Here is a 71,646-nt window from a genome sequence, read left to right as displayed (position 1 = left end):
ACGCTCCGGCGGCCCGAACCACTCTAAATCTTGCTGTGTTCATCGAGTTCTTGAGAAAGATTGACCTAAGACTAGCTGACCCCCGAGTACACACCCTCTGGGCTAGGGCGGGTGCCTTCCGCCACCCGGCTGTGGTTTGCAGCACCACGACATTTGGCGCGCCAGGTAGGGGCCAGCTGGTCGCATTTCTTCATCTTCTTCGTCCCCATGGTTCGCGTAGACGACGTGGAGATGACGGAGGGGGTGGCGTCCTCCACGCCACATGCCTCTCGCGTTCCTGCTCTAGGGGCAACTGTGCCTGTGGAGCAGGCACCGTTGGCGGTGGCGCGCGCCGCCCGCCGGCAAGAGTCAGGGCGCCCGTCAAGGGTCCCCTCACAGGCTGCGAGCGGCGGAGCGCTGGCAGCGGCTAGGGAGTTGCTTCGCAACCCCCCGGCTGAGGCAGCCTCGCCAGACGCCCTGAGGCAGTGGCGGGACGACGTCGATCGTCTCCTCCATCTGGCTCAGGCCTCCCCCAGTTCTGCAAAGACTGGGCAACGACCTCCGCCTGGCAACGCGGTGGTACCTTACCACCAGCGTCAGGGCGGTGCATCGGCATCTGTGCGCTCCCCTACCGTGAGGGGTGCACGAACAGAAGACTTGCGGGCGGAGCTCAACCGCCGGCGCGCGGGGGAGGATGCCCGCATCGCTGTCGAGAGGGCGCGAGAGCGCCGTCTCAACTTTGAGGGACGCAACCTCAATGTTGATCTGGACGCGGCGGCACCCAGGCCTCCGGTGAACGCCCGGATTCAGTCGGGCGCACCGGTGGCCGGGGTGGGCTGTGCTGCGCTTACGGAGCACCTCCGCGCCGTGGCGTGGCCACCCAAGTTCCGCCCCCACCTGCCGGAAAAGTACGACGGTACTACTAACCCGTCGGAATTCCTGCAGGTGTACGTTACCGCCATCACAGCGGCTGGTGGCAACGGCGCCGTCATGGCAAGCTACTTTCATGTAGCCTTGTCTAGGCCAGCCCGGACCTGGCTCATGAATCTCACACCCGGGACGATCCAGTCCTGGGAAGAGCTCTGTGCGAGGTTCACAGCGAACTTCGCCAGCGCCTACCAGCAACATGGTGTGGAGGCACACCTTCACGCCGTGAGGCAAAAACCCGGGGAAACGCTTCGGGCTTTCATCTCGCGCTTCACCAAGGTACGGGGTACCATTCCTCGTATCTCAGATGCTCGAGAAGCTGGCGACGCACGAGGTGGAAAGCGTCACTACGCTTTTCTCCCTGGCAGACAAGTGTGCCAGGGCCGCTGAGGGCCGTGCATGGCACTCAGCCCCCCAAGATGGAGATACCAAAGCTGGTGGCTCCAGTGCTACCGCTCAGGGCGGTGGCAAGAAGAAGAAGAAGAACCGGGGTCGCGGGGAGCCGCATTCCGGCGGACCAGTCGTTGCAGCAGCAGCGCCAGCAGCGGCGCCGGCTGTGGCTGCAGCGGCTGGGGGCCAGAATACACACGGCAAACGCCCTCGCCCGCAAGGTGGAAGCGGAGGTTCATGCCCAGTGCATCCCACCGCTCGTCACAGCGCCGCTGACTGCCGCGAGATCCAAAAGCTCGCGAAACGGGTCAGTGGGCGGCGTGAGCAGTCCTCTAAGGATGGCTCACCTCCTCCTCGCCAGCGGGCCGGCAAGGAGAAGGCCTCTGACAGTGGGGCCGCGGCCGGGGAGAAGGAGCTGGGGTACCAATCCCCCGCCCGAGAGCTAAAGGGCGTCTATCACAACGACGACTCCGATTCCGACAACGGCGACCGCCGCAAGAAGCTGTACGTAATGTATGGCGGGAGCTGGGAGCTTGTCTCCCGGCGGGACGTGAAGACCCTTCGCCGGGAGGTCCTTTCGGTGAAGCCGGGGGTCCCGTTATTTTATATTGCATCGTTGGACCCACCTGTCGGGGATCCAACAGCCGTGTACGCACCCCCTTGAGATATAAAAGGGAGGTGCCCGCTGTGCACAGGACAATCTCCACAATCCAGACAGGCTGAAGCTCTCGCACCTTCTCACTCTCGTGGGAAGGCAATACAACACACAGTGGACGTAGGGTATTACGCTCCGGCGGCCCGAACCACTCTAAATCTTGCTGTGTTCATCGAGTTCTTGAGAAAGATTGACCTAAGACTAGCTGACCCCCGAGTACACACCCTCTGGGCTAGGGCGGGTGCCTTCCGCCACCCGGCTGTGGTTTGCAGCACCACGACAATGGGTGTGATCCTGTTCACGTTGCACTTGCTGCAGCAATGAAGCACAAAAGTTTCAGAAACTCTACTTGCATTCCCTGGCCGAGCTGGGGGTTGGTGCGCCTTTTCTTTAATTGATTATTACTAAACCGGATTTCAATGAGCCTTTTCTTTAATTGATTGCTAAGTAGTGTAAGTTGATTAGATACTTATATCAAGTAAAGATGAGTCACTAAACAAATCACGACATTTTCAAAAGCTTTACACGATGTCCACAAGCCTCGTCAGCAGCGTGCGTTCCATTGCTGCTACAGCGCTTGAACTGATTGACCAGCTTGCACCTACATCTACATCTACCGCTCTTATCCCCGAAACACAAAATGAAGCCCAAACTTCTGCAGAGCCGTGTAGCCCTGGGAAGAAGTAAACAGCATCTGAAAGCAACAGCCGAATCCTGGTGAATGCAATGCGAAGCAACACAACGGAAAAGGTAATCCGTACTGATAGGGGGCATAAGAGTACAAACAGATGTCCGGAACAAAGAATAATTGTGCTGAAGTTACACGAGTATAGTTTCTGTTTTCAACCCAACGAGAAAGTAAAAAATGACCACAAAACTTTAATTTGGTGCTCTAATATTCCAGAATTATGAGAAAAAAGTACAACATTACAGTCTATCACCATTGCCTCATTACACAACTCAATTATTCGCCAAAATCCAGATAGTAGACGGTACTTTCCGGAAACATTTTATTCAAGCGCTTACCATAAATAAATCAGGAACTTCAACCGGCACTAGTCAAATGCCGAGACACATTTGAGAAGGGCACTGCAGAATAATAAAAAAAACTCAAACCGCAGTCTCGACAAAGGAGCTAGAATCCGGCAGCAACATATCCTGGAAACTTCAAAATGATTTAGAGCGCTATGATCAGGCGCAAGCAAGCTATAGCACACCAGGGTGAACTGCCGATTCTTTCTGAGTTTTGCACCTGAAAAGACAAATGTACCCTTCCCAGTCAGAACCAATAAGAAATATGCTTCGTTTGGAAAATAAATAGAAAAGAGAATGGAGAAACAGAGGCATATTTACTAGTTAATATTAATATCATAGCAGTGGTGTATTACTTGTGTCACATCTAGAATTCATATTAACCAAACTTACGTGTGGCCATGGAAGGTACCGATGCAGCTGACCAATATTAGTGTATCAAAACCAATGCTAGCACAACGAATATTTGCTCAATCTAAACAACTTTTTAAAAATGTTAACACAAGATGATAAATTTCTTTAGTGCTTCACCAAATAGCATGAGAAACCGAGGAACTAATTGCAATTTTGTGAATTATTTACAGAAAATATTAAATGCAGACCTTAAGAGATTAACAGTAACAAATTCTATTCCCTGTTTTGGTTTTGCAGTTCCATATTGATTGTCTTGTCAAAGTTAAGATTTTGGTAGAGACATTCAGATGATTAATTTTTAAAAAAGATGGAATCAAAGACACCTTTGCTAATAGGAAAATCTCAGCAGCTACATAGGAACACAGAGGCAAAACACTATACAAATCATGTGGCACTTAATAACCTTTCTGGTATGGTAGTGGTAGCTAGTATACATCACTATGGACCTCAAAAGTAACAAGCATCGACCATGTACAAGATTGAAAAGCAACACAGCTTGCCAATGGGTTGCACGGTACTAATATGTACATCCAGTCAACATTTTCTATTCCGTAATTAAATGTTGAGTTAGTAAACGACTGTGCTGCTCTACAACTCCTAAGAGCATTCACGAGTTCTTCAATCATAATCATGCACACCAATTTAGGCAATAGTACACATAACAAAAATGTGAATTTGGAATGCACCATCACATAAGTTTGATTCAAAAGCTACCATATTTGTTGAATAAAGCAACAGATGAGAGCTTGACCAATGAAGTTGAACAAAAGAGGCTTAAAATAATACCTGTTGCAAAACGCACGAGATGCATAATTGTGATTGTTGCAGTTGCTGCATATCCAGTCTCCGTCGCGCCATTTTGCCCTAGCAAGGTGTTAGAGCATATGTGCTACAGTTAGCTAACTCAGATTCTATCAGATGAAAGTAAATTTTTTAACTCAGATTCTATCAGATGAAAGTAAATTTTTTATGCCAGTTTTAAGTAAATCTTAATTCTTGCACAATGCAAGCAAAACATATTTGCACAAAGCAGAAATTTTCATGAAGCATCCATTCAACAATGGCTGAACCTTGATTGTGTGTAATTGACTTTAAGATTTTCAGCTTATTGTAAGGTTTACTAAAATGCAATTAGGGTATATACAGTACCCTAATTGCATAACATAAATGGAAATGTCAATCAATGCATGAACTTGGAAAAGTAACGGTGCAAACAATAAGGTCCACAATCCTACAGAATTAATTATCTGAAATCTTATTCCTAACCGTCTCTAGGTTTCTCAAAATGTTCCACAAGATTTATTTAGGTGCAATTTTCTTTAATCTCCAACAGCCATGAACTCGTAACTTCCTTTTAACTTTCCTTTACCTGAAGCAATTATACATATTCAAAAATATTTAAAACTCAAACCTTCTAAGCCAATTTCACTTTGCTATTTTCTGTGACTTATAATGTTTCGGTTATTTAGTATCATATTCCCACCAGACCTTAAGTATCATATTCCTACCTTATCACTATCTTGCACATGATACATTTCTAAGAACCTCTAAAGCAATGATGAAAAATCAAACACAACTTTTTGGTATTACTTGATTGTTGGCCCTTAAATTCTAACATTTGCCACCAATTTGATAAAGTTTACAAAGATCATAATTCATAGCATAGTATCTTTGATTTAGGATGAAGCTGTACCCTTTTCCCATTAGACCAGACATTGCCTGCCCAGATGGTAGTGCCATTGAGCTCCCATTGTCAAACTTGGAAAAGGCTGCCTGGCCATTGCTGCTTCCAGCTCCTTGCTCAATACCCAAAAACAAATTATTAGTGCCTGCTGTCTGCGATCAAATGAAACAAGAAAATCATTAAATCAATACCATGAAGTATTTAGGCAATATGTCAAAACAGTTAAGCAGGTCATAAATATATACCGAGAGCGGATAATTGTCATTTCCTGGATTTAGCCTTTTATTATCCCAGTCATTGGCAAGTTCCTCTGATGCCAATCGCTTAGTTCCTAACGCTGAAACAAACAGAGATTGAGAACCAAGATGACATAATCTGTTGATATCAAATATAAAATTAACAATAGTAGCCATTATAATACTAGATGAAGGAATTAAGCATGACAAACGAATAACAAACTGCGAAAAGGCCATTTATGCTGATCACACAAAAAAGGTGGATTTCAATTTTAATAAGCATGCGCCTACAATTTATATTGGCAATTAGATTGATTGAAACATTCAGGCAGACAAAATTCACAGCATGCACCGTACCGGATGGTAAATATGCAATAGTTACTCCAACAGAGATGTTGGTATTTTGAATGGGTCAGGATAAACAACACAGTAGGAACTGAGAAAATGATTATCTTACTGGAAGAGGCATCTGATGTTGTAGTTTTCATTGTTGTGGAGGGCATGCCTGATGGTACAGGTGCACCGCACTCTTTGCACTGGAAAAGAGAGATTAAGAAGGGTGTTAGTGCTTTAAAGAAAAAGTAGAAACAATAGCACATCAAAGTTCAGAGGGCATGATCCAAAAAGATGACAATAGCTAAGGCTAACTATGATATCAAATGAATCAGACTTGCATATAATCACCTGAGTACGAGATGAATAGTTATGAAAACCACAGCTACAGAGCCAATCTCCATTACGCCAGTCCTTTGGGACACCTGGAAACTGATTTGTGTTGTTGTTTCCAAATGGCCAACCAGAAGACTGCATCCCATATCTACCAGCCAACCCATAGGACCAGTTTGCATTTGCAAGTAGTTGCTGCTGCAAAGGTGAATTGGCAGCCATCCCAAAGTTCATCTTATATGCAGAAGCAGAAGCAGCAAGGCTTTGTAGTCTTGCAATATAAGCTGCATAAGCTGGCATTGCCATCCCTGCCATTTGCAATGCTGGCATTGCTGCTTCCTCCTTGGGCAGGCCACACTTTTTGCAGTTCTTTCTGGATGCATAATTATTGTTACTGCAACCTATTCATCCATTTGCCGCATAAACCAACCAGCACAGTAGGCAGAAGAACAATGCACCGAAGCACACGCACACCCACCACCACCACCACGACCAGCCATCCCGCACAAACCCATAGAAAGGAATAGACACACGCACACTAGTCATTACTCAGCACACTTATTGGTAATTTTCTAATCTTATCTAAGTACAGCATCATTCAATGAACAAAATAAACAGCGGGAATCATTAAAATTTTCTAATACGTAGCAGCAACAATTCATGCACAAACAAAAATCATCGAAATATCTCATTTTTTTATTAAAGAGCATGACTGTTCTTTATAGAAAGCTTAACGAGTGCCAGTCAAATAATTTTTAGACTTCCCCTTTCTAATTTAAGCAAAGCTTCTATCTCCTTTGGACCCTTTTCATTTTACACTAGGAAGAAAGTAAACTAACTTGTCTAATGAACATATTCACCATGTGGCTAGACAACAGAAAATCCAGGTAAGGCAGCCTAATAGTTGCCAGGGCCATATCAACATACAAGGTTCCATCCAGTAATACGGTGTGGGGAAAAAACACAACTGACGGTGACAAAGACGAAGTGCTTGGTTGCCTAAACTTTCGACACAGTGCATGGGGAATGGATCATGGCTCATGTATTACATCTCCCTTGGGTAGGAGAAGAAGCATGTTAATTGCATCTCAACATCACGCCCTAGCCTGCCCTTGTTCCACTTCACTTTTTTACTTGACATTCCAGGTGGATATAGAAGAGGGGGGGAGTTGGGAGACCCTAAATCTAAATCCACATCTAAGGCCCGGGCAGAAACATAATAAGCAGAAGAAAAAAAAATAAGCGGGGCGTTGCGAGAGAGGTGTTACCGGTGCAGATCCAGTCCCCGGCGCGGGGCAGCCACTTGGAGTCGCGCGGGGTGTTGGGGTCGACGAGGAGGCGCGGCTGCTTGCAGCGGTTGCAGAGCGAGCGGAAGGCGTAGTTGCGGTTGCCGCAGCCACCGCAGTCCCAGTCGCCCTCGCGACCGCCTCCGCCCCCGCCGCCGCCGGAACCCGACCCGCCCGCCGACGAGCCAGCGCCTGCGCCTGCGCCGCCGCCTCCTCCGGCCATCGGGAGGTTACAAGGGTTGGGGCTGCGGGTGGAAATGGAGGAGGAGCCGAGGAGGTGGGGGATTTGGTTTGGTTTGGTGCGGGGGCGTGGGATTTGAGGCGAGAAGAGAAGAGAAGAAGAGAGAAGGGAAGGCCAGGAAAGGGAAATGGGGGAAGCCAACGACGGGATCCGAGGGGGGAGCGCAGGGTATATTCGGCTCCGACCGCCACAGACTTGTGTGTAAGGATTTAAATCGTTTATTTTTTTTCTTTTTTCTTATTTCCCCTTTTGAGGTGCCTCCATTTACTTTCTCTTTTTTTTCACTTGTTGTTTCTACGAATTGTTTTCACTTTTATTACGACTCAGGAATTAAAAATGCAGCAACTCTAATACAACAAGGATTATGTTACACAAGAAACATATAATTGACATAATAGGTAAGTATAGGAATTGTGTATAATTGGAAAAAATAGTGAGACAGCAATGGTTTTTCCTACAGTTCAAGGTGATTTGGTATCTGAATTTGGTCCTTAAATGATGGATTCAAATTACTTTTTAATAATGAAGTGTGTTTCGGCATTCAGCATGAGAAGAAGAATATGGGCAAAAACATTATTTCGAGTCCAAAACAGTTGTAGCTAGCTATTTCTCTTCTCATTTTTCTAAAAAAAATATTTCCCTTCTCAAAGTAATTAGGCACCATCCTCAAAGTAAAATCGGGTGGTGACAGCCTAGTAGGGTGCTAGTGTGTTGCAACGGTTTTAAAATTATTGTGCACAAGTCTTGTTGCATACCAATATTGCTAATAAAGTATTAAAAATTGTGAAAAATATAAATGCATAATGGTTTGGTGGAAGATAAGTTTTTCCCTCAATTTACATTACATGTCATAATAAGTACAGTTCAATTAGATATGTCATAATAAATACATGATTTTGTGGCAATTTGGAGGTTTAGCCCCGACTTAACTGAAAGAAGTGACGGAAATATCAAATACGGAATGAAAGTTAGAAGTCAATTTCATATAAGGGAGAAAAATTCATGAGGTCAAGGAAAGGAATTAGTTATTTGCCAATATAAAATAAGGAATTTTCTATTAAAAAATTAGCTCTTCTCATACACATGAATCTTTTTTGAGGGAAAATACACATGAATCTTTTGCCCATAGCCTATGTGGAACACTTTGGCTATTTCTCTTGGATTTTCTTTAGATGTTTCTAATTCTACTTTTTATTGAATGCCGGGAATCAGTAGGGTAGGATAAGGAAGAAACTCATGTATTATAGTAGTAGAGAAGAGATGTGTGAATTGATCCAGCCTTAGTGTCATCCATGCTTGTGGTTTTTAATATTGTGAGCATTGACAGCAATAGCAAGCCTTTTAGCGCGATTGTCAAGAAGACATCTAGCTCTTCTCTAGAGTATTCCATAACTTTAATCAAATCCAGAAGGATTACTGATTAAGCATAATAATATGGTTCATCTAACCTAAATGAACAATCTCAACATGAAGTGTGATTGCATATAAAAAGAACATGTTCGATGAACAGGGAGCACTAAAGCAGATAAACTAGAGCATATGAGCAACATCAATGGATGGTAGATACTAATCCGTAGGAATAGCATGAGTAATTAGTTAAATTAAGGTTGAATGCACTAAATTGTCCTATATGTGATTGCATCTCAAGCATCTCTAAACTATTTTCCTCTATATACCTTCCAACTAATATCCAATCTCCGCTATGATCTTCAATGACTCAATTGCATTAGCACACTTACTTCTCAATTGCAATAGCACACTTACTTCTCAATTGCAATAGCACACTTACTTTCAAATACTAAGAAGAGTCCTTAGCAGAAGACTGCTTTTACAAAAATACCATATGCTTTCAACATACTACACCACCTACTATGATTATATCTAGTAGCTATGTCATCTAGATCGATTACTAAAACATGGATTAAGGGACTATTCGGTTCATATATTGGAAGGTTGGCACCATTTGCCATGAAAGTTTGCCAAAGTTGTCTAGGACTACTACCTTAAAATCGTAAGAACAAAGTTGACATGGAGCCACATCCTACACATTGTGCAACTTGCTAGTCTTAGTGAAGAAAATAAAAAAAATCCCCATACATGGGACTAGCTCTCATAAAATATAAAAAAAAATATCCACAACCCGTGCAGATCAAAGATGAGGCAGCAAAGAATACCGACGATCTATTTTTAAGTGGTCATGTAGTTGCGATTTCCAGTTAGAAACCTTATTTCCATCCCTACGCATGCATCATATTGGTCAGTTTTCGATGATTTCTATTGAAACACATGCTATATTTAAGTTAGCTTCCTTTTTTTTGAAAGGAAATAAGCTAGCTTCTTTTGTTTCATGGAGAACCGTTATTTATTGAAAACATCATGCACAAACACTTTGGTACATCTAGGTCGCTTAACGGTTATTACCATTTGACAGGAAGCACCCTGCGAACATTACTGTTGTCAATCTCAATACATCTAATTCGGATGCCGCCAGCAAGTTGCGCAAACTGGATCTACACTTGCATAGATGGTAGTCGCCTGGTTCATGACTCCCTGTGGGGGGTTCTGGAAATCGGTCAGGCGGTCAGGTTCGAAGCTAGGATTATGGACTGGTAAGGATATTAGATGGAGGAATAGGCCAATCCGATGGGACATGGAATGGCTACTGAGTAATGAATCATGTGAAGCATGCGTTACAGGGTAATAATATTATCAGTTGATCCTGTTACAAAATTCAATTTTCGATGATAATTCAAGCAAATAGTGTATTTTCCCCTCAACAAAATTAAACACATTTTATTATAGCTGAACCAGCTCAATTACAGAACAACCGCCATGCTGCTTTCAGCTCAATTTTGTACAAATATTTTCAGGCTTCAGTTTCATACGAAGAAAATTAAACAATCCGAAAGCTTTGATCATATCAATCAACTATCAACCTAAAATAAAAAAATAAAAAAAAGCTCAAATGATCCAACCACCTGCTTTCAGTTTTTTTTTCCGCCATTGAACAATCTCATAGTCAAACAGTAATAAATTTCATACAGGAACTGGAGTCACTTCTTCCGCTTGTAAGCTATTGTAGTAGTCAACAAGGACTTTCCACCCTCCACGGCACATGAAACCGTCAGGAGGGTTCTCACCATTTTTGGCAAAAGTGCGCATCTGGTTCATATGTAAGCTTATTTGTGAGTAGGTGTAATCATCAACAACAACAACAACAACATAGCCTTTTTTCCCAAGCAAGTTGGGGTAGGCTAGAGATGAAACCCGAAAGAAATAAGTTCAAGGTTCAGGCACATTGATAGCTAGTCTCCAAGCGCTCCTATCCAAAGCTATCTCTTTAGAGATATTCCAATCCTTAAGGTCTCTCTTAACCGACTCATCCCATGTCAGTTTAGGTCTACCTCTACCCCTCTTTACATTATCGACCCGCTCAAGAACCCCGGTGTAATCATCACTACGACAAAATCTTATATAACAAATATGGTGAAAACTAATGAGCCCACCTTTGTTCCTGAGATGAACAGAAAATCTTGACTGCGTGAAGGATCAAAGAAGGCCATCTTCTTTGCCACAGTATCATAAGCTGCTACCTGAAACGGATAACAAAACAAGTGTGTTCAAGTTTTTCTTTAAAAAATGATAATAAGTCAAAGAAATTTTAAAATGAATCAAACTGAATCCCTAGTATGTACATCAGTTTTGTGTCTTGTTCTTTTTTTTTTCTTCAAAGCACATGTGCTATATGAATAGTGAAACTTCACCAATTTCTGAAAAATATAACTTCATGGTATTTAAAAGAAATACAATAATTGCTTGGAGCTGAGTGTGCAGATCAACGCTAAACAAAAGTAAATTCCTATCATGACAGATAAACAGTGTAATATCTCATTTTTGTATGATGTAGTTGTCACTGATTCCCAGCTCAGTAGCATAGGTGGAACTGATAGCTCCTATTCCTTTGCTGAAGTTAACAAAGAGTAAAACTTGTACTCGCATAACAAGGAAATGATTTCTTATTAATATTATATTATGCAAATACCATCAGATTCATCGACTATTCATATTTTAGTAAATGCGCATAAAATGCAAATAAAAAGGGATTAAATGCTGAAATACAACTCTGAAGATTAATGCAACAGGACAAAGAAAAGGGACATTGTATTGAGGTTTATGGACCTCCAACGGTTTAATGAATAATGTTAAATGCTAAGGAGACTTGTATCAATCACCTTGAAGGGCAGTATGTTGAGTTTCTCTAAACCTGGAGCCATGCTCAAGACCATCTTTCCATGGTCCGGGTTGTACAAATCCCTCTTTTCTGTGGGATGGCCCATCCCAGCAGGATCACGGCCTACTATGTAGAAATTGGCACCAGCATTAATCCGTGCTTTTGCATGCCACTGAACTTCTGTTGGGCCAGCATAATGCATTGGAGAGGGAAATATAGACACTATAGTAGTCTCAGGATCAAGGACTCCATCTTCTAAGACCTGTACAAATCAACTTCAGCAATTTCCATGATACATCTGGTAAACATTTAAGATGACAAATGTATACCTTGCTGTGTTGTTCCATTCTAACAGGCAGTGGGACATCATCAGCTTTCGTATATCCACCTAATGGATGTAGTAGTAGGATGGGATTCTTGTAGCCCATTTCCAAGAGACGCCTTCTAGTGTCATTCATCAACAGTGCATGACCATTATGTACTGGATTTCTCAATTGGAAGGCAAACACAGCATCAGCCCCCCTCTTGTCGAACTCATTCCTGAGTTGCCGAGGTGAAAGTCTGTAGTGATCAAGACCATCATTGTATTTGATGGGTTCCAACACCTCCAGATCACCACCAATCAGCCAGTTCCCAGCTGACGCAATAGCCTCATCAACATAGGGTAAACCAGGTGCAGTTGTACCCCATGTTCTTGCGATTCTTTCTTCTTTATTATGGGGGTATATTTCGATTCTGAGGAACAGAGATGAATGTATCATAATCAAACATTTTGACAGGAACTCGGCATAGAAAGGTAGGAGTTATATGACAAAGAACACATTACACTAGCTAAGAAAGTGTTCTTGCAATTTCACCTAAGTTGCATACATGGCATATAATGTAACACAACGCTACAATAGTATTTTATTGGCAAAATTAATGTTAAAAAGTGGAACATTGACACTGCTATGTAAAAGCCAATGGTGACACTTTGACTAACTTCATGGCCTACGCAAGCTGCCCAAAGAAAAAGGTACTACTAATATGCACAAAAGGAATGATTTCTGTATCTTATACGTCAATCATCCTTAACTGAACAAGAGAAATCCAGAATATTGCATTAATAATTTGTATCAGGGTAACTTCTTCTAGTGCCCTGGTACCTCTGCCATATTGAGCTGACCAAGTTGAACTTTGTGCGGTGAACTATCAGCATACAAATGCCTTTTTTCGTAATATCAGTTCTCGTATATAGCTTCATGCTTTAATAAATTAAATAATATGCTGTGTCTGATTTCAGCATTTAACTAAGGAATGCATCTTTGAGTTATCAATAGGAAATAATCCTTGTCAGTATGCCGTATCCAGTAATATCAGTCTAACTAGGGATCATGATGTCAGAATGGTCAAAGTAGGCATGGGGAGGTTAACTTTTCCGATTTTTCCTCAAAATTCATCCTGAAGGAAAAGCAATGATGAGTTTACACAACTAGATCTTTAGAGAAAGGACTAATTAGGACCTTAATATGCCTGGATCATTTGAATGGATGTAGTTGAGAGACTAATGGAAGGGGGTGACAAGATGATGGTGACATTGCTCCATGCTCCAGAAAAGAGGGCAAATGTCAAGAAGAGATCCTCAGCATGAGATGTGATCACATCAAGATGACAATTTGCAAGGGCCACGCAAAAAAAGCATTATTGCTCTTATAATCAACTAATAATCACCGAGCACAAAGATATTTAATTTCAAATCAAATTGATATTTGTTATTAAATATGTAGTTCAGATGGGCCCTTTTAAGTAGCATCCGTAACAATGAAGATAACGTACCATTTGACCAATGGTCATATAACCTGATGACCATTCACAGAGATATCAAAGCCAAGTTGCTCACTAATCATATGGCCAAATACACATCACGAGGAAATCATTGTGCAATAAGAATGAAAGCGATGTGATGGAAAAGGACAGCGCCTTCAAGGAGGACAATAGCTTTTTGCCAAAAAATTCTCATCCATTGAGCTTGCCAGTACTGGTATGGTCCCCAAAGGTACCCAAAAATGTGGACTAGAAAGAACAAGCCGCAAACTTGAGATGCTTCGTGGGAATTTTCCGCAGCTGAAATCTCATAAAGTTGGTTAAGTGGAGATGGAATTCTTTATCAGGCAATGCTTGCTACTCCTATTTGCTACATTCCTCTAATACGCCCATATGCAAATCAGCAACCAATACCTACCAAGCATGATGCCTTCCTTGATGGCAAGAATCTCAATTGGATTGCGAATATATCGTCCACACAAAAAAAAAAACCACGAAGTTGTAACGAACATCGCGGTTACTAACATATTGTAAGCACGTAATAATAAGTTGTGATTGATCGAACCAAGTACCCAAAATGGCAACACGGAAAACGCGTAAGAACACATCATCATGTTTTGGCAAAGAAGAATATAAGAAACGGAGGAGCAGGACGGACCTGCGCAGGATGGCGACGACGCCGCAGTCGGGCCCTTCTAAGGCGACGTCAGGCTTATCCCCGATCCGCTCCTTGTCGGCGTCCCCGATGGCGAGCACGATGGGGAGCGACATGTTGACGAGGCCCCCGTCGGGGAGGCGGATGCAGTTGAAGTGGAGGCTCTGCAGGTACTCGGCCTCCCGCATGAACCCGCGCAGCGGGCTGGCCCACCCCTCGGCGAGCACGTGCGCCCACTGGAGGTCGACGGGCGCGAGGCGCACCCGCGGGAGCGCGTTCGCCTCCGCGCGCAGCGCCGGAAGGCGGTCGGGCGGGGCGACGAGCTCGACGAGCGCCCCGCCGTCCGGGTCGATGAGGGAGCTGCGGACGGACATGGCGCGGCGGCGGCGGTGGTGGCGCGGGGACGGGGAGCGGGAGTGATGGGCGGCGAGGCCGGGGCGGGAGGGGAGGAGCGGGTGCGCGAGCGAGGCGGTGGCGCGGAGGCGAGCCGCGGGGGAGGGGGAGGGGTGGTGGAGGCGGGGAGGAGTGAGGAGGTGGGTGGTGGCCATGGATGCGCGCGAGGTGTTCGACCGCGCGGGGCGCTTCGTTGCGGTGGCGTCGCCTGACGAGGCGCCACCTGATTTGTCTGTCTGTCTGATGCTTTCTATTCTATACGATCTACATGGAGGTGAGCAAAGTATTTTTATAGGGGCAGTGGCAGTAGTATGGGTTTACTCTTTGACCCAAATCTTTGAAGATATCATTGAAAATGACTTTGCGATTTAAAAGTCAAATTCATTTATTGCATTGCTTTTTACCAAGAATGTCAGTAAACTACCCCTCTTTCATGTAGGACTTTTTTATATGGTTTTATTGTACTCCTTGAAATAGTATGCATGAAGTAACAAATTATTGAAAATATCTTTGAACTAGAAAAACGATTTGCATTTAGGAACGGAAGGAGTATATATAATGCTAGTTTTAATGACCAACCAATACCGTCAAATTAAACAACCCAAATCCATATGGCACACTTTTACCTTGTAGAGAGTTATCTGGCATGCTGGTCCCTCTAAATAGCAGTTTTGCCAAACGGGATAAAAATAAGTGTAAACAATATAGTGAAATACGTACTGAGAAAAAAAAGAGAGATAATTTTGTGGTTCTTCATTGAAAATAAATGTTAAGGAGAAATTTGTGCCCCGTCATTCGAAATTAATAAATGTACGGACAATTTTGTGGCTCTTCAATCAAAATAAATATACAAGGACAACTTTGTGTTTCTTCATTCTAAATAAATGTAAGGAGACTTTGGTGGCTCCTTCTCCATTTAACTGTAGCTTTGCAATATTTACTCATGTTTGATGAATTTTCTTTCCTGGTTGATGGGCCGTTGGCGGCGCATCGCGAGGCTTTACCGGCGAGCAAACGATTCCTCCTGGGTCGATGTCAGCACAAAAGAAAATGCGATTCCCATCGCACGGCCGTCCGCGCCGCGAGGCTCACGTCCACAGGCCAACCCTTTTTCTTTTGAAAGTCCACAGAGCAACCCTCTGTCGCGCATAGATCCCCTGCTCCGCTACTTGACATGGAGCCGCAACGGAACGGGAGCCTCACGTCCTTTGCCCGGCTCAGGACGTCCTTTATACTTCCACAATGATATAGTGATGCTTTAAAAAAAGAGTTTCGAAATGAATGTATCAACCTCTCAGAGCTACAGTGTACAAATTTGTACACCATAGTAAGCACATTTGATAGTTTTGATGCCCATTCATTTGTACACTGTAGCTTTGAGAGGTTGATACATATTCACTCATTTCGAAACTCTTTTCTTAGTTTTCTCTTCCCAGGTCTGAGACAAACTGAGTGGCGGTTGGCGAGTAGAATTGACAAGAACAATGAAATAATTTTTAATGGAATTGGCACCTGCTCAAGTTCTTGTCCCACTCCACATTTTCTTGGCATCGCTTGAAATAAGCATAGTATTCCACTCTGTGCAGAGTAATGCCCCAATTCTCTCCTTTCTTAGCATCACTCAAGCCTCACATTGTAGAGGGTTTTAGGCCAAATATGTTTCATTTAAGATGCCAATTAAAAGTAAGATAGAAATTTTAATAACATACATAATTCATGCGGAAGTTTAAAAGACCCGTGTGACTGGCTATGTGCCTAGCTGTTTGCTCACTTCGAGTTAGATCAAGTATTACTACCTATTAAATACAAGATTTTGGACCCCCTGCCCCGTGGACTCTGGGCCGTCGACCCTGCTGCCTGTTGTGGAATGAATGGAAATGAGAGAGAATCGTTGTATTGATGGGGAGAGATTTTACATATATACTCTGCTAATAGACATGGAAATGGCCCTTTCGAGGCACCCCTTCGGGGTGGCAGTTCCCCTTTGTAATTACCCACTAATTACTTAATTAAATAAAGAGAACATATCTGGTGCAAACTACAACTCCATGAAAAACTACGGCAAAAAAATCGTCTAAATTCACCAAAAAAATCACACATGTAGATGATATGATGATATATAGTTTTGTAAAATATTTTGTCCAAACTCGACTTCGTTTGTGAGATATAAAAATAACAAATTTCTAACAAATCATCTGGACAACTTTCTGGCTTGAAATTTGTTATTTTTATATCTCACAAACGAAGTCGAGTTTCGACAAGATATTTTATAAATTGTGTATCATCATATCATCTACATTTATGATTTTTTTGGTGAATTTAGACGACTTTTTTTGCTGTGGTTTGCACGGGTTTTCACGAAGAGTGTGGTTTGCACTAGATACGCTCCCTTAAATAAATGATTACAATATTGATGACTAATTAATCTAAATTTTCTTCAACACTCCCCCTTGATCAATTTGTTTTTCTGCAGTCTTGTAATTTGTGTAATAACTCCTTGAAAACCCTATGGGAAAAATAAGGAGATGTATATGTATATGTCATGGGAAAAACTCCTTAAACCCTTTTGGGAAAATAGGAGAAAATGTTGATATGACATATATGTATTGGTATTCCATTAAAACTCCTTTAAAACCCAGTGGGAAAAATATAAGGAGAAAATGATATGGAATATCATTAGTTGCAAACTCATATGAGGAAAAACCTTTGAAAGGAAAACTCATAAATAAGTTTGAATGTCTTATGATCTGGGGATCATATCTGAACTAATTCTCCCCCAAAACCCGATGGGAAAAATATGAGGAGAAATAATATCTCGAATATCTTCCCAAAAACTCTATTGAGAAAACAGAAGATATGACAGATGAAATATGTCCTGGATAACTCTTTAAAAACCCCAGTGGGGAAATTAGAGATATGACATAAAATATTGCCTCATTAAAAACCTATATGAGAAAAACCTTGATAGGAAAACTCATTTAGGAAAAGAGTACAATATATAATTAGAAAATTATAAATGTGTTATATCAAGAGTTTACCCCCCCTGATATTTGCAAATCTTTAAGTCGTCTCATACCAATTCCGAAAACATATTTTGGAATAACGATGTAGGTAAAGACTTTGTGAATAAATCTGCAAGATTATCACATGATTTTGTTTGCAAGATTTCTATCTCACCATTTTTCTGTAATTCGTGAGGATAGAATAATTTTGGGGCAATGTGTTTTGTGATATTGCTCTTAATATAACCTACATTCATTTGTGCAATGCAAGCTGAATTATCTTCGTAGATAATCGTTGGTTTCGTGATTGAACCAATATCACATGACTGTTGTATGTGATTGATCATTCTACGAAGCCATACGCATTCGCGTGAAGCTTCATATAATGCAATTATTTCAAAATGATTAGTGGATGTGGCTATTAAGGTTTGTTTGGATGATTTTCATGATATAGCCATTCCACCATGTAAAAATACAAATCTTGTCTGAGATCTGGCATTGTGGGGATCTGATAGATAGCCAGCATCTGTATATCCAATATAGATTTATCTTGGTCAAACTGATAGAATAAACCAAGATCTGTTGTACCTTGGAGATATCTGAAGATATTTTTAACTCCCGTCCAATGACGTTTTGTTGGAGTTGCGCTGTGTCTAGCTAGTAAGTTTACCGCAAATGCTATGTCAGGCCTGGTGCAATTTGCGACATATATTAGCGCTCAAATGGCACTTAGATATGGAACTTCTGTTCCCAACAATTCTTCATCTTCATCCTTTGGTCTAAATTGATCCTTATTCATATCAAGTGATCTGACGACTATAGGTGTTTTTGATGGATATGATTTATCCATGTTGAATTTTTGAAGAATTTTTTGGATATATGCAGACTGGTGTACTAATATCCCTGATGGGAGATGTTCAAGATGAAAGCCTAAACAAAATTTGGTTTTACCCAAATCTTTCATTTCAAATTCTGTCTTTAGATGGTTGCGTGCTTTATCAATATCTCGTGTACTCCCAATGATATTGAGATCATCCACGTACACAGATATAATGCAAAATCCACTTAAGGATTTCTTGATGAATACACATGGGCAATCATCATTATTGGAAAAACCTTTTTGTAGAAGGAATTCCTTTAGTCGATTGTACCACATTCTTCCTGACTGCTTCAAACCATATAGTGATTTTTGAAGCTTTACACAAAACATGTTGCGTGAATGATTCTTGTTCGGAATATCAAGCCCTTCAGGAACTTTCATATAAATATCCGAATCTAGTGACCCATAAAGATATGTTGTCACTACGTCCATAAGATGCATGGATAGACCTTTCTGTGCTGCCAATGATATTAAGTATCGGAATGTTATACCACTCATAACCGGAGAATATGTTTCGTTGAAATCGATGCCGGGTCTCTACGTGAACTCTTGTGCTACAAGTCTCGCTTTGTATCTCACCACCTCATTATTTTCGTTTCTTTTACAAACAAAAACCCATTTTGACCCCACAGGAAAAATGTTTCGAGGAGTAGGTATAACCGATGAGAATACCTCTCGTTTCTTGAGCGAGTGCAATTCTGCCTTAATTGCTTCCTTCCATTTGATCCAGTCCGAGCGCTTGATGCACTCTGCCATGGTCTTAGGTTCTAGATCAGATTGGAGGTCACTTGCAATCTTGGAGGTGAAATTAATGTCGACAATTGTAGTCTTTCTATTGAATGATTCTCCAGAGTCAATATAGTTAGTGGAAATTTCATTTACCCTTTGAGACTCTTCTATATTTCCCAAATTATTAGAGTCTGGGTCTTCCGATGTCCTAGCACTTATATTTGTGCGCGCATCTGTGCTAGGTATATGGTGTATCCGTTGGATATCCATATTATTTGGATTTTCAATATCCAATTGGTGTCTATCAACTTGATGTTGATTTGCATTTACCATTCTGGAAGTAGTCTTCCTTGGTTTCCGCAGATGCTTATCCTTTGTTACTGTACTTCTCCCCCTCTTATTTTGAACTGGGAGATTTTGAGTAGGTACTACTACTCTTTCTGGTACGTTTACAGTAGGATTATGAGATTTTGTGACACCTTTGTAATCAGTAAATGCTTCTGGCAGGTTATTTGCAATGTTTTACAAATTGATAATCTTTTGAACTTCGCGTTCAGTTTTCGTAATACGTGGATCATAGGACTGAATACTTGAGGCATTCCAATTTATTTCCTGGCATTCGTTTTGGTACATATTATCTCCCCCTAATGCCGGAAAATTATCCTCATCGAAAATGCAATCAGCGTGACGGGCAGTGAATAAATCCCCTGTAAGAGGCTTGAGGTATTTTATGATTGATGGTGATTTATACCCCACATATATCCCTAATTTTCTATGGGGCCCATTGTTGTACGCTGCGGTGGTGAAATCGGTACGTATACAGCGCAACCGAATTTTCGCAGAAGGGAAATACTTGGTTGATTCCCACGTACTAACTACAACAGGGAGGCCGTATGATATGCAGTAGGTCTTATTTGAATCAAATCAGCGGCGTGTAAGACCGCATGACCCCAACATGATGTTGGTAATTTGCAATTCTATAGTAATGGCCTTGCTATTAATTTTACTCTCTTGATAAGAGATTCGGCTAATCCATTTTGTGTATGTACGTAAGGTACCGAATGTTCCACATTAATTCCTAAAGCCATACAATAGTCATTGAAAGCTTTTGAGGAAAACTCAGCAGCATTATCCACCCTGATGGATTTTATTGGATTATCTGGATAATGTGCTCTTAGTTTGATAATTTGAGCTATGAACCTTGCGAAATCATGGTTTCTAGTGGATAACAAACATACATGGGACCATCTTGTTGATGCATCGATAAGAACCATGAAGTACCTAAATGGCCCGGTTAATGGATGAATAGGACTACAAATATCTCCTTGAATGCGTTCAAGAAATGTTAGTGGTTCAGCCTTTATCTTAATATAAGAGGGTCTTAAGATTAATTTCCCTGTGGCACATGCGGTGCACACAAAATCTGAAGGTTTAGGAAATTTTGATGTATTCATATGATGACCAAGTGAATTGCTGATAATTTTTCGCATCATCCCAATCCCGAGATGACCTAGGCGATCATGCCAAGTCTTGAAGATATCAAGATTTTGAAAAATTATCTTATATGCAACATGTTGTACGGGTTTAATGTATGTGAAATACAATCCAGTTGATAGTGAAGGAATTTTCTCAAGCAATTGCTTGTTATATCCATCATTTTTGGTGATGAAAAGATATTCATCTTTGTTGTCATTATGTGTTTTGATATGGAAACCATTTCGACGGATATCTTTGTAACTCAATAGGGTACGAGTTGAATTGGGATACAGGAGTGCATCCTCAATTATTAATTGTGTACCCATAGGGAGAATTATTATGGCTCGTCCTGAACCAACAATCACGGCATCACGTCCGACGATAGTCGTGACTTTTTCTTTACTCTTAGTAAGAGTTTGGAAATATTTAATTTCCCTGAGTATTGTGTTAGTGGTAGCACTGTCCACTAAACACAGTTCTTCCTCCATTTGGATTGTTCCCGTAGGTTAATCTATAATAATTGAGTCAAATATATTAAGAACAACTCAAAATAATATATAATACATACTTTATTGAATAACTATATAATAGTTAATTGTATGTTTTACAATACTTATGACAACAAATATTTACAACACAACATAATTATTACAAGAATATGGCGAATAATCAAGTTTTAGGGGTGATGGAGACTAGTTGTTGTCTCCGAATATGTCGTTGGATTGGAATTCAACGAGCATATCATCAGTGCTGAGTAAATCGTCCATCTGCGGAGGAATCTTCTCATCAATGTTTTCTAGAGGAATATCCTTGGAGCAACTGGAGTCAGTCGGTTGAGTAGTGAAGTGCGCTTCATACTTGTCCCCTTGAACTTGTTTGCCAACAGATTTCTGGTAGAGTTCAACCAAATGCTTGGCAGTGTGGCATTTCTTGGTTATGTGGTTGTGACAACCACACCTTTGACAAACTTGAGAGTTGTCCTGGCGGAAATTTTTCTTGGAAATGCCCTTGCCTTTGTGAGAATCCTTATTTTTCTGAAAATGATGCTTATTTTTCTTGTTCCACTTTCCCTTGAAATTCTTTTTGAATTTCTTTCCACCAAACTTCTTTTGAGAGTTCTGACTATTGTAGTGAACTTCAGGCAGAGGTGCTGCCCCAACCGGGCGCATTTGATGATTCTTTGTTAAGAGCTCATCATGTTTTTTTTGCCTAGAATAAATCATAGATCAAGTCAGAGTATTTTGCATAGTTATGGCGGCGGTATTGCTGCTGCAATAACCTATTTGAAGGTAGAAATGTGAACAAAGTCTTTTCAATTTTCTCTTCATCATTAACTGGTTGATCACAAAAACGAAGCTTGGAACAAATCTTGTGAACAGCAGAGTTATATTCTGCAACAGATTTGAAATCCATGAGATGAAGTAGAGACCATTCACGTCTAGCTTCGGGCAAAATGATTGCCTTTTGTTGATCATAGCGTTCTTTGAGTGCAACCCAAAGTGTTCTAGGATTCTCTTCCATCATATATTCGTTCTTCAGATCAGGGTGAAGATGATGTCTCAAGAAATATAATGTGGTGTATTTGGCTTCGTCTGTAACAGGGGCTTGTGGATTTGGCTCTTCAATTGTATTGATGTAGCCTTTTGCTGTTAGCATAATTATAACATCCATAGCCCAAGTCAGATAGTTGCTACCATCTGCTGCAAGTTCAGAGAAATCTTTGTTGAATAAGTGTGCCATTTTTCCTACATGAATGATCATGTATATGATTAATTTACTGTAGTAAATTAAATAAAATGTGTGCGTAAATTTGTGCAAAACTTATGAAATCAAGATGATTCTTGAATCATAATCTAAGGTATATTGATTTAATAGCGTAACTATTTTTATAATATTCCTGTGAGAATAAATGACTTGATAGTCGAACTATACAAATTTAATTGTATAGAATATTTTGGATATACACATTATAGGTAATCATCATAAGATGTAGACCTTTAGTAATGGGCAAATAATTTGCTGACTAAAAGCATGGTCTCAGGGCAAATATATTCTTAAAGAATTTATCGCAGCCGATGCCAAGGTCTCCATTGATGCCAAGGTCTCCATTACCTTGTGTATTTCCAAAATTCAAATTTATATACCTTAATTTTAGTTTTGCATATCTCTACTAGACGTAGAATATAAATGTTGGCACCTACCAACGTCACCTGGCGATGACGCCCGCAGACGCCAAGTTTGGGTGGCAGTATTTCATGAACCACGAATAAATCCGCAAGCGCACGGAATACCGCTGTAGCATTTTACCCGGAGTATACCGGGGTGTCATTTATATTTCCGCAGGGAAGGCGATGAGTGAGAGAGTATATAGATTAGTTAGTGAGCTTTATCTAGATTGGATATCCTCATGCATAAACAAGGGTAAGATAATAACATGGTAGGAGGTAGTGTGACACACACACGACTACTCTCTTGAATAAAAGAATAAAGATTACTCTAGGCCGGGAGCAAGGTAAAAGTCAGAGCTCGAGTCAGCTGTGCTAGGCTAGCTATATCTACACTTTCTCATTAGTTAGCTTGTCAGAGATTAAACTACACAATAGGGAGGTTGCTATCGAAGTAACGGGAGGAGCCCGTACACCCCCGCGACTTTATGTACCTCCTACCCCCCCCATACCGAACGTGGAGGATTACGAAAAGGCTCGGACAGGGCTGTCACCACCTGCCGGCTACCTGTATAAACCGTGTGTATAGTTGACATCCAGCAACTCTTAGCTAATCTAGACACCATGTCTACACTAGTAAGGGATACTCTAGTGTTCCGCGCGGAGCCCCCACCCTCCGGATGGATAGACATCACACTAGAGTAATTATACGAATACTGGAGCAGTTGATAGAGTTCTAAGAATGAAAGACTAACTATCTCCAGCACAGGGCAATTATGCAATGAGATCATTGAATAATAATGCAACCATGACAAGAAGCATATAACCGACAACTCAGAATATACTTCAAGAAGATATCGGTAACCATAATCTAATTCGATTACAAACGACCGAATATTACAAGAGAGAGCTAGAGATGAACCCATACCAGACTCTCGAGCAACTCCGGCGACTCGAAGACTCCTAGACTTCTCCTAAACTCCACTAAGCCTAAAGACTATGCAAGGAATGCAAGAGAGATGAGAGAAGTGAGGTGTGTGTGTGTCCTATTCTCTACACCCCCTTGTATTTATAGGAGGGAGCCACCGGCCGCAGCACCCCAAACCGACCTAGAGGAGCATCCTGGAGGCGACACATGGCGAAGTTGAGGCGGTGGGGCCCACGGGCCTGGTCGACCGACCTATAGGTCAGCCGGGTTGCCCTGGCCGCCAACCGCCCCCAACTGCTGGGGGTTGGGCTTGTCTGGGCCTCCTAGTCTGATCCACGCTGAGGTTGGCCTGTCTTGACTCATTTTGCTTAGGTTTTTGGGCTACTTTGGTCCATTTGAGCCTGAATCGGTGCTCTGATATTTTTTGTGATTTTCTGTCGGGCCAAAGTGTCCTTGTAACCTGCATATTAGCTCAAAAACACATCTTGCATATTCTAGAAGGTAAAGTGTGGTTTAGGAACTTTATTGAATATAAGTGCATGCAAGAAATGCAAACTCTTATGATTTTCGGATCAAGTTGACGCCTGGAAATGGTCGTTAGTGAACGTCAACAAGATCCCCCAAGTTGTCCTTTGCTTGTCCCGAGCAAAGTAGGACAAATCAGGTTGTTGATCAGAAAATCACTTTGACTTGTATCTTACCTGTCATGACTTAGTCTGAAGCAAAGAAATTCATCTATATGCTTAAATAAGTTGGTTAGCATACCTTTGCTCAATTACCTTACTCTTTCATGGGGCTTTTCAGCCGTCTCCTTGTCTTGGGCTGTTGAGAGTTAGAACGGTGCATAAAGTAATACTTACTTGTTTCTAGATCTGCAATCCATCTGGAGATACCTTTTTGAAAGATTTTTGAAAACATGGCAAAGCTCCCAGGATAACTCTCTCGAGGCACTCATTTTGTATTTCCTTACTAGGGCAGTGTTTGCCTTTGATCTTCCCTACTACTACAAGCCTTTGTGGAGCTCAAGGTGGGTTAAAAACAGGGCACACTTGTATTCTATTTATTGTAAAGTCAAAGAGAGGATCTATGGAGGAACAAATCATGCAATCTCAATCAAAAGGTGCAAGTGTAGGAGTGGATGGATGGATGGATGAATATGGCTTACTCCTTAAGGTGATGTCTTTTCTCTCTCGAATCATCCCTGTCTCTCTTTTTTTTGAGACATGGTTACCCCTATTTCTCTCTTCTCTTTTTTTTGGGTCATGCTTCTTTGGCATGCCATCTTTTCTTCCTTCTTTTTGGGGCAACCATAATCTGGCTTTATTTCAGGGATGTTCTACGAGAGAAATCACCGAGACATGGAGCATTTATTAATGTGGAATGGATGGTAGTGCTAATTCCCAGTGAAGGAATATAGCAAATGGATGGGACATGTACGTGCTCATGATCGAGAAAGCATGAAAAGTATCTCAATAGGGTCATCCAATTTGACAAAACTCAACAGAACATCAAGCAGCATATGTATAAGTGTTTTTCATGGAGTATGACATATGGCTCTGGTAGGACATTGCATATCGCTGGGGAACTTGCCTTTTTAAATTTTATTTTTGAAAGCAACTCCAGACTTCAAGCATTACTAGAACAAGCTTGCAGAACCTTATTTACCATATCTAAACTCACAACAACTTAGACTCAGATCAAGCGTATGCATCCCACGGAACTTTCAGGTTTATGGGCACGATATTTGCGTAACCAACGAATATAAACTCAAGAGAACTCTTATTTTCAAGACTAGGCATAACAGACACGATAGAGCAAAGCAAAACTGATCCTTTCAACTTTTCAAGGGGAGTTAAAACATTCTTACCGCACATCATGGAAAAGGGAAATAAAGTAGTAAATTTTTATTTTGTTTTTAGAAGTTTTTACCAGATTTTATTGAAAGCAAATAAAGGAATACAGTTGACTTAGGGGAGTGGACCTCCCCCAAGCTAGCTCTTGGTTAGGGTCGAAAAGCAGGACCTTTCTCCATACCTGATCAGGTTGATGTCGTTTCGTCCATACCTAGAGAAGTAGTAGCGGTCGATGACGTTTTGTTCTTCTTGCACCACACCTTCTTGGTCTTTTTTGGTGGCGTAGGCGGCGCAGGAACAGGATCCTCGGATGCTGGGTAGACGATCTTCAAATCTTCCCATACTGTATTGGCGATGAAATCAGGGATTTTCTGATCATCTTCCACTGGCTCGGTTGGTGGAGTATGAATTTCCCAATCCTCCCAAACTGGCTTGGAAGAGGGGTGATAGTCTTGATCATCCCAACCGGGCTCTACCCATAGCCCTTGTTTCTCACTATCCTCAAGAATTAGAAATACCTCTCTCTTGTTTTGGAACCTAAACTTCATGGTCTTTCCCATGATTCGGAGGCTGATTCTTCCTCTCCCCACATCAATTCTGGCATTTGTATCCTTGAGAAATGGTCGCCCAAGTATGAGCGGGATTCCAAGATCTCCTTCCATATCAAGGACTACGAAATCCACCAGTATGTAGGTATTCTTGACTTTTACCATTAACCTTTCCACAACTCCTTCTGGATATCTTATCGTGGAATCTGCTAGCTGAACACACATATTGGTAGGGGACACTGTTGGATAGCCTAACTTCACAAAAGTTACCTTGGGCATGATGTTGACACTTGGTCCAAGGCCACAAAGGGCGTGATCAAATTGATAATCAAAGATTGAGTAGCTGATCACTGGGGTTCTGGGATCTTCTCTTATTGTGGCTGCTAACTCGTCCCACGCACCTTTTATCGGGCGTGTGAGATTCTCCACATAGCTGAGGGGTGTCCTGCTAAAGGACTCTTTCTATATAGCATTGACAACATTCACACTTTCTAGAGTAGACTTGGGTTGCCCCGGGATCTTCCCTAGTTCAGCAACAGGTGTAGTAGCAGCTAACTGGGCCAATTGTGTTTCTAGCGCCTTGTTGAAACTCAGCTGGTTCTTCATAGTTGTGGAGAATCCGTCCATCTTGGCATGGATAGTCTCCATAGATTTATCCATAGCGGCCAACTTCTTCTGAAGGGACTCATTGATCTTCGCTTGGACATAGACAAGATCTCTCAAGGTAGGCTGGTTAGGACCGAAAGAGTTCGAATTCACATTACCTCCTTGGTAATATGGGCGTGGTTGACTCCACCCCTGACCTCCTTGTGGACGAAACTCATTGTTGCCATTGAGGAATAAAGCTTCTTCTTGGGTTTCCGGGCAATTAGCGCCTGAATGTCTAACATTCTCGCAGACCTCGCACATCATGCGAGCTTCCAAGGCTTGAAGTGTATGCATCTGAGCCTTATCTTGGGAATAATCCTCAAATTTCTTGAGGAGGAGATCAATCTTCATAGTGAGCATGTCGGCCTCCTTGACGGAGTGCATACCTCGCTGGTGCGGTTGGAGGCGATCATCGCTCCAACCTTGGATGGAAACCATCTTCTCGATCAATGATGTAGCTCTTTCAATGGTCAACGAGAAGAAAACTCCACCCGCAGCGGCATCTACATGATTACGGGATGACTACGTCAACCCATTGTAGAAGTTCTGTAGAATGAACCAATTATCCATTCCATGGTACGGACATGCTAGAATGTACTCCTGAAGCCTCTCCCAAGCTTCCGGAATTGACTCATTTGATGCCTGCTGGAAATTCAAAATTCGACCACGAAGAGCATTGGTTTTGCCCGTCGGGAAGAACTTCGAGAGGAATGCCTTGGCACATTTGTCCCAAGTATCCACAGCAGCCTTGTTAGCATAAAACCACTGCTTCGCTCTCCCCAAGAGGGAAAACGGAAACAGACGGAGCCGGATTGCATCTTGTGATACACCCTTGATAACAAAAGTACTGCAGGGCTCCAGGAACTGCTGGGGATGAGCGCTAGCATCCTCATTGGCCTTGCCACAGAATGGGCTGGCCTGCACCATCGTAATGAGACCCGTCTTGATCTCGAAATTCTCTCCTCCGGTGTTAACCTCAGGTCTGGTGGGGGCCTGGCTAGCAGACGGAGCAGAATAATCACGGAGTGTCTTCTGGGCCATAGCTCTGGGAGCTGACGACGATGTGATGACTGGATCAACTGCTAGGAGTGATCTCCGAGGTGATACGAGACGAGCTCGCGTCCTCCTCAAAAGTGACTCTGGATCGGAATGAAAGTTTTGCAGCAAGTCGAAATCGGCCATACACTACCCTATTTTTATATCAACGAAGACAAAAAAACAAAGCCAAGTTAACCTGTTTAGCATGCGAATACCAATCTCGATTTTGTTCACAACTTTGTCTATATATTCCACTCTGTGCCTTCCCTGGCAACGGTGCCAAAAATGCTTGTTGGCGCCTACTAACGTCACCTGGCGATGACGCCCGCAGACGCCAAGTTTGGGTGGCAGTATTTCATGAACCACGAATAAATCCGCAAGCGCATGGAATACTGCTGTAGCATTTTACCCGAGAGTATACCAGGGTGTCATTTATATTTCTGCAGAGAAGGCGATGAGTGAGAGAGTATATAGATTAGTTAGTGAGCTTTATCTAGATTGGATATCCTCATGCATAAACCGGGGTAAGATAATAACATGGTAGGAGGTAGTGTGACACACACACGACTACTCTCTTGAACAAAAGAATAAAGATTACTCTAGGCCGGGAGCAAGGTAAAAGTCAGAGCTCGAGTCAGCTGTGCTAGGCTAGCTATATCTACACTTTCTCATTAGTTAGCTTGTCAGATATTAAACTACACAATAGGGAGATCGCTATCGAAGTAACGGGAGGCGCCCGTACACCCCGGTGACTTTATGTACCTCCTACCCCCCATATCGAACGTGAAGGATTACGAAAAGGCTCGGACAGGGCTGTCACCACCTGCCGGCTACATCTACAAACCGTGGGTATAGTTGACATCCAGCAACTCTTAGCTAATCTAGACACCATGTCTACACTAGTAAGGGATACTCTAGTGTCCCGCGCGGAGCCCCCACCCTCCGGATGGACAGACATCACACTAGAGCAATCATACGAATACTGGAGCAGTTGATAGAGTTCTAAGAACAAAAGACTAACTATCTCCAGCATAGGGCAATTATGCAATGAGATGATTGAATAATAATACAACCATGACAAGAAGCATATAACTGACAACTCATAATATACTTCAAGCAGATATCGGTAACCATAGTCTAATTATATTACAAATGACCGAATATTACAAGAGAGCTAGAGATGAACCCATACCAGACTCTCGAGCAACTCCGGCGACTCGAAGACTCCTAGACTTCTCCTAAACTCCACTAAGCCTGAAGACTATGCAAGGAATGCAAGAGAGATGAGAGAAGTGAGATGTGTGTGTGTCCTATTCTCTACCCCACCCCTTGTATTTATAGGAGGGAGCCACCGGCCGCAGCAGCCCAAACCGACCTAGAGGAGCATCCTGGAGGTGACATGTGGCGAAGTTGAGGCGGTGGGGCCCACGGGACTGCACGGTCGACCTATAGGTTGGCCGTCCTGCCCTGGCCACCAACCGCCCCCAACTGCTAGGGGTTGGGCTTGTCTGGTCCTCCTTGTCTGATCCACGCTGGGGTTGTCCTGTCTTGACTCGTTTTGCTTCGGTTCTTGGGCTACTTTGGTCCATTTGAGCCTGAATCGGTGCTCTGATATTTTCTATGATTTTCTGTCGGGCCAAAGTGTGCTTGTAACATGCATATTAGCTCAAAAACACATCTTGCATATTCTAGAAGGTAAAGTGTGGTTTAGGAACTTTATTGAATATAAGTGCATGCAAGAAATGCAAACTCTCATGATTTTCTGATCAAGTTGACGCCTGGAAATGGTCGTTAGTGAGCGTCAACAATAAATCACATGGTAATTTATAATGATACAAACATAAAATAAACTAAATTGCACATGAAAAAGATTGTTCAAATTAATATTTGCATAACCAATGTAAGATTTGCGGATCACATATATACATTTACTGCGGTAATCATAGAAATGAAATTACATTGGTGCTAGAATACAAACTTGATAGTCTAGTAGTTATTTACAACAATTATGCAATTCAGAAAATCTAAGGACTAAAATAGAACAATCTAAGGCCTTAAACATAAATATTCAAAACTGAATATACTAAAATCATAAAAATATAAAGTTTTGGGGGCCATAATGCAATTTTGTGGGGGAATGGAGGGGGGGGGCGGCTTTGCCTGGCCCAGCGAGCCGGCCGGCGAGCCGGCCTGCAGTCAAGTCGGCTCGGCTTGGCCCACTGCGGGCGGCCTGCCGGCGGCCCATGGTCGGCTCAGCCTGGCCTGGCCAGCTTGAAGATGAGAGGGAGGGAGCGGTAGGGCAACCCTAACCGCTTCCTCCCTGGAACCGCCGCCGCCGGCCTGTTGAGCGCCGCTGGCACCGCTGCCCCCTTGATTCGGTGTTGTAGTGCTATGGCCATGCGCGCCGGAGGACGTCGCGACCATGCGCGCCGGAGGGCGGCACCGCCTTGCGCCGGAGGGTGTCACCGCCGGGCCTTGGGTGCGCCGGAGGGCACAGCCGCCGCGGGTGGCGTGCGCCGTTGTGCGCCGTGCCTTGGGGTCCCCATCTCCTCTCCCCTTGTTCCCCAAGGCGCGCCGGAGTGAATCAGTCCCAGCCGACCATCGATGCGGTGCTCAGAGGCGGGGAAACATCCCCTCCTCGGAGGAGACGAATCCAGCCCCGAGAGCACTCCCGGATGGGAGGTCGTGGCGGCCATGGGACACAACGTCGGAGAGGGATCGTGACAGGAGATGTAGCGGTGGAGGAGGAGGCACGACGGATATGTCGTAGGCGAAGCCCGGTGGCCACCTCTCGGCATCGGCGTCTCTGTTGGGAAACGGAGGTGCCCCATGACGTGCAGGCATGGCGCCGCCGCTTCGATTCGTCGGCGGGAACGACATCGACGGTGTCGCTGGTGGCTGTGCCGCCATTCCAGTGCCCCTGATGGGAAGTACAGGGCCTCGTGTGCTTTGCGGTGCCGGTGAACGGCACTGGTGATGGCCATTGGAGCGCCGGGGAGGAATCCGCTGGTGGTGGATGTCACGCAGAGCACGACGAACAACGCCTTGCACCATGAAGCGACGAACTCCGCCGGACTGGTTGCCACGGATGATGGTGTTTTCCACTGCGTCCGTGATGGAGTAAACCATGGCATTCATGGAAGGTACTTTGGGGGTCGTCATGTTTCTTTACCTTGCATGAATTCCGGCGAGAATCCCGGCGAGGATGCCGGCGAGAATTCCGGCGAGACTCCCTATTGTAGTCTTGGTTCTGGTCTTCTTCTTTTCTCAGGGAGCGAGACGCGGTTGTATTGAGCGAGAATTCCACAACATTCTTCTTCTGTTCTTTCTTCTCGTTCGGTTCCCTCCCTAGAACCGATGGCCTTCTTGCCATCGATGCAGTAGAGCGAGAGTTGCCTAGCGCTCAGTAGAGACACTGCGTGATAACGTGTTGTGGAATGAATGGAAATGAGAGAAAACTATTGTATTGATGGGGAGAGATTTTACATATATACTCTGCCAACAGACATGGAAGTTGCCTTTTTGAGGCACCCCTTCGGGGTGGCAGTTCCCCTTTGTAATAACCCACTAATTACTTAATTAAATAAATGATTACAATATTGATCACTAATTAATCTAAATTTTCTTCAATACTGCCCACCTCTCTAAGCCGGCCCTCTCTCTCTCTCGCAGAGATGATGATGGAGAGGCGACGCTGGCTGAATACTGTAATACTATAATAATTTATCCAGGCACCAAGGAATTGTCAATAGGAAAGGAATAAAATATATACGATACGGTGTGAGGTTTGTTTGGTTGACCTTTTGTGCTTTGACCAAGTTCCCCCCGCTGCATGCATCTCCTCTTTGTCACTGCTCGATCTCTTGGGTTTCCATCGGCACCCAACAAGGTGCAACGCCCAGCAAGTTGACACCTGAGTGAGTGCCGTCCCGGAGTCAAAGTTGGCCATCCGCTTACAGTTGATCGGACTGAAATCAGTGTGTCAAGCCATCGGTCGATCTGGCCAGAGCTTAGGCCAGCACCAGATTATTATAACTAAGAGCACGTTTGGTTTGATTCCAATATTTACATAGGACAGGTCAAAATATTAGCATGCTACATTCTTTTGTTAAAACCTTAGCAAGAATTTGATTATAGCACTTAGTTTGATGGGATACTTTGTTTTTAATTGCAACCGGCGAGCTGGTCTAGACTGTGCGCTTGGACCTGCCAGCCCGAGTTCGAACCCCCTTGGAGGTGGACTTTTCGGCTGGATGACATATACTTAAGCCTGCAAATGGGCACAAAACCAAACCATATCCACACTAATCCATTCTCATAATAGAAACTAATATTATCCACACCGCTCCAAACCACCACTACCACAAACCAATCCAATCCAAAAATTTCAGCTCATGATGTAATAAACTATTAGCCAAACTATGGTTACAACCCAACGAGAACCCATTTCTCCAAAAAAAAGTTTATAGTGTAGATTTTGTCACACCGTTTTGCACAGAGTAGCTGCTAGTTATACCGAGTCATCTCCAATAAATTTCAGTCAATTTCGATAAAATTTTATAGTGTGAACGCGAGTTTTATTTTTAGAGTCCGGCTCTTGACATGGGACCCACATATAATTCTAGCCATGTTGTTTTGCATAGAGTAGCTCCTAGTCATACTGAGTCATCTCCAATAAATTTCAGTCAATTTCGATAAAATTTTATAGTGTGAACGCAAGGTTTTATTTCTAGGGTCCGGCTCTTGACGTGGGACCCACGTGGAATTCTAGCCATGCTGCTTTGCACAGAGTATCTCCTAGTCATACTGAGCCATCTCCAACAAATTTTAGTCAATTTCGATAAAATTTTATAATGTGAACGCGATGTTTTATTTCTAAGGTCCGGCTCTTACAGACCGACATTTATATATAATCATACCATTTTGCATAAAAAATCCATTTCAGCCCACCCCAGACCACTCCAATACATATTTACATAGAACCCACCCCACTCCACCCCACCCCCTTAGCTAATACAACCCATTTGAATCCGCCCAAACATAATCCATATCAAAACCCAATCCATTAAACTCATTTTAACCTAAACCATTAGTAGGCTTACATATACTTATGTGCGCGTGAAAAAGATTTTCTCGCCTGTCACACGCTAATGCGTAGGTCTAAGGTCATCCTAGTCTCACGTAAGCTGCGGTGCTACTGTGTATTGGTGGGGCGGGGAGTTTTCTCAACGAATATCTTCTTCTTTAGCATAATGCTCGGGGGCTGTCTTATCTCCGCAGGTCGAGTTTTTTTAATTGCAACCAAACTAGTTCCAAAATTTTAGGCTCACCTTAGTTTTAGCATGGCAAATTTTGGGATCAAACAATTAATTTGACCCTATGTTGGCACTCAAAAACTAGTCACATCTCTCTCTTTCTTTCTTTTTTTTATTTAGGGTAAGTTTTTATTTTTATCTGATTGTATTGTAAAGGAAAAAAGTCTAAATTACTCTCCTGAACTATAGACAAAGTTTAGATAACCTCCTAAACTATCTTTTGGTTCATTTTACACCCCCAAACTATGTCTTTTGGTTCAAATTATCCCCTAATACAATTTGTCTTTTTTCATTTCTTCATACATAGGTGGAGTTTTAAGCTGAAATTTTATAAGATGATAGTACACATCAGAACACATCTTAGAAAAATATATCATAATTTTTTATAATTATAGTTTAGGGGATTATTCAAATTTTGACCATAGTTAAAAGGAGTAAATTGGACTTTTTCCTACTGTAAAGTATCTAAGTCCTTTGAGCTCTAGAGCTGAGAGGTTGTTTGGGAGGGCTTCTTTTAAAATGGAAAAATATGGCTTCATCTAACTTCGAGTTTATTTTTAACTCGTTTTTTAAAATAACTTTACGCTACAGCACATCTATTTGCGCAAACAGGTGAAACTGAAACTGGTAAAAGTTGTCCCAAACGGACTTAAAAATATGAACTGTGCTTTGCACGAGCTACGGCATGACCTATTTATCGCGGTTCAAGACAGTACGGTATGAAAAATTACGATACAAACGTGAGGATTGTGCTATACCTAAGAGCGTGTTTAGTTCCAAAAACAAAAATTTTCACTCATCACATCAAAGAGAATTTTATATGCATGAAGTATTAAATGTAGACAAATAAAATAACTTATTACACGGATGTGATGTAAATTGCGAGACGAATTTAATAAATCTACTTAATTCATGATTTACAACAGTGATGCTACTGTAATCATCTGCTAATCATGAATTAATTATCCTCTAATTACTTTCATTAGATTCGCCTCGCGATTTCTAGACGAGATCTATAATTAGTTTTGTAATTAGTCTACATTTACCACTCCTAAATGGTAAAATTCTCTTCACAAAAATTTTTAGCCCAAAATTTTTCACCAGCTAAACAGACCCTGATCTCTGCACAAGCACAACAGGCGACACAGCACCACCTGCCTTTTGTGCCGTGCCTAGTCGAGCATTATAAGAAAATAGCATTAATCTGCGGTAGCTGGTTTCTAATCAATCAGTTTATGCTGCTTTCTAATTAAAATTGTAATTAATAAAAGATGAAGTTTGCTTTCTACGCAAGAAAATCTCTTCACGTGGTGACAACTGACAAGTATCCAAGCCGGCAATGATAGCTCTAAATATTCAGTTTATACCTGTCGTTATTTTTGCAAATATTCAGGGCTGGGCCGGCCCAAGTCCCACTTCACCAGCGCTAGGCAGACCCTAAACGAGTCAAACAAGACAGCAATTGTGGGCTTCGTGCAGCATACACAGATATAGTCAATCTATCTTGGAAACAAAATTTGCCGGTTTATTTCTAGAATTAGTTGGACCTGGAACTAGTCATTTTTGTACATGTCGATGGCACTGGGGTCAATGGTTACATTAACATAAATGAACAAAGAAAAAAAGATGAGTTTTTTTATGTGCGTGCAAAACGTATGTTCAGTGTTAATGCATATTACAATATACTACATCGAGAATTATCTTAGAAACAATAGATAAAACAATGAAATTACATGCTACATCTTAGAAATATTTTTGTGGAGGGGAGTTGCCAAGAACTGAGCCAAGAGCCAATGTTGATTGTTGTTACCTTGTTGGGTTCCATAACCATAAGCCGTTGAAGAGATCACATGTAGCCCTGCTAATGGACAAGAACCCAACTCATTCCCACCCCGATCCAAAGCAAATATGTTTTTTTTCTTACTCCACCTCACTCCATTCCAAATCAAGTCATCCCCAGCCCAACCCAACCCACCATGTCTTGGGTTGCCATGGGGCTGCTCCCGTGGGTTGCCATGGATACTGTTGAAGTAAATGAGCATGTAGACGGCACTCGTCGGATGGTATAATGTCAGCACTCAAAAGCTCAGGACTCCCGGTCGTAAGCCGTTGAACAATCTACGCTTCAGCTATGACGGCAACAAGATATTGAATCGATTGCATCCGTTCATCTCTCTGATGCCGAGAGCAGAATGAGTTAAAAGCAGTCTTTAACACGTTTAGGTAAAAGAAGCAGTCTGCTGCAGATACATGCATGCACTACTGCCAAAAGGTTTCGCAAAAAGGGACTAGTTGCACTACTGCTACAATAATTATGAGTTCACTTTTTTAGCACTAACGGTTGTCAAAGTTCAACAAATCAATATTCTGAGCACTCAGCAGACATAAGAGGTTTCGCAAACTTGCATGATATATGTAAAGCCAAAATAAGAATTGGAGTTCGCCCTAGAAACATATATAACACGATTCAGTGGCAAAAACCAGGCGTCCGAATTAACCGCTGCTGCTACGAGTGTGAACAGGTTTGCCAACCAGATTCAGGCACATAAACATGTCAAGCAACATGTAAAACTTCACCCAAACAACAAAGCAAATGCTACATAACATGCGTCCCAATTAAGGCTGGTCTGAGTGTGCCAACAGCTTCAGGCACATATATAAGCGATGTCCAGTAACGTTCACCCAAAAACAACACAGTCATGCACCTAACTCTAGTTTCTGCAATAAGGGGCAAATGTCAACACAGTCAACACAGCCAAAAGGGACTAGTTGCACTACTGCTACAATAATTATGCCGCTGCTAGCACTGTTTTATGAACATTTTAGCACTGTTTTTATGCTCATGATTTACAGCACAATTAGAAATATAGGAACCTACAGATTTACAGCAAGCAATGATAGCATTGAGAACAAATAAAATCAAAGCATTGACAGTTCAGCTAAATGCAACAAAAGAAAAAACTTTACAACACAATAATGGTAAACAGAGATACAAGTTTGCCCCCTCCAGTAACTAATAATGTACTGACCTGTGCTAGTCAACCACAATCTGAGAGCAATCATCATTGCCTGGGAGCTTATACAGCTAATCCTTAACACAAACAAGGGCTTCAAGGGTTTTAGGTGTCATTGAACTCCGATTATCACTAAGAATCCGACCACTCAAACTAAATGCGGACTCGGAAGACACAGTGCTCAATGGAATTGCAAGGAAGTCTCGTGCCATGGTTGATAGGACAGGATATTTGTCTTTATTTGTCTTCCACCAACTCAAGATCTCAAAGTTTTCATCATCTCTCACATGTTCATCTTCCAGATATGCATCAAGTTCTGATTTTTGAGTATTGCTAGCTCTCTTTTGATTTCTAAAGTGGGCAAACTCTTGGTGCATCCTTCTTTTAGCTAACACAGGTGAACCCATAATGCCTCTAGATACAGTAGTATACACTGGATCTACACCATTTGTCTTAACAATCTCTTCATATTTCCTTAAATACTTAGTCATCCATTCTCTAGCTGAAGTCATGCTTGTCTCAATATCAACAAAGTAGTTGCACACCCTCTGATAAAAGAATTCCAAGAAGTCCATCTTCTTTCTTGGATCAAGTGCCGTTGCAATAACAAGGGTCATATTATAGTTCCCATCCCAATACTTGCTGAATTTGCTTTCCATTGCTCTACCCAAATTTTGAATGGCTTCATTAGCTTGCATTTCTGAAATTTTTAAAGCTTCATGAATGCAAAGAACATTATCCAAAAAAGTGTGTGTTGTAGGATATCTATCAGCTGAGAACGCCCTTGTAGCTTCTTCGAAAGCCTCAAGAAAATCACCTATGGCCTCAACTTTTATCCAGTCATCATTTGATGAAAAAGGTTCTTGATTTGATGCAGCATACCTCTTCAGCACGCTCCTGTACTTCACAGCCTCAACAATCATATCAAAAGTTGAGTTCCAACGGTTCGGAATATCAAGAACCAAACCAGCCTTTGGAGAAAGACTCTCTCTTTCAGCTATCTCGTTGAAACTTTGGATTCTTCTCGGTGAGGAATTAATGTGCCTAATCAGATCCCGGATCATCTCAAGTATTGCATCAGCAATAGTCATACCATCTTGGACAAGAAGATTCAGAATATGAGCGCAGCATCTAACTCGAAGATGTTGACCACGAAACAGCAAGTCTGATTTGGCACTTTCTTGCAAAAGGTGACAAGCTGTGTTGTTGTTTGATGCATTGTCAAGGGTGATAGTGAACATCTTTTCTTTTATTCCATACTCTGTCATACATCTTGTGATTGCCTCCTCAATGGCTAGACCACTATGTGGATACTTCAATGCTTTGAAAGAAATTATCTTTTTATTCAAGGCAAAGTTAGCATCCACATAATGGGCTGTTAGACAAATATATCCCAGGTTTTGGTTAGATGTCCACAGATCAGAAGTGAAGCATATGCGAGAATCAAGACCTTGCAGTTCACTTGCTAATGTTTGCTTCACTCTCCCATACATACGAACACAATCATTGCGGATTGTTTGGCGCCCAATGCAATCAAATGTGGGCTGCAAGGATGCCATCCATGGTGAAAAACTTGGGTCCTCAAATTTATTAAATGCAACCTCTCCCCGAATGCACCAAGTTATCATTAACTCACGACTTATTTGAGGATTGAAGGTAAATGGACCCGCTGGTTGTTTCTGAATTGTGGCAATAAACATCTGTCTATCATCTGCACTAATTTTTCGACAAGAATCTTTTTATGTGATTTCTCAAACTATTTGTACCTGATTTTCCGCTAGCCATCTTCATGCCGCAGTATCTGCAAACAGCCTTCAGAGCACCATCCACCTCGACCAACTCTGGCTCAAAGTGTTCCCAAACTTTAGACCTCCTATTTGGTGTTCCTGATGAATGGTCATCATTGATGCTTGTATTGGTGTCTGAGGCCTCAGTCGGATGAGAAGTTGACATCTGAGCATAATAACCATCGTATATGTCAACCAATAATCCATTGAACTTTCAATAATAATAAATAAGGTAATGACTCTATTCAAGCCGGTGGTATTTTTGTTCCCGGATACGGCCGGCTCCATCCATCCTCCATTATTGATCAGACGCTCTCAGGAATTACGCGCGACCTTAATGTTTTCATTGCGACTCGCGAGGGGTCAGGGCATCTTCCTCTTCACACCTTGTTCACACAGCCAAACACGCTGCCCCCTCTCCATTCTCCTGAGCTTCTCTCTTCCCATCCTTCGATTCGTTCATCAAACTCCGGAGGAATCATGGCCGCGGCCGGCGACGACATAGGTCCTCCTCCTCCTCCACTGCGCCGCTCTACTACGTTGCCCCGCCTTCCTTCCAGTCCTACGGCAGCGGAGGCTACAATGCTTTAGCTGTACAGCGCGCCCTACAGGCTACAGCGCCCCGCCGCCCTCGTCCGCCCCTCCCTATGGCGCGCCGCCGCACTTGTCCGCGCCCTCTCAGATTGGGAGGGGCCTGTAGCGTGCCTCTCCTTCACCGTCTTGTCATATTGAGGCATGGCTGGTTAGGGTACGATCTGGGATTTGAGGCTGGGGATTAGGGTTTGGGGGATTTTTGCTAGATGGCCGCCAACGAGACCATGAGCAGCTGCTCCAAGATCTACGTGGAGGCCTACCCTCCCTCCTATCCCTCAGCCTCAGCATGGCTGCTGTGTGTCCCCCTTTTCTTGTCTGCCCTGAACCTGTTTGAGAAAATGCATGTGTGGCTTTTTCGAAGTGTTGCTTACAGGCATCATCTCTTGCTACTATGTTGCATCTAGGAGAAGCTGTATATCAAGGAGGTAACGGTGGCCGGCCAGGAGATGGTGAAGGAGCATGTGGACCAGGTGCTGCTTGACCCCGCCGACACGGATGTCACCTTCCTCATGGTCAGTGAACCATTCAAGGAACATATGCTTTGCTTCTAGTTCCCTTTTTTTGAGCTGCCTGTGTTAGTTTTTAGAGCATCTGCAGATCGCAGATGTGTGCTCATCCAACATATAAAGTTGTTGATGACCACATGCGTGGAAGTCTGATTGTGCCTGCCTGCAAACTTTGTATTTAGTTATGTGAATTGGTTTCGTTTTGCTTTAACCATTTGTGCAGTAAGATAATAGGACAACTTGCCGATTCAATTAGTGTAAATTATAGCATAGATAGCTCTTTTCAATCATTATCATTTCCCAGGTTTTGACAATGATTTTGGTTGGACTCATGGCACCAGGCTAGCATTATCCATCTTTTATTAGTGTTCAGATAGACTAACACATTGGAACAGAGGATATAAAACTTATGACATGATCTACTGATATTATTTAAACACCTACTGAATACTAATCAAAATGCTCATGACATGTTAACCGGAATTCAAAAGCCTGGTGATTGGTTGAACACATGGAATTCCTAAAAGTGATCATTATACTAAGCAATACTTTTTGTTGTACGTAGGCAATAATCTGCTGTTAATTAGGTAAGTGCTTTTGATTATTTCCCTTTACTTTCAGAATTTTCAATTTTGCTTATTGAATCGATTTTAATTTGTGTAGGTACGCTGGGAAGGGAAGCTTTGATTGCATATATACATAGGCAAACATGTTGAGGTAAAGTTCAATTTCTACTATGCAAAGCTACTACTCCATTTGCAGTGTCTTGTAGGGATTTGGTAATACTCATAAGCATTTAAATTGGATTAGTAATGTCCTTTTACAGTCTCTTATAGGCATTTGGTAATACTCAAAAGCATTTTAATTGGATTACTAATGTCCTTTTACATTCTCTTTAGCCATTTAAATGTTGGTTCTCAATAAAACTATTCTACAGAGGCAATAATACTATTCTACAGAGGCAATAATAATAGTTCCAATAACTCTATCTAGGTATAACAATGCAGTTCATTAAGCGATTTTGTTGAGTATCTTACAATTCTTTTTTTTTCATTTTTTGCTGTTTTTAAGAAGCTTCGGTGAATCAAGTAGGAGGTGGCAGGACATTGCTTGTACATTTATTCTAAATTGCTACGAAGTGATTATGATATGCTTTCAACTTTTAACAATCAAGGAGTACTTCAGCTTCTAATACTGTTTGTTGTTTAGCTCAAAACCTTACAGGTATTCACCTGCGTTAACAAGATTTCAAGTTGAATTATATGATTTCATTGGTCTGATTTGAGACTATTGGTTTATCTAAAGATTGTGACATCCAAATATATTGATCTTCCTGTAGGTTTAGGTTCGATATATTTCTTCATGTAACCTACAGAATATGATACTTAAGTCGTAGATTCTAAAACAAGTGCAAACTGCTATTTTTCTTACAGCTGGAAGTACATTCTCGCAATATAGATGTACTGCTTTACTCCTTTCGATTTGATAAGGTATGGTGAACACAAAGCTTGCTATATGATTTGGGGTCTGACCCAACCGTCGGTGTGGTTGCGTACGCGCAGCAGCAGGACGAGTCACATTTTGGGGAATTTTTCCGATGTGATTTCCAGCAGAGATTTGGAGAGATCCAGTTGGTGGTGGAGGATATGATGCACACAAAGGTGAGAAATAGCTTGTATATGACCCATTTTTCTTGTTTGGGAATCGATACTATTTGGTTGTTTTTTCCCAGATTTTTGGTAGAGGGAGAAGCTCAAATCAAGGAAGGAGGACGAGCCTCGTGATTGGAGGTGAGTGCCGACTCCAGCATCCTGCTACCACGGCGCGAATGACCATGGCGAGAGGAGTGGACTTGAATGGGTGCCCATATGCTTCGATGTAAGACTACGGGGAGATCTCCACCTTGGTCAGTTCCAGTTCTCTCTATCTCTCTCCCACTTCCTCTGTCGCGAATTTTGGCGGCCGAGCTGCCTGTCCCCTTTGATCAAGCCAGTTGTGCTGATGCCATCATCCACTGCCATAGTTACTGTTAGAAGATATTATAAGATGAGTAGCAGAGTAACGCCGCAAATCGCAGATCCAGGCCAAGGTGAGCTCCTATGCCACTTTTTCTATGTGCTTCCCATGCGTCCTAATCGGGTTTTGTTGATTTTTTCATCGTTGTGCTGATCAGTGGGTGGTGGGGGGAGATCCCCTGCGCGTTGGCATCCTATGCGCGGTGTGCCGAAGCGCGCAGCAGGTTAAGGTGAGCTTTCTCTACCTCTTCTTTGCCTGCGGCACATCCAAAACCATGTTCATCTGCGTGTCCAATCAAGGTTTTGATTTGGGGGTTTTCGCGTGGTGTTTATCTTTTGGATATGGTCATGGAGTATGATACTCATGTGCTCATCCTCGGTTTGATTTTTTGCAGTCATCAGCAGAACATGCACTTGGATCATTTTGGGTAAACATTCTTGCCGCTAATAGGAGGTGAGCTACCCTCATTGCTGGGATCATTTTTGAAATATGTTCCACACTTCATACTAAGCAATTTTCCTATTTGACACAGGCATTAACCTGATCATAGATAGGAATAATATTATATTAATTAGGCAAAGTACCATTTATGTGTTGGCTAGTGTATGGGTATTTCTGATGTGTTTCTTTTGCTCCCATTTGATATGATTTGCTTATCAATTTGTGTAGCTGGGTCCTGCCGGTGATGTCTAGGAGCCGCCACCGCCCGCGGCGTCAGTGTTCAAGCTCGAGGAGCTCGGGTGGGAGGACCCAACTCGCCGTGAAACTCCGTATGCTCATGATGCCGCCGTGGCAGCACGTCCTCAACATGAAGCTTCACGGCGAGGTTTTGCTCCCCTTTAATGTGATTCGCTCATTATTGCATTCTGAAGGTTCATATACTGCTTGTTTAGGTTTACTATAATATTATTTCCATGTGGTGTTCGCTCCATACTTCTGTGTTCAGATTGACTAACACATGAAAACAGAGGATATCATACTTCTTTAAATACTTAACTGATATGATTAAAATGCCTACTGAACATTAATCATAATGTTTATGACGTGTTTGTTTATGATATTAAATAAGAATTTAAAAGGCTGGGGATAGGTTGCACAATTTCTAACCACATCTAGCCCTGCAAGGGGTCCGGGTCGACCCACCTGTGAAGTCGCTTTGCTCCTCATTTTGGCCTGTGGGCCGGAGCGGTTCGACCCTAAACAAAAGAGGAGCAGTAGGGTTAAGATCCGATCGATCTCAATCGACCCTAGGGTCGACCCTGACGGCGCTTCTCCTCCTCCCGCGACAGCACCGCTCCTCCTCCTCCTCCCTCACGAGGACAGCGCTCTGCCGGCCGTCACAGGGGGCGGCGGCGCGGCCTGTAGGCGGCCCGCGGCGGCGGCGCGGCCTGCAGGAGGCCCGCGGCGGGGGCGCCAGGGGGTGGCGCGCGCAGGGCCTAGCTGCCACATGGAGGCGGCCACGCGTACAGGGTCCCGCAGCGCGGCGAGCTCCGCCCTGATCTCCTGAAGCCGTGACCAACGGTCGGGTGAGAGGAGGGGCCCCGTGCGTGCCCCTGCCCTGTGGATCCACCAGCAGCCGCGAGCGGCTCGAGATCCTTGACGACGAGCGCCGCGTGCTCAGCTTCCGCGTCGTCGGCTGGGAGATCCATGGTGAGATATCCTTTGCTTCATATGCTCTTTCTTTTCCTATAGCCATCTTCAAATTGCAATTTGCAAGTCCTATCTAGAGAGAGAGAGAGAGAGAGAGAGAGAGAGAGAGAGAGAGAGAGAGAGAGACATGGTTCAGGATTCGGCTCTGTGCTAAACTGCTAATGCCAGGTTGGTCTGGATCTATGGCTAGTTCTTGGCTTGTCTTGTGAGTTGTAATTGTGAAAGAGGTTGATCTGTTTGCACACCTCTCCTTTTACTGCTGTGTGCAGTGAGCTTGCTGGTCAGCTGGTGTATTGTACACAGTTAGCTAGGAATATTGGTTCTACAAGATCATGGTGGCTTATCGGCAGATTAGGATGAAAAGAAAAGCGCTGTTTATTTTTCGCCCTTGTTTTCTAGGAGTGTGCTAGTTGTTAATGTCTTATTCTTTGTTTCATATGCTCTTTCTTTTCCTATAGCCATCTTCTGCTCGTTGCAGTCTTGTTGTGCCTTCCGGCGTGCTAGATATAGTGGTAGAGGAGTGTGCTAGTTGTTAATGTCTTAATTCTTTTACTTGCAAGACAATTGTAACGGATGTATGGTTCTTTGTTCACCACCCGTCCAAAAATCTCTTGCAGTCTCCATTTATAAAGGATGTATGGTTCTTTGTGCAACTAGCTAATAAAGGCAACAGAGTACTGATGCTCTCTGTCTGTGGTATATCAATACAGGGAGCAGAAGGGGACCTGTCTAGATGGGGCAACACAGGGAGACTATTCAGCACTGATGAAATGTTAGAGTTGAAACTAACACAGACAAGAAAATTCTGCATTCTTCAGTTTCATGAAGGTGTTACTGGTGACTGGTGTGGTGGTTTTGAAGCCTTTTTACATTCTTTGTCAAATGAACAGTTGTCTTGTCTGATTCTGAAACATGCTGGTTCATGCCGTACCACAAGCTAGCTAGTCTTTTCCCATCGATCTCACTCACTCAAACACACCCACAATAGTACTACTAGTCTTATTATTAGAAAAACAAAGGAGAAGAAGGATGAACATGCATGATGTGATCCAAGTATGGCACACAGTACATGCAGCAATGCATTGTGTTTCTAGTAGTACTGCTGCATGCAATGCATTGTGTTTCTCTGCTAGTCGAGCAAGAAAAGGCCGGCTGGGCCCTGACGTGTGGAACAGCAGCGTCTACCTGCCCCTGCCTCCAGACATGTGTATGTGTGCGTACTGCATATTTCAGGCCAGGGTGGTCATGGATCAACAGTCACACACAGGGATAGGGCCGCATCCTAGCTTTCCTCGATCGATCACCAAAGCAAGCATGGTTATTACGGCGGTGTCTAGGCGTCCAGGCGGTTTTCCAACTGAGGCGTCTTGCTCGCCACGGATTGGGTGACTATGGCGTCGCCTCACGCGCCCTAGTCGTCGCCTTGGCATCCGATTCGTCGAGGCGGACGCTGCACGGCCGCAAAATCGGCTACGCGCGCACGGAAAAAAGGGTGGCGGGAAGCGAGCACGCGGGAAATCGAGCGCGTATACCTCCCGCGTGGGCGTGCCCCATCCCAGCAGCACAAAAAATCGAGAGATTGGGAGGGAAAGAGAGTAGAGAGAGAGGAAGAGAAGAGGTCGGCGGCAGCAGCACCTGGAATCCGGCGGCGCGCCGCCTCCATCCAGCCATCGCTGCTCCTTTCATGCCGCCGATTCGAGGCTCCTGCTTGCTGCACGGTCTCTGACTTCCGCTCCGCCGATTCGCCCCTCCGATTGGGCCTCTGATCCGCCGATTTGCCCCTTCGATTGGACCTCCGCCCGTCAATCCGCCCCTCCGATTGGACCTCTGCCCGTCGATCTGCACTTCCGCCCTCTACCCCCATCGATTCGTGGATGCTTCCTCTACTCCACCTCCATGCTAGCATCCTTCATGTTGGCTCACAATTACACTCTTCTCTCCCTCCTTTGCTCCTCCTTCACCTTCTTCCTCTGCTCTGAATCTTTTGGACTTGGACATACTGTGGTGATGTCCGCTTGTGCTTGTGCACTACTTGCCTCTAGCTTGTGGTGCTGGTTGTTCGTGCTAGCCTGCTAGGTGCTGATGGTCAGTCCAGTGCTGCTCTGTTCTGCTTGCTATATAGTCACAAGCATGCTACATGGATCAAGCCAGCAAGCAAAGCTGGAAAGAGGAGGATCACTAGTACATATGCTCCAGAATTGGCAGCAAAAAGGTATGCATCAGTGTGTTTTTGTGCTGCTCCATTGGAGATTAGGATATGAATATGGCGTCGCCTCGCCGCGCGCCTTATTCGCCTAGGCATCTGGAAGGCGGTAGGTCGCCGCGCCTCGCCTTACCGCCATAAAAACCATGAAAGCAAGGCAGCAGGTGTGCGGTTCGCCCCGCGGGTCACCGCGGACAACAGGAGCACGGAAACGTAACCATATGGTTCGACTCTGATCTGGACTTTGAATGCGGTGGATCGCAGGAGCAGGGAAAGGGTCAGCCCGATCCGCTCCCTTCGCAGACTGAACCACATCATTATACTAAGCAATACTTTTTGTTGTATATGGGCAATAATCTGATCGTAAATAGACAATAATCTACTATTAATTAGGCAAAATACTATGTATCAGGTTGTTATTTTCTCCTATACAACAGTTTGACATTTCGGATATGCTTATCAGGTTGTAAAGGAAGCTGATTACCTACCATCTTTTGTTTTTATTGATTCAAATTCTTGCTTGGTTCTATGTTCTAGAGGAGGTGTGAAGACTTGTTTTTTATATGTTTGAACAACCCCTTCTTGTTTCGAAATGTATTATGATTTCTGACATGTGTTCTTTCCATCAGGGGTGGGGTGTTGAAAATAAAAATATTAATGTGCTGAATGATAATATGGTGTTCTAAGTTTGCCTCATCATGTATATTTTTGCTTGATATTCATGTTCTAAGATACCACTTATATGTTTTGATGCCTCTTTTAGCCTGAAATCAAACACCCTGATGCTCAATGATGCCTGATCAATCCACTACATTATATTTGTAGGTCATGTGCAGCGAAGCTAAAGTCAAGTGTAAGCAGGGTGTATCAAGTGGTTACGTGATGATTGATGAAACAATATTATTGTGAATCTGTTTTATTTGCTTGTATATATTTATTCTAATTTGATTTGAATCAATTTATTTTTATTTGCTTGTACATTTATTCTAAATTGGTTCGTATTTCATTATGATATGCTTTCAACTTTTAACCAAAGTGCTTTTGGAATTGTATGAGAAAAATATCATTGAAATATATTGAAGTGAGATCTTATTTTGATCGTTTTGTTGGGAGCAACGCAATGGTAAAATCATATTTCAATTTTGATGCTTTATTGTAAAATTATAGCTTTTTAAGCATGCGACTGATTTTGCATGTGCCCACGTCATATTTTTTTGTCCTTATCTTTGCGACAGGTGCGGTCCCGCCTCACAGTGTGCAACGGGTAGTAGTTTTTACTTAAAAGGGAAAGAAACTGGTAGCACTATGTTTTGCTGTTCCCAAAATAGACCGGCCATAGTAGAAAGCTAAATTAAGGCTGGACATAATTTAGCCAAGTCCAATAAGAATAAAGGCACATAAAAATACCCATATTTGCTTGAGGGAATTACCGTTTCCATCAAATCCGTATGTGCCAAGGTAGCTAACCAGATAGTGAGCTCAAGAGATCAGTCAAAGACGCCTTGAAGTAGTCTGGGAGTGTCATGACCCCAAATATAAAAACATGCTTACCACTTAAACAACATCATCATAAGCATCATTAGGGCATCAAGGAGCATCATGTGCATGTGTGCCTTGTTTTGAATTCAATTTCGTATTTGTTTGAATTTGAGCTTGTTAAGAAGGTTCAAATTTTATTATGCAACTTGGCCTCCAAAAATTTTATTTAAATACTAGATTTTAAATGTTTATTTAAAAATATTTTTGCAGGATTTTATGATTTTTGAACCGAGCCACAAAATTCAAGGAAATTTCAAAAATAGTCTCTTTGTTCTTTTTTCCGCAACCAAATTGCAAAAGCTTTTCAGGTGATTCTTCTTGCATTGTGTTCTTGGTGATTTTATCTATCTCCAGTAAAAATTTGGTGAATTTTTGAGCCTAGTAACACCTTCATTTCGAATTTCAAACTTAATTTCTTTTTTTCCTCGCCCGGGCCCACCCGTCAACCTCCTCTTCTCCTCCTCCTCCCTGCTCTGCTTTGCCGCGGCACGCGTCGCCACGCCGCCGGCCAACCTCGGGCCACGTGCCAGTGATCCTCATGCCGCGCGCGTCCTGCCGCTCGCCTTATCCTCCACGACCCAGCCCCGGCCTTATCCTCCGCGACCCCCTTCTCCTACCCCCAAACCCTAGCCTCCATTGCCGCCGCCTGGTGTAGCGAAAATGGCCTCTCATGCCATATTTGAATATAATGTTTTGGTGATTGATGACACACACAACACTTGGACTAATATATGTGTTAAGATCCAAGGGATGAAAAGATACAAAACCCCGAAGAAATCAGGTCGAAAGGACCAAGACAGAGGTAATTTGCACTCACCTGGTAAACCGGCGTGAGGCAAATTACACTCACCGGTGCAATGGGCTTAGAGAAGACTCAGTTAGCAGAGTGCACCGGATGAACCGACGAGGAGCAGAGTGAAGGTGTCGGTGCAATAAACCCAGAAGCTGAGGCTAGGGTTTTGCGTCGGTTGAACCGACGATGCCTGAAGACAAGCGTCGGTGCAGTTGTCCAGAGACTCCGTTTTTGCGGGTTTCTGAGCTTACATACACTGGTTAAACCGATGATGAATTCAAGAGCGTCGGTGCAATTGATCAAGTAGCCGTTAGAGCAGTAACGGCTAGTCGGCTGGGAAAATGCACTCACCGGTTAAACCGGCGATGACGATTTTCCTGAGCGTCGGATTAACCGGTGCTAAGGAAATCGGTCAGCTTTTCTTAACGGCTAGTTTTGGAGGGTTGGGCTATATATATCCCACCCCACGCCTCATTTGGTGTGTGCTGGAGTTGCTGAAGAGATAGAGAAGTCTACTACACTTGAAGAACACCTCCAACCACCATAAAGCTTCATTGTACATCATATAAGCTTAAGCACACTTGTGAGTGTAAGTGTGCTTAGTGCTTGATTAGGCTTAGCTCTTGAGAGAGCAAGCTTGAGAGAAGCCTTGCTGTGGCAAGCAATCATTGTAATCGTCGTGTGACCCTCCGACTTGGTGTGGAGCGGCAACGACACTTTGTGTGGGGAAGGAGACCCCTCTTGGTGAGAAGCTCCGATAGTGAAGACGGTGCCGTTGGTGATGCTTCGAGAGAGACGGTGGCGGTGACCTTGTCTTGGTGACTTGGCGTCACTTAGCCTTTGCTTGTCGGAAGCCTTGGTGGCGAACGCAAGACGTGATCAAACGAAGAGACTCGGCATCACACTTGTTCTTGTTGTACAAGTGACCGTGGACGTAGGGAGGGACTTGGTGTCCTAACCGAACCACGTTAAATCGTGTGTCTTGGTGTCTTCACGGGAGTTTGCATATTCTCTCCCTTACCTCTTTACTTACCGTATTACATTTCCGCATTTACTCTATCTTGCGTGCCTTCACTTTCCTAGTTAGTTTGATTAGGATTGGCTATATGTTGCAAGTCTTTTGGGGTAAGTAGAGAGTAGTATAGATAAACCTTAGTCATAACTAGCATGTGTAGGACGTGTTAGGTTTATCTTATGCAAGTAGTTTGAGCCCTAGGTTAGAAAGCGAATTAGCGACCCTATTCACCCCCTCCCCCTCTAGGGTCGGACACCCCGGTGATCCTTATAATTGGTATCAGAGCCTGGTCTCACACCTCTTATGAGGATTAGCCAATTCCATTGGTAAATTTGTGAGAAAGTTCGTAGGAGACCCGTCGACTTCACTGTCGAGTGAGTATCATGTCCGGGGAAGGGATGAGTACCGATAGGGCTCCATTTTTCGATGGCACGGGTTTTCCTCGATGGAAAGTGCTTATGCAAGCACATCTCCAAGCCCGTGGGCTTGATGTTTGGCGTGTCACCAAATTAGGCAAGAAAAATGAGACTAAGCCCGAGATACAATATGATGCCATTGCAAAATCAATTCTATTGTCTTCTCTATGTGATAGTGTGTTTAATTGTGTATTTGCTAATGAAAATGCTCATAAGCTATGGAAGCAAATTGTCGAGAATCATGAGGGCACAAAGGATGTTGCCAATTAAAAATATAATATTCTTGGCGAGGAGCTGAGTAGCTTTAAGCAACTTCCCAATGAAAATGGTCATGACATGTATTCACGATTAAATACTCTTGTCAATGAAATCAATGCCTTAGGTCTCAATCAAGTCAAAGATGAAGAAATTAACCGCAAGATCCTCCGAAGCCTTTGCAAGCCCGATTATGACATCATCAGCGCTTTCTTGCAAAAAGAAGACTTGGTCAAGATTATACCCAACCAAGTCATCAATCAAATCATCGCCCATGAGTATAGTATGGGGATGACAAAGAAGAAGGAGCAAGAGTCCACCTCTTCTTCAAGCCACAAGAGTCTCGCCGCCAAGCACTCATGCAAGCACCAACCAAGGCGACAAGTCTCATCAAGCTCAAGTGAACAAGAAGAAGAGGATGAGGAAGATAGTGATGATGAATCAAGTTGAAGTGATGAAGAATATCCAAGGGCCGTGTTATACCAGCACCGCAAGATTGCCGAGCATGTACATGAGCTCTATGAGCTTGGGTACAAAACACTCATTAGAGGGAGTGCGGTTGGGATGGAGAAGATGGCGAAGAAAAAGAACAAGTCAAGACCCCAAGCTCTCTCCGCCATCTACAAGCCCAAAAAAGGTGGTGAAAGCTCAAGTAAAAAGAACAACAAAAATTCCAAGATCTCCACCACTCATCGCCCTCGGAGGACATCACCACCACCCATGTGTCTTATAGCACTAGGTAATAATGATGTAAGTGATGACTCCTCCTCCAATGATGAATCCGATGTTGAGACTGATGAAACTAGTGAGATGATGACACTTCTTTATAATCAACAAGAACATCTCACTAAACAAAATAAAGAAATCAAAGCTCTCAAGGCTAAAGAAAAACTTCATGCTTCATTTGTCTCAAGATATGAGAACTTGCTTAACAAATTCAATTTGTTAGACAATGAGCATAAAGAACTTAAAATAAAATATGAGAGCTTTGAATCTAAAAGTGAATCATCATCGGATAAATCATTTCCTTGCAATATTCCTTGTGCTATTCCGATTGTCAAGGTAGATGCGTCTACCTCTTGTGATCTAACCCCTTGCAATGAGAATGTGATTGTAGAAACATGTGATGATCTCATTGCTAAGGAAAATGATAAGCTCAAATAAGAGGTAGAAAGACTAATGGCGGACTTGAGGTGGCTCAAAGGAAAGTACACTAAAGAGCAAGCCCAACCTTCTCAAGATAACCCCCTCATGGGCGTGAAGACGCTTGAGAAGGGAGAAACCGTGACTTGCTTCAAGTGTTGCAAAGAAGGCCACAAGTCCTACCAATGCAAGGAGAAATAGGGCGAAGCAAAGGGCTAAGAAAACGGCAAGCCCAAGAACTTGAACAAGAGCAAGAAGGGACACAAGAAGGCTAAGAAGATCAAGAAAAACACATCTCCAAACTTGAAGGCGTCATACATGTACACCAAGCCCACCCACAAGAACAAGCAAAAGAGCAACCACTACATACTTGAAAAGAAGAAGAATGGCAAGGTGATAGCTCATGTCATGGGGTGGAGAACATATGGATGGAACCGGCCTATTTGGGTGCCCAAGGATATTATTCATACCATGGATGGCTCTCAAAAGGTTTGGATCCCTAAAACTTAGGTGCCAAACAAGCACAACGGGGAATTTGGAGGCTTGGAAAGGTTTGGGATGCATGAGTAGGGATGCATCATGCAAAGTTGAATTAAAGCCAAGTTATGGATTAAAGATTAGTGACCCAAATTCCCCTCCCCTACATATGAGGTAATGAGCAAGGTAAAAGGATGATCTCAATTCATTTGATATCCTTCATGCATCATTGTAGCTCAATGCCTTTCTAGGATTGCATGATCTTATCTTTACTATTGGTATCGTTCATTTGATATGCCTTCCTAGAAATTTCACATGGTAGGTTATCCATGCCTTATTCATATCTTGTTGTAACCTACATGAGCTTAATTGATTCTCTCACATGGCATATGTCTTTCATAGCATATCTTGCAATTTGACATCTCTCATATTCGTGGTAAAAATGCTTTTGATATCAATTGCTTGCTTATGATGCCATGATTAGCAAGTTATGAAGTTAAATCCCCATTATGTGAATTACAAGTGCATACATTTGTTTAAAGTGATTCAAACACTAATGCACACATTTAGGGGGAGCTAACTCTATAACTTACGTTTGTGTGACTAATATGCTTTACAAGTGCTATTTGTTGTAGTCACCTAGAGCTATCTCCATGAGTTCAAATTTCTTTTGAACACTACCCCTACAAGTCACAATTGGCATCACAATTGGTGTTAAGATGAGAAGTGCCACAAGCTTTGAAAAAGGGGGAGCTTGTTCAAACAAAGGGAGATATGCCAAATTTAGTGTGTATAACACTCTATCACTAGTAAATTCCTTTTGCTACTAATCTCCTTGCTGTTAGTGGTTATGAAGCTTTTAAGTGTTTGATGACAAAGGGGGAGAAATGTACCCTAAAAGGAAGCAAATAGTTTGGAGTAAATGATGCCATTAGCAAGGGGGAGGAATGGAAAATGCAATGCAAAAGGATGCATGGTGATAGGGGGAGGTACTTAGTCAATATGGGCGAGAAGTGCAATTTGATGATCCCATGGACTAAGATACAAAAAATTTCATTGCTCATATGGTTCAAACCACACAATTATCTTACATTGGCCACACGCCATTGTTTCACAATTGCTATCAAGCCGGAAGCATTTCGTCCTATGGACTAATCAAATGCCGGTGGCTTTTCAATTTGGTACCAATTTCTTATTCTTGCAATTCATCTTGCTTGCTTTGGTTGTGTTGTCATCAATCACCAAAAAGAGGGAGATTGTAGCAAAAATGGCCTCTCATGCCATATTTCAATATAATGTTTTTGGCGATTGATGACACACACAACACTTGGACTAATATATGTGTTAAGATGATCATTATCAGGCTTATAGTTCCAAGGGATTCAAAGATACAAAACCCCGAAAAAATCAGGTCAAAAGGACCAAGACAGAGGAAATTTGCACTCACCGGTTAAACCGGCGTGAGGCAAATTACACTCACCGGTGCAATGGGCTCAGAGAAGACTCAGTTAGCAGAGTGCACCGGATGAACCGACGAGGAGCAGAGTGAAGGCGTCGGTGGAATAAACCCAGAAGCTGAGGCTAGGGTTTTGCATCGGTTGATCCAACAATGCCTGAAGACAAGCGTCGGTGCAGTTGTCCAGAGACTCCGTTTTTGGGGGTCTCTGAGCTTACATACACCGGTTAAACCGACGATGAATTCAAGAGCGTCGGTGCAATTGATCAAGTAGCCGTTGGAGCAGTAACGGCTAGTCGGCTGGGAAAATGCACTCACCGGTTAAACTGGTGATGACGATTTTCCTGAGCGTCGGATTAACCGGTGCTACGGAAATCTATCAGCTTTTCTTAACGGCTAGTTTTGGAGGGTTGGGCTATATATATCCCACCCCACGCCTCATTTGGTGTGTGCTGGAGTTGCTGAAGAGATAGAGAAGTCTACTACACTTGAAGAACACCTCCAACCACCATAAAGCTTCATTGTACATCATAAAAGCTTAAGAACACTTGTGAGAGTGCTTAGTGCTTGATTAGGCTTAGCTCTTGAGAAAGCAACCTTGAGAGAAGCCTTGGTGCGGCAAGCAATCATTGTAATCGTCGTGTGACCCTCCGACTTGGTGTGGAGCGGCAACGACACTTTGTGCAGGGAAGGAGACCCCTCTTGGTGAGAAACTCCGATAGTGAAGACAGTGCCGTTGGTGACACTTCGAGAGAGACAGTGGCGGTGACCTTGTCTTGGTGACTTGGCGTCACTTAGCCTTTGCTTGTCGGAAGCCTTGGTGGCGAACGCAAGACGTGATCAAGCGAAGAGACTCGGCATCACATTTGTTCTTGTTGGACAAGTGACCGTGGACGTAGGGAGGGACTTGGTGTCCTAACCGAATCACGTTAAATCGTGTGTCTTGGTGTCTTCACGGGAGTTTGCATATTCTCTCCCTTACCTCTTTACTTACCGTATTACGTTTCCGCATTTACTCTATCTTGCATGCCTTCACTTTCCTAGTTAGTTTGATTAGGATTGGCTATAGGTTGCAAGTCTTTTGGGGTAAGTAGAGAATAGTATAGATAAACCTTAGTCATAACTAGCATGTGTAGGACGTGTTAGGTTTATCTTATACAAGTAGTTTGAGCCCTAGGTTAGAAAGCGAATTAGCGACCCTATTCACCCCCTACCCCTCTAGGGTCGGACACCCCGGAGATCCTTACACCTGGAGCTCCGCTTCCGGCCGTGATTCGCCTTCTCTGGTGAGTGCCGCACCAATTCCTCGCATGGGGAGCTTCCTCGCGTCGTCCTCCTCCGATTTCCCTCCTCACTCGGCCCCTTCCCTCACCGCATAGGGCCGCCGCCGCTCGCCTCGGTCTGCCGCCGCCCAACGCCGCTGCGCCGCCCGTTCGTCGCCATTCCCTGCCCGCGCCGCCGATAATGAGCTTCGCCACCATCACCTCCACCCCGTGCACGCGCCCTCTGCCCTGCTCCGGCTTCGCCTCGCCGCGCCGCCTCGCGCCGCCGCTGCTCGCCGTCGCGGGCGCGCTGTGGGCGCAGCCACAGCGTCGCACGCACGCGTCGCCGTGCGCGACGCGTGCGTGTGACGCCGTGGCTGCGCCCACAGCGCGCCCTGGCCGCGCCCTGCCGCGGGTCAAGGCCCCTGGTTGGCCTTGACTCGGGCTAGTGGGCCGCTGGCCTGTGGGCCCCGCCTGTCAGCCTCAGGGCTGGCTGGCCGTGGGGTGCACCTAGCGTTTTCGACGAGTTTTCTTTAAGCAACAATTTTGCAAAATATGTAAAAATTCGTGTATAGCTCAGAAAAATATGAAACTTATTTTTTTGGATTCCTCTAGCTTAGATCTACTCAAAAAATTTTTTTGTTTTGCATGTTACTTTGCTGTAGATTTATCTATGGTTTTATCTTGCAAAAGTGATTAAAATGCTTATTTATTTGTGTATTGTTCTAAAAATTCCAAACCAAATTTTGCTAGACTCTTTGTGAAGTATAGTTTCTAATGGTGCAACTTTCTCATATGTTTCTTTGCTGTTTGTTAAAGTTTTAGTGTGTTTTCGTTTGCTCTGTCCGAAAATGGTTTAATATAGAACTTTGCGTTGGAAAGTGGTAAAATGGCAAAACTAGTTTTGTTAGCCTTGTGTTTCTGCCTAGTTTCTATGATAATTTTGTTGGTTTAGTTTAGTTAAGTTTGCATGCCTTTCCCGATTTATTTCATTTAGAGTAGCTGAAAATTAATATATTTATGATTAATTCTAGGAAAATCCTTTTGCTGCAAATCCAATTTTCATGGGTTCTTTGTAATGTACTCTGCTTGCTTAATTTATTCCATGATTTATGTTTGCTGTAATAGTTCTTTTCTTGTTTTTCGCACTAGTTCGTTGATCGCATGTTCAATAGGGATCGTTGTCATCGCGTGTGTTACGTTTGTGCATCATCGCATTGTGGCATTCTTTGTTCATGTCATATCACTTTTGCATAAGCATAGCATCATGCTAATGCATGCATCTCATTCATGCATTATAGTGACCGAATCGCCGGAGAACGAGTCCGTTGAGCCTGCCAAGTCCGTTGAGCCTGAACCCGGAGTCCAGTTCGTGGTCGAGCCCGAAGCTAACCAAGGCAAGCAGCTAAGCATGATTTCTTGCTCCTATTTAATCTGAGTTAGTTAGTTATATCACCGGGTAATGTTGGGTTATATAGTATGTATGTATTGCATCCTTGTACCCAATTTCATGCATTGTCCTTCCTTGATTTGTTATTCATGTCCTTGTCACTTGTTAGTCAGTTAATTACTTAACTTGACTAGATGTTTAGCCTTGCTTAGAATACTTATATCGCTTGCTAGGAAGGAATGTATTGGAGTATCACACTTACTGATAATCCTTGATTGCACTGGTTCGTTGGGGTAATGTTGGTTTGTTAGTATCAAGATTCGAGCGGAATGGTAGGGCCTAGAGAATGTTGTCACATGGGCATAGTCCGCTTGGATCGTTTAAGGACTGTCCATGGATGCCATCGACCTTGAGCAACTTTTCGTGCTACCACATATCCAATATAATTGTACGGATGAGCCAATTACCTTATTTGACTTGATCATTGATGTGCAGTCCTAGATACGTGGCCAAAGGCTATGCAGAGAGGCTTAGGGGTGTCCCCGGGTGGAACTATGTGTAGGAAAGTTTAGAGATGTCCCCGGTGGAACTAAGTCTCTATGCGTAAGCTAGGTGTGAAGTTCAATGATCGAGCCTTGTTGGGAACGGTTGACGCGAGTACCCCCTTATCCAACTTTGGCCGGTTGGGTGAGTCGCATGGTCTTTGCGTCGTGTGTGTAAAGTAGTACACCCTTGCAAGGTTATAATCAATTCGAATTGCTGCGCTCTCGGATATGAGCAAGCTCTTAGTTCGTCGAATTCCTCGTAGAGAGTTTCGGATATGTTGGAGTGGTTCTTGCCACCTTTATGATCATTTATATATTATATTACTCTCTTAATCAACTAAAATTATTTGGGGTTGGGCAATATTAATTAATTTTGCTAGGTGATAGTTTATAGAGCTTATGCTTATATAATAATTACTTAACCCTAAAGCTTTCGTTTGAGCCTTTGCATAATCCTTGCTTACTTAATCGCGTAAGTATTGCGAGTACCTTTTGTACTCAGGTTTTTTCTAAACCTAGTTGCAGGTGAGCCGGAAGTCATGTTCGGTTGATGTGTCCGCAATGGTGCCCTTGAGCAAGACGCCATTGCTTGTTATGCTTTTATCGTTTTATCCGCTGTGTAGTTTATCTCCGTGAGGGCATGTAAGTATAATAATCTTTAAGTCTCGGTATAATATGGCTTTCGTGAGCCCAAGGCTTATAATGGAAGTTAGTTAACCCTCCTATGTTGAACTTGTAATATTAAGTGTGTAAAATTGCTCTTTGTGGATCATCGGCAATGTACGTGCTTGTGTAACGGTACGTGTGCTTAATCCTGGGCATGTGGCAAATACGTACCGGGACTACCGGGTTTGCTCTCGTTCTAGGTGAATTGTGTTGATTAAGTGCCTCTAAGATGTGGATTAGCATGTGGCGTGTCGAGAGACGGACACGTGCTAGTCCTCATCTTAAAGGATTAATCAATAATTTAACCTAAACCGAGTGCAAATTGGGTGGTTCTCACAGGAGAATGTAAATGAAAATAGTTTAGCATAACGAATCAAACTCTTTGCTTGGCAACCAGGTCTGAATTAGCATGCAACCAGGTCTGAATTAACTTCAGTCAGCTATACTTGCCTCCACATGCAGAATTCTGAGCAAAAAGTTTACACACTAAGATAATCAAAAGATAGTTTAGCTAAATCCAGCTAAGCAGAGTAATCAAAGAAGTGCACATCTACTGCACTGCGATTCACGCACATCTACTGCGCTGCGATATTCATCAAAAGAAGTGCACATCTAGCTGGATATTCACGCACACATGCAGGTAATCCAAAGAAGTAGTTTTTATTTGATATTTGATATTGATTACTAGCTGGATATTCATCAATGTGAATCAAAAGAAGCTAAGCAGGGTAATCAAAAGAAGTGCACATCTAGCTGAATATTCACGCACACATGATCAGTGTACTATGATCGCTTTAAGGTTTTACATCCTGAACAATTGAGAAAAGCAGGTCATAGTCAATTGGTTCATAGCGTGACAGAAAAAGGACTAAGAGCTGAGCAGAGTTATGGCAACTCAGTGCATGGGGTAATAGCAGCGAAAATTTGCAAAGTCCACATACTGTAGCAGATGTAGATGACACGATAAAGGAAAGCTGCAACGCCATGGCAAATCTTCCCTGGATAAAGGAAAGCTGCAAGTTGTTGCAGGAATAGAATCAGAGGACCTGACGCGAGATGCTAAGCGCGGAACCGAATCAGAGACTTGAAGTACTGAAAGAAATCAGTAGTGAGAGATCCAACAATCTCAGCCAAACTAAATACGGATGCAACATCTACTGACTGTTCTCCTTCCTCATGAAAAAAAAGTATGACTGTTCTCTGCTCAAAAGAAAAGAAAAGAAAAGAAAACTCACCGAGGCTCGCCACCCAAACCCCACCCGCCCGCCGGCTCGCTGCCGTCGGAGGCACTGGACACAGCGCTCGGCGGCGGATAGCAGTGTTGGAAAGAACAAGAAGCATTGCACGAGCTTTCTTATCCAACAGAGGTAGTAGGCGGAGCTCGATGCACTTTGTCTCTAGGAGTCAGGGCGGTAGTAGGGCATCTCGGCGCCGGTGGTGTTGGTGTCGCGACGGATGTGACGGAGGGGCTGCGGTCTGTGGAGGCGCCGGATCTGGGGGGCGGTCGGGCGGAGGAGGAGTGGCGGCGCGATTTAGGTCTGGGTGAGAACGGCGCGGATGGGTTGGGTGAGAACCCGCAGCCGGATTTGGGGGGCGGAGGGAGTGGGTGAGAACCCGGAAAAAATGAACCCGTTCCAACCCAACCCAACCCGATTTGCTAGCAAACCCATTCCAACCCAACCCATTTGTCCTATAAACCCATTACCTCCCATCCAAACAATTCCACATAACAACCGAACCAATGTCACCACTAGAGATCAGCAATGACGTCCGCAGACGTCAATGGGGGGGGGGGGCAGGTAAATCATGGGCCACGAATAAATCCGCAAGCGCACGGAGTACCACCGTAGCATTTTACCCGAGAGTAACCCGGGGTGTCATTTATATTTCGGCAGGGAAGGTGGCGGCATATAGAAGTTAATTAAGCTCGGAGAGATCACTATAGATTAATGTCAATGATTCGAACAGGGAAATAATAGTCATGGTAAAGGGGTAGTGAACACACAATCACAACTAGATAGCACACTTAGGATATCGGAGAGGTAAGAGCAAGATCAAGGATAACTAGAGATATAATCTATTGTACTCTTATGAACAGCTGAACTGAGTCGTTCACAGCAAAAGGAAAAGCCTGATCAATGGACTAGGGAGACCGCATTCAGATGAACAGGAGGAGCCTGATCATCCGACGGCTTTATGCACCTCCTACTCCTCTACCCAAACGTGGAGGATTACTCGGGGCACGGACAGGGCTGTCACCACCTGCCGGCTACCTCTACAAACTGTGGGGGTAGAATCACGTTCAAACGTGGTCATTAACCTAGACACCACGCCTACACTAACGCTAACGAGCACCACACTAGCCATGCACAAGGACACCCTTGTCTATCCGGGGCCTTAGTTCTAGAGCGCCCAATTAAGGAAGATGAAACAAAGCCATGATACACGACTAGTCTATGCATGCGAATCACTCAAGACATTCATAATTCACAAGAAGGATCATATACACAACAAGGGCATACGAACCAAAGTACTGAATAGAGTGAATAAACATCTAGTACAAACTCAGAGAATTACATGAAGAGAAAGTAAAAGACATACCGGACTCTCCATGAAGACTCTAAGACCTCGAACTACGACTCGAACCCGAACTCCTCTAGTCCTAAGACCTCTACAAGAGAAGATGAACTACATCTTGAGAGAGTGACTTGATTGCTTGGATGCTTGGTGATGATTGAAATGGAGCCCCTCCCTTCATATATATAGGGGGGAGCCACCCTCTCCTCGGCCGTGAATTCAGCTTGGAGCATCTGGAACCGACGTTGTGAGCCAATCAGGGAGTGCCACGTCGAAGCCTGAAGTCGGTGGGGCCCCTGGGTAGGTCGGCCGGCCTCCCACTAGGTCCACCGACCTTCTCCTTTGCCCCATGGGCTGCCCTCGGGGCCCACTTGTCTATGGTGTGTGGCTCGGCCTTGTTCTTGCTGAATTTCTGCTCTAGTGGCCTTTTGATCCATTTGTGATGATTTCTGATTAATCGATGTTTGCTCCTTGGCCAAAAGGGTGTGATTGCCCTCTATTTTCAGTTAAATACTGTACTCATAGAAATCTAGAGGGACATGTGGAATTCAGTGATTTATTAGTGGCATGAGTGTAAGAAATGCAAGTCGATCCATTTATTATGGCAATATTGATGCTCAGAACTGGTCGTTAGTGAGCGTCAACAAGACCCCCCAAGCTGAACTTTGCTCATTCCTGAGCAAAGCTAAACGTTAGGTTGTTGATCAGTAGTTGCTGCAATGCTACATTTCTTCATCATGCACAAGTTACAACAAAACATTCTATCTTGAATTGAATAAGTTGGTCAAACCTTGCTCACCCGTTTTACCTTAATTTCCATGGGGCTTTTGGCCTTCTTCTTGTCTTGGGCGGTTGAGACATAGAACGATTTATAAAGCACCACTTACCCATTCCTTGCTCAAAATTATGTCCGGAGGTTTTCACAAGTTTTCAAAAAATAAAAACAAGTTCCTCAAATAACACTCTCTTTCGCTCAAAGGTGTTTTTATCCTCACCAAAGCATTTTTGTGTGCCTTCTTTCTCCTACTTCTAAAGGCTGTTTGTGGAGCTCAAGGCAGGGAGAAAGACTAAGACATACTTGTTTCAAATATTTTGCAAAGTCAAAGATCGGACCCAAAGAGTAACTAACTCATACAACCATGATCGAGAAGTGCATGTGTGTGGATATGTGGTGGATGGAGTGGAAAACAAGAGGATAGGGTGTTCCATGATTTTGTCTCCTCCTTCTTACATTTTGGGCATGACTAATGTTCTTGTTTTTGCATGGACCTTCATGTATCCATCTCTCTCTCTTTTTTTTTCATGGGCCTTCATGTGCCCCCCCTTTTTTTTCAATACATAGGTCATGCCTTTACTGGAGAGAATTTTGGGAAGAGACTTTATGGAATATGGAACATCAAAGAGGATATGCATGAGTGGATGGTATGGAAATGCTATTCTTCCAATGTGGAAGTTTTTGCATGTAGAGGTGGTGTGTACGTGATTCTCGATCATGAGAGTATGAAACGCAACTCACAACGGTCACAAAATTTGACAAAGCTCAACAAGATACAAGCAGCATGTAAGAAAGATTATGTCTTTGTAGGCTTCATGCATATGGCTCTGGTAGGTATTTTTCATCATCGAGGAACTTTTTATTTTGTAGTTTTCAAAGATTTAAGTTCCGGACGTAAAATTTTGCTCAGAACAGATTTGCAGCAACTCTAGTCCATCATTTCATATTCCTCAACAGCTTAGACTCAGATCATGCACTCGCAACCCACAAAATTTCAGGTTCAGGATAAACTTTTTGAGACCAACAAACTCAGCTCTTGAGGAATATGAGTTGTAAACTATGCATAATTTAATAGAGTAACTGTTTATCATTTCAACTGGAGAACTTATGCATTCTTACCGCTCATGAGAAAGTAAAATAAATGACACTAAAAGGGAAATAGAGGTAACTGACTTGACTTCTTTTTTTTAGCATGCAATTCAAGATGATGAAAAAGGGAAACATGCAAATGCACGATACATGTTACTTTCGGGGACTCCTCCCCCCAAGCTGGCTTACTGACCGGGTGGAGGGTAATACCCGTAGTGTTGGTAGAATGCTTGAGCGCCGTGATACTGCTTCCGAAGCAGTTCCATGGTGGCTTCATTATTTACTTGTTGTTGTGCGTGATATCTTTCTGTGTCTTGAATATGTTGAGTGAGGGCTCCGTGGGTCTGCTGTGTCCTATCATCAATGTTGTTGATTCGGATGTTGATGTCTTGTATCCCGTGAGATAGATCACGATAACTCCGAGCTGAAAATGAGCACCGGGCAGCAAAGAGTGGGTGTGCTCCGCTCGATCTAGAACCACTAGCATGTGCCTAGTTCATTCGTCCGAGTTGATCCCACTTAGAGCTGCCACCACTCTGCTAAGATGAACCTCCAGCTTCAGGTTGCGGGATGTGTCGGTCCCAGCTGGACTGCTGTACGGCCGAGGGTCCGGCTGTTCCAGCAGTGGGTGCATAACCTGCATAGCCATGAAAAGCTTGTGGTTGTGGTGGCGGCATATCCATCACAGCATTTCGCGACCGGCTCCTGGTCATCCTTCCCGTCACACTACTCCTGCGAGGTACTTTGGCGGGCTGCAACTCAAAAGTATAACCATGGCTTTTATATAAACGAAGTCCCGGGTTAGGAAGCGGGATCTCGTTTGCATATCCGGGAAAGAAAAATATAATAGAGCCATCTGGAGCACTTTTCAGAGTATGTCCTTGAACTAAGTATGCCAAATCGATTGATGGGCGTGGTGTATCAATAAAAGAAACTCGAGCCCATTTCAACAGGCCCAAACTTGTGGCAATTCTAGTGACCAAAGAAGTGCATTCAACTGGTCCGGTCATTCGAAAATTCCCGAGCCATTGGCGAATCATTTCTTGCACATGGGAAATTTTTATTTTGTTCGCTATGGCATAAAGAATACGAAGTTCATCCACATGAACTGTCCGAACATCATCTGTAGGGAAACACGTAAGAGCAACCCATTTATGCATCAAACGTAAAGTTGGATACTGAATATCATTGCAACGGGGGTGCGTGTACGCGGTTAACCCAGAGATGGTGTGCCAAAAACTATCCCGGTGATACCTTGGTTGCTTGCTCAAGTTCAAGATTACACTTATGGTGAAAACCCAAAACAGTACTCAACTCTTTCCATGACAAAGAAAATTCCTCCCCGAAAAATCGGAATGAAATACCGTCGTTTGTTGAGTGCACAGAAACTGAATGGTTAATTCTCTCAACCCCAACTCAGAAATTTCAGCAAATGAAGACCATCACACAACTTTCCAAACCCTCCTAAATTCAGCATCCATACCTGTCTTTTCTAGCAGGTCTTCATCGAACTCCTATGTATGACCGAAGGTTCGACCCTTCAGGATGTTGTACGCTTGGAGTTCCCGCTCGCCTCGAATGTCGAGGTGGGAGTCATTCGGCGCCTCCTCTTTTTCTTGTTGTGCTGACTGCTCTTCTGGCGCCCGGGACTCAGCTTGTTCATCTTGATGAGTGTAGCTTGGCGTGGGGGTGGACGAGCGATGCGAGCTTGATTGACTTGAGCTCGACCCTGTCACCTTCTTGAGCGCTCCCGATATCTTCCTTCCGATGTTCCTGAAAGACATTGCAGCAGACAAAACAAGCCAAATACTCGGAAGGATTATGTGAGAGTTAGCAAAGACCATGTTAGCTGTCCAAGAGTTAGTAGTCCTTGTGGGGCCTGGTTGCCTCTCACAAAAATCGTTCTTGTGGGTGATAACACTCCACAAAATCGTTCTTGTGGGCGATGACGCACCACAAAACTATTCTAGCGGGGTAGTTGTACCACCACAAACACGTTCTTGCAAAGGGAAGAAGGTAAACACGAAATGCAAATGAGAATGCAAAAGAGGGAAATCTTTTTCTTCTTTTTCTTATGAACTTGGAGAGAAACAAGAACAAAGAGAGCAGAGGAGGGAAGATCACGAAGTGGGACTAGTGGAACTCGGGCAGGGGGAGTGCCATGAGCCCCCTGTGCACCGGGTTAAATAGAGGGGCGCTGCCCCTGAGTCGGCCGACCATGGGGTCGGCCGGCCTGTGGGTGGCCCCAAAATTTCACTCCTTTTTTCAATGATCACTAATGACTGCCACATGGTCCAAAATTGCATGAATGAGTGCAGGGGTAGGCCGGTGCAGGCATAGGGGTGGCCCCAAATGCATTTGGACATGTAAATCATCCAAGTTCATGCATGCACTGCACTCCAAACTTTTGTGGCTGCCATTTTCTTCCAAAATTGCCCCTTGGGCACTTGTCTAATTCCAAGATTCATGAGGGTTTATGATGTAAAAGATGAGAAAACAAAATGTGCAAGGGTTCTTATGCAAAATATGCAATGTTCATGCAAGAAAGCAAATGGAATTGAGGGAAATTAAAACATGCAATGATTGAATTCAAATATGGGATAACTACCAATTTACCTATTGGCAAGGGTTCAAAATTTAGAGTCTTTTGAATGAGACATTTTATTCGCCAACCTTGATTAGTTTGACAGAATAATTCCAAAGTGTGACACCGCTGTATGAAAATTATTGGAAGAATTTGTACCTTGATGTGGTGTCTGGGGGACTCGGGATTATCACTTGGTCCTATTTTGATTGGGTTGAACTTCTCATGACATATATCATCCCGTGGTACTGCTCCTGAAATGTTAGAAATTACTTACCTGGATTGCACCATAATGTAGTCGCTTTCTCGATTGATGCAGTGCTCATTGTTGTTGGTGATCAGGCAGCGACAATAGAGCACTTCTTCAAACAGAGAATTCGAGCCTTTTCCAAGGTTGGATGCAATCGTGATCAATTCAATTGCCGAAGTGTTGACTTCTCGAAATCAAGAGTGCCAAGTCACGCTTGTCTTAAATTCAACTCAGATTCGTCGTGAAAGTTATTGGCTAATTGGAATTGATCGGAGACTACCCCTGTCTTCACACAATGAAAAGACAGCATGGTTGTCCTGCTAGATCACTGGCCACTAACCATAGAGACTTTCCTCACTTAAAGAAATTCTTTTAACCTATGCCTTCCCCGGCAACGGCGCCAAAAATGCTTGTTGACGCCTACCAACATCACCACTAGAGATCAGCGATGACGTCCGCAGACGTCAATGGGGTGGCAGGTAAATCATGGGCCATGAATAAATCCGCAAGCGCACGGAGTACCGCCGTAGCATTTTACCCGAGAGTAACCCGGGGTGTCATTTATATTTCCGCAGGGAAGGCGGCGGCGTATAGAATTTAATTAAGCTCGGAGAGATCACTATAGATTAATGTCAATGATCCGAATAGGGAAATAATATTCATGGTAAAGGGTGTAGTGAACTGTAACACCCGGTTTATAAAAGGACATAAACCGAGCAATCATATACGTGCCAGGATCAAGTCACACGTATATACAATAGAATGAACAGTATATCACAGCACATATCACATAAAAAGATATAATAAAGCGAATACGAATGTTATTTATTATATTAATGACAAAATGTCTGATACAGCGGAAGCGTAGAAATACATATACGAAGAAACTCTCGGAAGCAGGGCGCCACAGGGACGTCGACTGGGAGACGAACGCCTAGAAGTCCTCGTAGTCCTGGTAGCACTGAGCGAACTCCCTCGCGTCGGCAGGAACTGAGCAGCAGTAGAGTGTCCCAAGAGGAAAAAGTAGAGAGGAGGCAAGAGTGAGTACACAACTTGTACTCAACAAGTATAACACAAACTATGAGGCTCTAAGGTTGGCTGACTGACTGCATTAGCTTTTAAGTCTTGGCAAAATTTTATTAAAGCTAATTACTACAAGTTGATGAATTACCATAAACCCAGTTACATAGAAATTAATCAAGATTAATCATGTTACTATTGAGAACCCAACCGAAACCACCAAGGTAACCCCGAGAGGCACCCCCCTCGTCGGAAGGAGATAACCCCACAAATCAAAAGGAGGATCTGGGCCGCTCATGACCGTGAGCACGGCTAGTATACCAGTTTTACACTCTGCAGAGGTTGCACATCTTTACCCACAAGTCGTGAGCTACGCTAGTTGTTCATCACACTTCCTTAGGTGAGATGACTAGCAAACTCACTACGAGGCCGTTACAAAGGACACATTGGTAAGGTGTAACCGCTAAGGATTCATGCAATGCAACGATGGTACCCACCTCGAGCGGTACGCAGACCAAGCCTCGTAGCCAGGGCACCATTGAAGCTTGACTCCCCTCTTGCCCCGTCGGTAAGTTACTCCCAAACCAAAATGACCTAATTAGTAAGCCAAGACCGTCCCATTCCAGTCTTGTGGTAGCGCTGTTGTCCCAGGTTGTCGCTCTATGAACCGGTCCTTATGGAGAGTGGCCAACCAGGCAGTAAGCACCGTGCCGGCCCCCTAAACCATGTTTCTAACAAAACCAATTTTAACGAGACGTGAGCCACTCAAGCCACACAGAGGGCCACTCTCAGAATTAAGTTGCATATACCATTAATTAAATTAATTAAAAAGAACCAAGTGTTTTATAGCACGGCACCTAGCACAACTAACCAAAATGCAACCCAAAGGATATATATAAAGGATATAAAGTGGCTAGGAAAGTCCTTATAGGCATACGGTATTAAAATGCAGTATGAAAATGTATTTAAAAGTGATAGGTTGTTCATGTTATACTTGCCTTCCTCGTACTGCTCCTGCTGCTGCTCAAACTGGTCGGAAGACGGCTGCTCCAGGTACTGGTACTGGGGCTCCTCCGGTAGCTCAACGTCTACTCACGAACACATGGCCAAAAACAATACACAACATAAACATACATGCAAACAATAGCAAAAACTAAGGAACAGTACATCAATACATAAAAACAGCACACTAAACTAGTCTAAAACTATTCTACGCATTACAACGATCGCGTGGACATAAATAACGCCTAAAACGGAGCTAAAACGCATATTCTAGGCTAAAAACAAGGTTCAGGGACTAAACTGCAAGAAAACTAAGGTTCCATGGGGTTTTCTACAAAAACCGAGGGCCTAAACATAATTAAAGGTTAGTTCTGGGGTTTAACTTGTGAAAAGGATAGGTCTGGACGGTGGGTTTGAATTCTAGAAAACTTAGGGGGTTAACTGCTAAAAACTGGGCTCACATGCAAATACTTTTGCAAGCGACTGGACGGCGGGTTGAATCCTAAGAAACCAGGGGGCTCTTTAACAAAAACACCAGCCCGAACCGGTATCTAGGGTTCTGGGCCGTTGGATCTTGATCAGAAGGCTTAGATTCGCTGGGAGTCAGATCTAATCATGGGCGTTCATCTGAGATCGGGCGGCCAGGGCGGTTCGGGCACGCGGGGCGGCGGCGGCACGTCGCCGGAGCTCTGCTCCGCGGCGGCGGGCGGCCGGAGTTGGGACATCTGGGTTTACAGACCTCCGTTTGGGCTGGGATTTGGCCGGGGAGGGCCAGCGTGGAACGTGTAAACCACTTGGCCACTCAGGGAAGGGGTTTAGGGCTCGGAGGTGCTGGGCCATGGCGGGTCTCGTCGGCGACGGCGTTCTGACCACTAGAGTGGCCTATACGCCTCTTTAGCGTGCGCAAATAGGGAAGGGGTGCCAAGAGGTGCTCACTGGGGTGCAGGTCGGTCGGGCAAGCCGTGCAGAGGGCGTGACGGCGGCGTCCGGCGGCGAAGCCCGGCGGAGCGCGATGATGGGGTTGCTGGAGTGGAGGTCCAGCCTTCTGATCCTCTTGGTTCGACTCCTGGCGGTGCTGTGGAAAGGCTACGGGGGTCAGGGGGGCTCCGTAGTCGCCGGCGGCGAGGAATCAGGGCGGTGGGCGGGTTACCTGCAGTGGGGGTCCGGGTGAAATTCCCGGCGATTTGCGGACTGGAGTCGAAGGCTGCGGGCTTGGGAAGATCCCAGGGCACGGGGCGGAGCTTTTACGCAGCTCCTGTGAAGCTGGGGCACGGCAGAGCGTTGTGGTCGCGGCGGCGCAGGCGACTCTGCGTGGCGGGGCGACACGGGCGTGGCTAGCTAGGGTTTGGGTGGCGGCACTGGAAGATGGGAAGGTCCAGGGTGCGGCTGTGGGGTGGTTTAAAGAGAAGGGCCGAGAATCTCGAGGAGGGGGGGGGGGCGTGCCGTGGGGAGCGCGGGCGTGATCCCCGGCGAGATCATCGGTTTCAGTTAGCACGCGGAGGAAGAAAGGAAGGGAAAAGAGGGAGCTGGCGCGTGGGACCAGCGTTGGGCTTTGGCGGGGAAGGGGAGAAGAGTGCGGGCCGGACTGAGGGGTGACCTGGGCTGCTGCGATCCGCGGGCCGAGTGCTGGGAAAAGGAGAGGGGTGAGCGGGCTGGGCTGAGCTGCTGGGTTGGGTTGGGTTTGGCTGGGTTTTGGGTCCAGTTTAGTTTATCTATTTTCCTTCTCTTTTCTATTTCCTTCCCTACTCTATTTCTAACCAAACTCAAATCTATTTGAATTCAACAGAATTTGAATTCAAACTCCTATACAATCAAACAAAATAAAACCATGCACCAGCATGAAAGGCACAAACATGTTGAACTAAGATAAATTTTATTTACTTTATGAAGCAAAAATAAATTATAAATGCAAGGCATTAAATCCTAGAAAATTAAATAAAACTAATTAAATTTATTATTAAATAGGAAAATTAAATTAGGGTGTTACATGAACGCACAAGCACAACTAGATAGCACACTTAGGATATCGGAGAGGTAAGAGCAGGATCAAGGATAACTAGAGATATAATCTATTGTACTCTTATGAACAGCTGAACTGAGTCATTCACAGCAAAAGGAAAAGCTTGATCAATGGACTAGGGAGACCGCATCCAGATGAACAGGAGGAGCCTGATCATCCGACGGCTTTATGCACCTCCTACTCCTCTACCCGAATGTGGAGGATTACTCGGGGCACGGACAGGGCTGTCACCACCTGCCGGCTACCTCTACAAACCGTGGGGTAGAATCGCATTCAAACATGGTCATTAACCTAGGCACCACGCCTACGCTAACGAGCACCACTCTAGCCTTGCGCAAGGACACCCTTGTCTATCCAGGGCCTTAGTTCTAGAGCGCCCAATTAAGGAAGATGAAACAAAGCCATGATACACGACTAGTCTATGCATGTGAATCACTCAAGACATTCATAATGCACTACACAACAAGGGCATACAAACCAAAGTACTGAATAGAGTGAATAAACATCTAGTACAAACTCAGAGAATTACATGAAGAGAAAGTAAAATGCATACCAGACTCTCCATGAAGACTCTAAGACCTCGAACTACGACTCGAACCCAAACTCCTCTAGTCCTAAGACCTCTACATGAGAAGATGAACTACATCTTGAGAGAGTGACTTGATTGCTTGGATGCTTGGTGATGATTGAAATGGAGCCCCTCCCTTCATATATATAGGGGGGAGCCACCCTCTCCTCGGCCGTGAATTTAGCATGGAGCCTCTGGAACCGATGCTGTGAGCCAATCAGGGAGTGCGACATCAAAGCCTGAAGGCGGTGGGGCCCATGGGTAGGTCGGCCGGCCTCCCACTGGGCCCATTGACCTTTTCCTTTGCCCCATGGGCTGCCCTCGGGGCCCACTTGTCGATGGTGTGTGGCTCGGCCTTGTTCCTGTTGAATTTCTACTCTGATGGCCTTTTGATCCATGTGTGATGATTTCTGATTAATCGATGTTTGCTCCTTGGCCAAAAGGGTGTGATTGCCCTCCATTTTCAGTTAAATCCTGCACTCATAGAAATCTAGAGGGACATGTGGAATTTGGTGATTTATTAGTGGCATGAGTGTAAGAAATACAAGTCCGTCCATTTATTATGGCAATATTGACACTCAGAACTGGTCATTAGTGAGCGTCAACAGCAAGCACACTACAATTTGAGTTTGATTGCAATTTATGTTGTAGAGAAGGAAAGTATTTGAACTGTATAGCCATAGTAACTACTAGCAATAATAGACATGGTAGATCCAAGATGGTGACATTTCTTATAGGTACACCAAAAAATTCCCCCCCCTACTTGTACAGTCACAAGAAAAATGTAATTCCAGTGTAGTGCATAGGTAAATAACTAAAACTGGAGTATGCATAAAATCCGTATTCCTTGAAGAAAAAATGAGTATGTCGGCACAACAAAAGGGACAAGACACTAAAATAGAGTATTGTATGGGACTTGAGAAAATGTTCCCTTTGAAATTATCAAAGATTCTTTTTTATGTTAGTGGTAATCTCTTGCCCAAGAGATCAGATCCTGCTATATCAAGCAAGGCTAAAGAGCGAAGGCTCCAGCAGAGGTCTCATCCAAAAGAGTAAAATGAATGTGCACAATAAACAACCTACACTCTTGAACTAAAGGTTCAGGAACAGGGACTTTCTCTGAAAAAAGGGACAGGGGACTTGAAGAACACAAGCAAGACAAAATAGACGGTGGAGAGGGCGAAATCAAGCACGCGCGGGCCGCTCGCTTGGGCACCACGACGAGACATGGTGGAAGCTGAAGGAGCGAGAGGCAAGAATGAGGAAGAAGAAGAGTCTGGGGGCAGAAGGAGAGCGTAAGCGGCCAGCCCTACTCTCCCTGCCGCTTATATGCCTATGGGCGGCGGGGAGAGGGAGGAGGGGGGGATGAATCGACAAGCAGATCAGTTTCCGCGGTGCCTCGACTCCTCCGATGAATTGGGCACGGCCCCCACGACGGCGATGTGGGAGGACGAACGGCCGCAGCATTGAAGGGACTCCTGGCCCCATCACCAACCCACTCCGCGGGTCGATGGTGGGCCTGGGGGCTACTGTCAGCGTAATGGGAATGGGGGTACCCATAACCCCGGATTAATAGGCAAATAAGGGAGATGGGACCCACCAGCTGCGTCAGCTGGTGGCATCAGCCGAGCACAGCTGTGGGGGCCCGCCAAGGACGTCCGCCCACGGAGGAGGACACCCACTGTAACACCCGGTTTACAAAAGGACATAAACCGAGCAATCATATACGTGCTAGGATCAAGTCACACGTATATACAACAGAATGAACAGTATATCACAGCACATATCACGTAAAAATATATAATAAAGTGAGTACGAATGTTATTTATTACAAAAATGATAAATGTCTGATACAGAGTATGCGGAAGCGTAAAACAAGTACGAAACTCGGAATCTGGGTGCCACAGGGACGTCGACTGGGAGACGACCACCTAGAAGTCCTAGTACTCCTGGTAGCTCTAGGTGAACTCCCTCGCGTCGGCAGGAACTAAGCAGCAGCAGAGTATCCCAAAAAGAACAAGAGGAAAAGAGTAGAGGAGGCAAGTGTGAGTACACAACTCGTACTCAACAAGTATAACACAAACTATGAGGCTCTAAGGTTGGCTGACTCAACTGCATTAGCTTTTAAGTCTTGGCAAAATTTTATTAAAACTAATTACTACAAGTTGATGTTTTACCATAACCCAATTACCTCGAGGGGGTACAAGATAACACAGACCAAGCCTCGTAGCACAGGGACCATTGAAGCTCACCCTTCCTCTTGCCCCATTGGTAAGTTACTCCCGAACCAAAATGACCTAATTAGTAAGCCAAGACCGTCCCATTCCAGTTTTGTGGTAGCGCTGTTGTCCCAGGTTGTCGCTCTATGAACCGGTCCCTATGGAGAGTGGCCAACCTAGCAATAAGCACCGTGCTGGCCCCCTAAACCATGTTTCTAGAAAAACCCATTTTAACGAGACGTGAGCCACTCAAGTACACCGCACAGAGGGCCACTCTCAGAATTAAGTTGCATATACCATTAATCAAATTAATTAAAAAGACCAAGTGTGATATAGCGCGGCACCTAGCACAGCTAACCAAAATGCAACCCAAGGGATATATATAAAGGATATAAAGTGGCTAGGAAAGTCCTTATAGGCGTACAGTATTAAAATACAGTATGAAATTGTATTTAAAAAGTGATAGGTGGTGTTCATGTTATACTTGCCTTCCTCAAACTGCTCCTGCTACTGCTCAAACTGCCCTGAAGACGGTGGCTGCTCCGGGTACTGGTACTGATGCTCCCCCGGTAGCTCAACGTCTACTCACGAACACATGGCCAAAAACAAGGCAACAACATAAACATACATGCAAACAAAGGCTAACACTAAGAAACAGTACAAAAATACATGAAAATAGCAAGGAAAACTAAGCTAGAACTATTCTACGTGTTACAATGATCGCGTGGACATAAAGAACGCCTAAAACGGAGCTAGAACGCGAAAACTAGGCCCAAAACATGGTCCAGGGACTAAATTGTAAGAAAAAACAGAGTTCCAGGGGCTTCTGCGCAAAAACCAGGGGGCTATATGTAATTAAACTATAGATCTGGGGTCTGACATGCAAAACTGGCAGGTCTGGACTGCGGGTTCTAATTTTACAAAGCTCAAGGTCTAAAATATAAAAGCAGGGGCGGATTTGGAATTACTTTTCAACTAGTAGGGACTGCGGGTTGAATTCAAGGAAAGGCAGGGGCTCTTTAGCAAAACAGCCACCCGAAACGGTATCCTTGAATCAGGGTCATTGGATCGCGATCTGAGGGCTCGGGTTTGACGCGATCTCAATCTAATCTGGACCGCTGGTCCAAGATCGGGCGGCCAGGGGGAAAGGGCGCCCGGAGCGGCGGCGCTGCTCGCCGGAGCTCTGCTCCGCGGTGGCGAGCTCGTCGGAGGAAACCATCTCAGCACTACCGGGCTTGATTCAATGCGGGTTTGGGTCAGGGAGGTATCCCGCAACATGGCGAACTCAACTGGGTACATCGGTTGGGGGATTAGGGCTTCGCAGGGGCTCGCCACGGTGAGGGGCGGCGCTGGGTCACCGGCGTGCCACGTTCGCGCGGTTCCGGCCCAGACTTGGGTCGGGTTTTGCTATGGGAAGCATCTACGCAGCATGGCTAAACTACACAGGGGCCTAGCGCGGAGTTAGAGCATAGCAGAGCGCGGCCTGGCCATGGCGCGGTGGCGGCGGAGCGCCGGTGGCCGGTGCACTGGCACCTAGGGTGCGCCATGCCTTCTAAAACCTAGCGCAAAAACAAAAGGAAACTGGGGTGGTGCTTACCGAGGTTTTGGTTCGGCCGGAGCTTCAGCGCAGAGAGGCTAGCG

The 71,646-nt window shown here is 44.0% G+C and overlaps 3 protein-coding genes and 1 long non-coding RNA gene across 25 annotated transcripts; 1 reads left to right on the top strand and 3 right to left on the bottom strand.

Moving 5' to 3' along the window:
- Positions 1-2,726: 2,726 nt before the first annotated feature.
- Positions 2,727-7,492, bottom strand: LOC120682075 (uncharacterized RNA-binding protein C17H9.04c-like). Of its 2 annotated transcripts, none has more exons than XR_005678190.1 (7): positions 7,252-7,492; positions 6,002-6,384; positions 5,775-5,853; positions 5,327-5,418; positions 5,091-5,193; positions 4,184-4,261; positions 2,727-3,203 (listed from the first exon to the last, which is right to left on the bottom strand). XR_005678190.1 is itself a non-coding variant. In XM_039963825.1 (7 exons), exons 1-7 carry the CDS (start codon positions 7,490-7,492, stop codon positions 3,158-3,160), a joined length of 1,062 nt encoding a protein of 353 aa, XP_039819759.1. In that variant the 3' UTR covers positions 2,727-3,157. The 2 variants fall into 2 exon arrangements, 1 of the variants encoding a protein (XP_039819759.1); XM_039963825.1 differs by having other exon boundaries at positions 5,091-5,233.
- Positions 7,493-10,275: 2,783 nt separating this feature from the next.
- LOC120682070 (ATP sulfurylase 2-like) lies at positions 10,276-14,847 on the bottom strand. The gene is made up of 5 exons (XM_039963820.1): positions 14,203-14,847; positions 12,071-12,476; positions 11,743-12,003; positions 11,017-11,103; positions 10,276-10,672 (listed from the first exon to the last, which is right to left on the bottom strand). Exons 1-5 carry the CDS (start codon positions 14,745-14,747, stop codon positions 10,547-10,549), a joined length of 1,425 nt encoding a protein of 474 aa, XP_039819754.1. The 5' UTR covers positions 14,748-14,847; the 3' UTR covers positions 10,276-10,546.
- Positions 14,848-35,871: 21,024 nt separating this feature from the next.
- Positions 35,872-46,450, bottom strand: LOC120680900 (zinc finger BED domain-containing protein RICESLEEPER 2-like). The gene is made up of 4 exons (XM_039962480.1): positions 46,375-46,450; positions 37,955-38,141; positions 36,476-37,791; positions 35,872-35,892 (listed from the first exon to the last, which is right to left on the bottom strand). The coding sequence occupies exons 1-4, from the start codon at positions 46,381-46,383 to the stop codon at positions 35,872-35,874; spliced, it is 1,533 nt and encodes a 510-aa protein (XP_039818414.1). The 5' UTR covers positions 46,384-46,450.
- Positions 38,320-43,853, top strand: LOC120682088. Of its 21 annotated transcripts, none has more exons than XR_005678205.1 (11): positions 38,320-38,864; positions 38,974-39,081; positions 39,641-39,662; positions 39,739-39,792; positions 40,147-40,736; positions 40,808-40,981; positions 41,099-41,164; positions 41,249-41,320; positions 41,486-41,544; positions 41,761-42,741; positions 43,452-43,853. It is a non-coding gene; the product is annotated as an uncharacterized LOC120682088 (long non-coding RNA). The 21 variants fall into 21 exon arrangements; XR_005678207.1 differs by having other exon boundaries at positions 38,321-38,480; XR_005678214.1 differs by lacking the exon at positions 39,641-39,662 and having other exon boundaries at positions 38,321-39,081; positions 40,147-40,299; positions 40,509-40,535; positions 40,638-40,736.
- Positions 46,451-71,646: the final 25,196 nt, after the last annotated feature.

The sequence above is a fragment of the Panicum virgatum genome, chromosome 7N, assembly GCF_016808335.1.
Source record: "Panicum virgatum strain AP13 chromosome 7N, P.virgatum_v5, whole genome shotgun sequence".
In the NCBI taxonomy this organism is placed as follows: domain Eukaryota; kingdom Viridiplantae; phylum Streptophyta; class Magnoliopsida; order Poales; family Poaceae; genus Panicum; species Panicum virgatum.
Note: the sequence above shows the minus strand (reverse complement) of the source record. Positions and strands in the feature narration are given on the sequence as shown.

Excerpts from the sequence above, each read along its gene's own strand:
- LOC120682075 (XM_039963825.1), bottom strand. The coding sequence starts at position 7,492 with ATGGCCGGAGGAGGCGGCGGCGCAGGCGCAGGCGCTGGCTCGTCGGCG. Across the intron at positions 5,854-6,001 it reads ACTATTCATCTCGTACTCAG|TGCAAAGAGTGCGGTGCACC; the intron begins GTGATTATATGC and ends TCTCTTTTCCAG. Across the intron at positions 5,419-5,774 it reads AACATCAGATGCCTCTTCCA|CGTTAGGAACTAAGCGATTG; the intron begins GTAAGATAATCA and ends TGTTTGTTTCAG.
- LOC120682070 (XM_039963820.1), bottom strand. The coding sequence starts at position 14,747 with ATGGCCACCACCCACCTCCTCACTCCTCCCCGCCTCCACCACCCCTCC. Across the intron at positions 12,004-12,070 it reads GAATGGAACAACACAGCAAG|GTCTTAGAAGATGGAGTCCT; the intron begins GTATACATTTGT and ends TGATTTGTACAG. Across the intron at positions 11,104-11,742 it reads TCAACATACTGCCCTTCAAG|GTAGCAGCTTATGATACTGT; the intron begins GTGATTGATACA and ends TATCCGTTTCAG.
- LOC120680900 (XM_039962480.1), bottom strand. Across the intron at positions 37,792-37,954 it reads GATGGCTAGCGGAAAATCAG|AGGTTGCATTTAATAAATTT; the intron begins GTACAAATAGTT and ends GCATTCGGGGAG. Across the intron at positions 35,893-36,475 it reads CATATCTGGAAGATGAACAT|AAACTAGAGTTAGGTGCATG; the intron begins GTGAGAGATGAT and ends CCCTTATTGCAG.